Source organism: Lytechinus variegatus, chromosome 14 (assembly GCF_018143015.1).
Source record: "Lytechinus variegatus isolate NC3 chromosome 14, Lvar_3.0, whole genome shotgun sequence".
NCBI lineage: Eukaryota > Metazoa > Echinodermata > Echinoidea > Temnopleuroida > Toxopneustidae > Lytechinus > Lytechinus variegatus.
Window position 1 is genome coordinate 4,402 of NC_054753.1, and position 60,722 is coordinate 65,123.

General features: G+C 37.1%; 2 protein-coding genes and 1 non-coding gene across 8 annotated transcripts in view; 1 reads left to right on the top strand and 2 right to left on the bottom strand.

Moving 5' to 3' along the window:
• LOC121427744 (large subunit GTPase 1 homolog) overlaps positions 1-7,559 on the top strand; it is a gene marked incomplete at its 5' end in the record, with an annotated part of 11,897 nt that extends 4,338 nt beyond the window's left edge. The window contains 7 exons of the mRNA XM_041624288.1: positions 400-1,047; positions 2,740-2,841; positions 3,204-3,347; positions 4,188-4,311; positions 4,995-5,074; positions 6,117-6,269; positions 7,054-7,559. Coding sequence (XP_041480222.1) covers positions 400-1,047; positions 2,740-2,841; positions 3,204-3,347; positions 4,188-4,311; positions 4,995-5,074; positions 6,117-6,269; positions 7,054-7,278 — 1,476 coding nt within the window. The remainder of the gene's footprint in view (positions 1-399; positions 1,048-2,739; positions 2,842-3,203; positions 3,348-4,187; positions 4,312-4,994; positions 5,075-6,116; positions 6,270-7,053) is intronic.
• Positions 7,560-13,267: 5,708 nt separating this feature from the next.
• Positions 13,268-43,604, bottom strand: LOC121427360 (MORN repeat-containing protein 1-like). Of its 6 annotated transcripts, none has more exons than XM_041623714.1 (13): positions 43,497-43,604; positions 39,126-39,197; positions 37,303-37,512; positions 36,692-36,782; positions 36,163-36,250; positions 34,194-34,290; positions 32,153-32,381; positions 31,630-31,853; positions 28,256-28,368; positions 24,790-24,943; positions 18,286-18,339; positions 14,695-14,805; positions 13,268-14,072 (listed from the first exon to the last, which is right to left on the bottom strand). In XM_041623714.1, exons 1-13 carry the CDS (start codon positions 43,558-43,560, stop codon positions 13,903-13,905), a joined length of 1,677 nt encoding a protein of 558 aa, XP_041479648.1. In that variant the 5' UTR covers positions 43,561-43,604; the 3' UTR covers positions 13,268-13,902. The 6 variants fall into 6 exon arrangements, with proteins under 6 accessions (XP_041479648.1, XP_041479647.1, XP_041479645.1 ...); XM_041623713.1 differs by lacking the exon at positions 18,286-18,339 and adding an exon at positions 22,464-22,613 and having other exon boundaries at positions 14,695-14,784; XM_041623711.1 differs by lacking the exon at positions 18,286-18,339 and adding an exon at positions 22,464-22,613.
• Positions 43,605-47,038: 3,434 nt separating this feature from the next.
• LOC121428231 lies at positions 47,039-47,200 on the bottom strand. The gene has a single exon (XR_005971753.1). It is a non-coding gene; the product is annotated as a U1 spliceosomal RNA (small nuclear RNA).
• Positions 47,201-60,722: the final 13,522 nt, after the last annotated feature.

Consider the following 60,722-nt stretch of genomic DNA (forward strand, 5'->3'; position numbering starts at 1 on the left):
AAATATGCCATAAAAATAAGTCATTTTTGAGAGCTGATTTCTGCAAACTCTAATCACTCTTTTAAAAGGTGAAGTTATATATCTGATTAGTAATACTTCCCCTTTACAATGATGACCACAAAAAGTCATTATGAAATACTTTTGATTCTTTGGTTGTCTACTTTAACAAGTATTTGAAACGGTACCCTTGACAAGTATTCCCTTAATTGACCCCCTAAACAAGAACAATGATATCTTAATTGTTATGTCATGGACATCGGCTTTACCTTTACTATCATTGGGTTTAGTCACTCCTATGTCTGCTTAAAGTTATTTGAAATTCATAATTGGAAAATGTCTTCGCAAATCTTGTTGAATTTTGTGGTAAATTACATTTTCATTTTGTTATCTCTAAAACAGGAAGGAAAAGAGGATGAACCAGCGATGGCTAGTGATGAGGATACTGATGACTCAGAGGACGAAGAGGGTGAGGAAGATGTTGATGATGATGGTGATGCTGAAGAAGAAGATGAAGGAGCACAAAGACTTTCCCCTGATAATAATCTGCCCAGTAGCTTGGAAGGCATGGTCGTATCATCACCCGTTAATGCAGGAGATCCCTCCAATACGAACGAGTCCTGCAACTCACTAGCAGATCGAGGACAGATTTCTGGAGCCATGCTCCGCACAACCGAACCAACAAGGAACATTCAGACAAATGAACAGGACTCGAGGACAGGGGGTGAGTCTTTGTGCAATGGATCAAATGCGGTGCCTTCAAGAACTGACATGGATGCTCTCTCATCACCAAGATGCGATGATGATGTGGACAATGATGTCGATGATGTTGTCGACTCGCATGGTGATAACCTTTCAAGGACTACCCATGTTACATCAGGAGGAGCAGGGGATGGTGTTGCAATGGAGACATCTTGTGCACCATCTCCTCCTGAAGGAGAGATTCAGAATTCATCACACCTGTTGACTGGGGAGGAGCTTCTTGGGTTCTTCCGTGAGGTTCACATGGGAAGGTCAAAGGTCAATGCCGACATTCTGACCGTGGGCATGGTAGGTTCATAGTCACCATATAATATATTTCTTGCACTTCTCTAAGTTACTTTTTACTTTCTTGTTTTGCCTTCTTCTAAGCGCCTTGAGCATTTAATCTAAATGGAAAAGATGCTTTTCAAATCATATGTATTTTTATCATTATTATTGTTTCTTTTCACATTTCAAGGTTATCAGGGGACAGTTAACTAAAATTATCAACCTTTTTATATATGTATGTCCCACCATAAATTTCTAAATTTTTATTTCACTAAATAAACTACTCCATCCATGATAATTTTAGAGTATTACACATTTTCATAAGAAGTATTCAGGGTGGACGAAATTTACCATTCTTGTTCTATTGGGGAAAAACAGCTTGTGAAAGATTTACATTATAAGTCTTCTATGGTGTTTAGAGCTTCATGGGATATTTATTCATTTTTAATATTTATGCCTCTGCTTACCAAAGGAAGGTGCTGTCACTGAAAAAAGGAGTGTTTTCATATTTTCGAAAATAAATCAAAAGGGGATTGTCCTTTAAGAAGTTCCATATGCTCCTGTGCTGGATCCTTTGTCTTGATAATAGACCTATGCTGTTTAGAAAATGCAGTGTGGATTTGGGATAAATCATTACAATGGCCACTTGATATAGTATAAATAAAACATTATGCTATAGATATTCAAACTGGAATAATTCCAAACGTAAAATAGTAAATGAGGTTTCAATTGCATTAATTTGACTGGTTCTGCAGAATTTAATTTCAAAATGCATCTTGTGGAAGCATAGGGGTTCTTAATCTCCCTTCAAACTGGAGGGTTGTGTTTGAATCCTACTGTGGTCTAGCGTCCTTTGGCAAGGTGTCATTTCATACTTTGCTACTCCTACCAGAGGGGTGTTTCACAAAGATTTAAGTATGACTTAGAGTCACACTTAAATGTCTAGTAGCGTGCGGTATAAAAGGCATAATCTCATTGGTAAAACCATGCTAACAGGACGTGCGCTATTATGTGTTAGATTGTGCATTGCATTTCAGATACGCGTTGGCATTTAAGTGCGATTTAAGTCACCCTTTGGGTGTTAAATGGGTACCCGTTAGAATGCAAAAGCCTAGCAACTGAGTCTTGGAACTCTGTTGGAATACTCCCCAGAGAATGGAGAAAGTGTATACATTGTTTGCGGGTATGCCAGAATCTGATGACTGGGATAACGATAATTACAATGTAAAGCACTCAGAAACTCCAAGTCTATGTAAATGTAACTACTTTCATTATAATCTTTTTAGCAATTCACATTTGTGCTTTGAAAGACGATTTGTTTTAATGACTGACAAAAAATATTTGATACCCCACTTTGATTTCAATTTAGGAATAAACAGAAGTGGATGTAGGAGAATTTCCCTCTTTTCGTTGAAAGCCCATGGACAGTATATTACAGATCAGTTGATTTGATCCAGGAAGTAAAGGTCATTGCCATCAGAACAATTTAGAATCGTGCAATGAGAAATTCATCATCTGTTACCTTGTTAAAATTGAACTAAAAACATAACTTTTTCAAGAGAGTTTCAATAAATAAGATAGTAAGCTTCCCTTTTACCCGTAACTAGTTACTATTTCACCTTTTAAAAATTGTAATGCGCAGTTTAGTATATACTTATATAAATCGTGCAATATAAATGTACAATTAGTTTCATTATTGTCTTTCTGTTACAGGTTGGATACCCCAACGTTGGTAAGAGTTCTACCATCAACGCTCTACTCAGGGAGAAGAAGGTACCTGTCTCTGCAACTCCAGGAAGAACAAAACACTTTCAGGTAAAGGAACTATCTGAGTAATGACAACATGTGAAAGCAAAGAAAAATGGTTGTTTAAACATCTGCCAGCGTAGATCTAGAGCATGTCCAACAAATTTGACCAGCCCAGAAATTAGGGAAAAGGGTCGCCACTCACAGTGAAGGGCATTTTATCTACCAGATAATTTGACAAGTAAAAAAATTAAGAAAAAGGGTTGTCACTCACAGTAAAGGGCATTTCGTCTACTGGATAATTTGACCAGCCAAAAAAAAAGAAAGTCATAGTTTACTTTATCAAGTGCATCATGGAGAAATTCTATGGGGTACACCATTATATTTTCAGATTTGTGACTGTTTTAATGTTCTTTTCTATACCTGTTCAGACGTTGTTTGTAGAGCCGACACTCTGCCTGTGTGACTGCCCTGGACTGGTGATGCCATCTTTTGTGTCTACCAAAGCTGATATGTATCTCAACGGCATACTACCGATAGATCAGATGAGGGACTTCACTCCACCGGTCTCTCTGATATCCTTTTATATGTAATTTATGGCAGGGAAAAACATTACATGGGTGCTTGAATGATTTCGTCCTCTGACATGCTCAAAAGAGCCCCCAAGTTTCCCTATTCACTGCAATGGTAAAGCTTATCCAGTGTTGCAGAGTTAGGCAGTCGGTATTGAAAAGTAGCCCCCCCCCCCCCCAATAATAAAACAAATAATGTTTTGGCCTGATTTATGAGAATTTATTAGTATGATTATGATAATGAAGAAGGAAGATGGGAAATTAAAAGATAGTAAAGAAGATGGAGAGAGATGGAAGAAAAGACGGAAGGAGAATTAGGAGAAGAAAAGAAGGAGGAGACAAACTATTCCAATATGTGTCAAGGTCAAGAAAAAGAAGATAGCTAATAAAACATGAAACAAATAAGCATTATTTGTCCTTTTTGAAAGCCTGTGGCAGATTCGATTGGTTTTAATAGAAATTGCTAGAGTATGAAGGAAAGGGTCCTTGTGGAATTATATGTGCTTTGCCCCAAAATAATTTTAGAAAGTCTGCAGAAATAGATTGATTTGTATCCTGGGTTCATCACAGTAGATTAGTAATTCCTATTCTGAATATGGTTATATACAGGTATGAAAATTGTAATGATAATATCATACATTATATTACCCAGGGTCACTACTTCAGTTCCAAAAGCCGTTCTCTCACCGGGCGTCCAAGCATTCAAAGAATTTTCTCCTACGGGGTACCCATTCACCTCACCCGGGTTGAGTGCAGCAAAATGTGGGTAAAGTTTTTGCTGAAGGAAACTTATTTCTATCTTTGTTCAATATTTCACATGATTCCTTGACCTAATGAATGCACATGTGCCAGCGAGTGCCGAGAGATGTTTTAGAACTGACCTATGGAATAAATCTGATTAAGCCAGGAGAAGGAGAGGATCAAGATAGACCACCAACAGCCCTAGAGCTCCTGAATGCTCATGCCTGTAAGTATAGAAAAGGGGGAAGGTAGTGAAAAGGAAGGAAATAAAAAATGAAAATGAAAATCCATATTTTATTGTTTCAATTAGACATGAAATGAAATACTCTGAGAATTTGCTTTGCCCAATTGATAGTGGGCCCAGCAGCCGCTGTGCAGTGCCAGATCGACGAGGCTCTATCCCTTTAATTTTTGAACGCCAACAGGGTAGCAGCAACTCCCATCTTTTAATGTCTTTTGGTCTGACGCGGCCTGGGTTTGAACCCCTGACCTCCTGGTTGTGAGACGGACGCTCTACCTACTTAGCCAACACACCAGTCTCCCTGGATGGGGAAAGTGAGGAGAAGAGTATAAGGAGAAAGAGGATGGGGAAGAGAAGGAGAAAAGGAAGGTGGAGGAGAAGAAAGAAATTGAGAAAATGAGGAGTGAGATGATGAGGTCTATGATGAGGGGGAGGAAGAGGAAAAAGAAGAGGCTATGAAACAAAGATGTGGTTTTGATTTTGACAGCATCATGGTATTATCGACATTCATTTGACATATACACAACACCATGGTGAATTTTGAAATTTGTTTTGATTTTTCAGATGTGCGTGGCTCCTTGGCACAGGAAAAAATCCCCTCTTTTCCTTAGCAATCATCACACACTTTCCCACATGTGTTGATCTTCAAACTCTGTTTCATTTTTCAGATGTGCGTGGCTTCATGACGCAGAAAGGAGTCCCCGACAGCTTCAGATCTGCTAGAATCGTTCTAAAGGACTATGTCAATGTAAGTGACGCTGAAAATAATGAATTATGGCCCTTGGGTAGTATTCACAAAATGTAACTCAGGGGCCCTCTAACATAGAGGATTGCAAATGAAGAGAAAACATGAAAGAATACTTCTGATTGGTTTCTGGTCAGTGTTGTGAATTAAACGCTTTGTTAGCATTAATCTTGATTGGACGTAGCCATAAAATAATTTATCACATACCTTGTGTTGTGGAGCCAACAGTTCTTTGTAAATTATCATTCAAGTGAGCCTGTACTACAAGACTACACTTCTTAGAATGTTGAATTATGGGTAATGAATCTGGCCAGATTTGAGTGGTCACAAATGTGAGATGGTGCTATTGAGGCTGCTGGTTCATATCTTCTTTAAAGGGGTGGTCCAGGCTGAAAATACATCTAAATGAATAGAGTAAAATTGACGGCAAAATTTCATCAAAATCGGATAAGAAATAACAAAGTTATTGAATTTTAAAGTTTATCAATATTTAATGAAAACATTTATATGCATGTCATCATAAATATTAATTTGGTGGGCTGATGTTGTCACATCCCCACTTTCCCTTTTCCTTATGTTTTTACATGAAATCATAAATGTTTCATTTTTTCATACATGTGGAAATGAAAAAAGCATGCAAAAGCATCACCTGCCACCAAGCACATATGCTTGGTGGCAGGTCTCTATTATGGTGAAATAAGTTACGGCAATAAATAACTAATTTACTTAATCAGTTGTCAATCAATTTTTTTAGTTCTTGGTATAAAGGTTTAGAATAAACCTAATTTCATATAATAAAATACAAAAGAACAATTGGGGATATGACATCATCAGCCCACCTAATGAATAATCATGAAGACATGCCTAGAACTGTTTCTCCGGAATAATGCAAATCTTTAAAATTCAATAACTTTATTTATTATCCGATATTGATCAAATTTTCATCATTTTGCTCTGTAAATTTCACTCTATTGAGATATAAATATCTCCAGCCTGGATCATCCCCTTAAGCTACCCTGACTATCCTGTCTCTTTAATTTTCCAGGGCAAGATTTTATACAGCATTCCTCCTCCTGGACTAACCCCTGATGAGTTTGGGTCAATGCACTATCCATCCTTAGAGGTTGGTGAGGTCAAAGCAGGGTCACGACCCAAGAAATCGGCCAACAAACCAATGATCACTGCAGGAGGACAAACGGTAAGATACTCATTGTGATTTGTTTTTTATGCTTGATGATGATGAAGATTAGTATGATGATGATAACGATGATGGTGATTACGGCAGTGGTGATGATGATGATAATGATAAAGATGATGATGATGACGGCAGTGGTGGTGATGATGATGATGATAAAGATGATGACGGCAGTGGTGATGATGATGATGATAATGATGACAGCAGTGGTGATGATGATGACGGCAGTGGTGGTGGTGATGATGACGGCAGTGGTGGTGGTGATGATTCTTTTGATGATGATGAGGATGGTCATTACAGCAGTGGTGATGATGATGATAACAATGGCAATGATGACATGAGTTCTGTAAAAAGTCACCATGATTGTCATCACAATCACCATGATCATGGTTATGGTGATGATGATAATGATGGTGATGAATCATGATGGTGATAATGATAATGGTTATGTGATGATGCTGATGACAAAAATGATATTTTGTGGACTTAGAAGTAGAATTTTTAGTAATTATAAGTTCATTATGCTGCATATACTGTAGAGCACGTAGAGACTTCTGACAAAGTAAGTATTAGGCACTATATAAGCAAGTATAATTATTATTATTTAAATCACCAACATAAGAATTTCTGTCTTGCAAAGGGGGAGGGGAACCTTGGTGCTCTCATTTAATTTTCGTGTACATTCTTTTTAATTCATTACCTTATTCGTCAGTAAATGCACATTCAACAAGATTGGTTATCCATTGTATATGTTCCTTGACGCGATTCTCCTTTGTTTTCTTGACAGGTCAAGAAGTCTGCTGCCAAGAAAGTAGACGAAAGCTTTTTTGCCAAACCCCAAGTTGCACACACCAAGGCATCGGCTCCGAGGGTGGGTGTGGTTGGAGGTGTGTCTGGGGGCATGGCTGGAGGCGTGCCTGGGGTTGGCTACCTGGGGAAACCCTGGAAGAAGCAAAAGCGAGGCAAGAAGGAGAAACTGAGGAAAGTGTATGGCCATCTGGATGAGAAATAGATCATGTGAACTTATTGAGGAAACAAGATCATGGACAATATTTGATAGTAATGATAAATTTTATGAACATGACCTATGATCAGGGACCTGTTGTAGAAAGAGTTTCGTTTAAACGCAAGTCAAAATACCAAGCACAAGTCCCGAATACGGGGGCTTCATTGGCTGAAAATAAAGTTGCGCAAGATTTTTTGAGTTGCGTTTGATCGCAACTATTTCGGCAATGGGCCCTTGGAGGCCGCAAGTGAACTGAAGTAATATGATTATCTTGGGAGCATTTCATGAAAAGTTTTGTCAGTGATATTCACCGACTAATTTGCTCTCAGCCAATCAGATACAAGGATTTCAGTAGCTTATAACAATAGTCGGTGAAAATCACTGATGCTTTGTTTCATGAAATGCTCCCCATATCTTTTATCCAGAGAAAGCCAGAAGAAAATATTCAGGTACATGACTAATATAAGGAAATAATGCTTGATCATCTCGGTTAATTTTATAATCAAGGTCCCGATGGCTTTGGCGGGATAGAGTGCAACTATAAAAGAAATGAAATATAACTTTATTTCTCGCCTTGAGATGAAGCAATAGCTTAGCACTATATCTGGGTGGGGACAAGAAGTAATTTAAGTTAAAATCAAATAATATCAAATATGGTGGTTTGCACCGATTGGGATGATATCGTTACATAGTAGACCAATAAATTCAAGCAAGAAAATTGAGAAATTACAAATTGTCTCTCCACAGTTCGATTTCGTAACTTTCCATATAAGGAATAGAAGTCATTGGAAATCTCTATTATAATTTTCAAAGGCATGACGGGTGCCCAAGAGATCACGATTGAAGTGAATTGTTATATTAAACCATGGAACAACCAGGAAAATGGTTAGTATTCACTTTATCAGCAAGCATTGGTCTTTTTTTCTCAAATGGTCTCATTTTAGCTCAACCAATTTGGTCTAATTGCTCTTTGGTCAACAATACACGATCAAGTACCCACTTTTTTAATTCTCATTTCGTGTAATATCTAGTGGTTTGATATTCTAATATTCAGCACTTTTCAAATTGATATTTTATGTATAAACAGTTCATCTTACTATATACATCAAATAGTGTTAGACCATGTTGAAAAGTGAAATGGGAAAATGAATATCATCTGTTCTTTTCTCATGGGAAACCCTCAGGATGTTTCTTTAATGTGACGCCATGGACATTCTTGTGGTTTGATCATGAAAATAAAAAGTACATTTGATATCATACTACTGGAACAAATTGTCTGCTATATCTTCTTTTATATGTATATGAATATTCATGAGTATTCTAAATAAACAATTGGTCAATTCATGATCATGTGACAAAGTACGATTTCAATAGGAAAACACATCGCCGCAAATAGTTCTGTTTATTTTTTATATACTTTCATGGGGAGAACTGCAAATGCTCCTTGACTTGATCTGATCCAGATCCGTACCGTTACTTGCGCAAGTAAATAAATATAACAAAATACAAGGTTTCGCTCAAATTACTTACCGACAACCTGAAAAATCTGTGGATTTGGGTTTAGATTATATAGTAATTGCCAGTCCAACCTCGCATAAATAATTCCCACTGTACTTTCTCAAAGCCTGATATATTTGTATAATATATTGTATGTGATTTAATAATCTACTCGTATATTAAATTTTGATCTTATAAACACAAAACAATAATCGTACTTTGTTGATATCATAATTAATTTGAAAGCTAAAGTATTCAATGAAACACCTACAAGATGAAAAAGGCTCAAATGTTTTCCCTATTTTTTTTGGGGGGGCAACTGGAGCCAAGTCTCTTGTTTGTAAGCATGTGAGTGGACTATCTCAATATTTGAAGTAAAAGGTTGAACTAAGAAAAAATTTGAAAAAAAAGATATCAATAAAAATGTGAAGATAGCCAGGGAGAGTTGTGAGTTGTCAAACATGTTGAAAGGATGGGTGAGGTTGGAAAGAAAAGCAATAGTATTTATAGCAGATACAAGCATTGATTGAGAAGGGAGCCTGGTTTTGGCAGCTCTGTAGCAGAAAAAGGGTGACATCATTTTGCATGTTCTATCCCTGTATCAATTCCCTTAGATCCTTTCAACCCATTCAATTCAATACACTGTTCTTTTCATTAGTGACCCCTTGTCCATCTCAAATCTCTCTTTAACTCCATCACATACTTGGAATTCCTTTCATTAGTGGCCCTCTTGTCTATCTCAAATCTCTCTTTAACTCCATCACATACTTGGAATTCCTTTCATTAGTGGCCCTCTTGTCTATCTCAAATCTCTCTGCCCCCCCCCCACCTCTTTGCTCCCTGATCCATTTTTCCATCATCTACAGTATGCTATTTCTACCACCTCAACCACACTCCCTCCTTCCTTTCTCTTCTCTCCACAGTAACCTATTATCCTACACTAAGAGGCTGTTCTCACTACGTTCCTAAAACTAGTTTACTGGAAACTAGTTTAACGCATAGTGAGAACAGTCGAAGCGGTCTTGGAAGCGATCTTCCAAACCAGTTTGGAAAACCACCTCTTGATGTAGTTTTCAAGATTGCTTTGCCTCGTTAGACTGGTTTTAGCTTAAGAGGACATAACTGTTCTTTGGGAAGCAATCCTCGTACATTTTGAGCGCGCTACTCCACACACTGTATGTGGAATGCCTACGCTGCGGTTCGAATTTCGCACGAAACGTGTCACCCAACTGAGAGCATATCCATAGTAACAAGAGCGCTTTCCGTGAAGTGATTTTGAGAACCACTTTCGTTTGATCAAGTGAGAACACTAGCAAAGCGATCTTCCAAACTGGTTTCCTGAATCGGTTTCCAGTAAACTAGTTTTAGAAAGCGTACTGAGATGGTGTTGCATGAATTTTTTATCAATAGCAAGTGATTTTTTGGTTCCAAAATTGATAAGTCTTGCAATTAGTTATTGGTTAGATTTTTGCTAATGAATAACAATAACTCTCCTTAGCCATCCCTCAGATGCCTCCATAGCTTATCACCCATCCCCTCCCACTTTCTCTCTTTCTTTATCCCCCTAAAATATAAGTAGACTATTCACACTGATAATAATAATTTTGATGATTCCTGCTATAATAGTACTCAAAACTCTCCAGTGTAGAAAATATGTATGATTACAATGAACATCCAAATAAAAACATTAATACATACGGATATCATACATATGATTATGAAATAACAAATAAACTGCAGAAAAAAGCAATGCAAAAAGTTGATTGTTTAATTGCAATTTAAAAAAATTGACGTAAATGTACTTTAAATTTTGAAATATTTGTGTTTGTGAAGAGGTCAGAAGTGGAAAGCTTTTCGGCTGGAGATATTTTGGAAGAGAAGCATATTGAAAATGAATTATCACAAAACACATTGATGATTACAGGTAACACTAAAACCCACACAACTACATGTAGTGTAGCGACGTGAAGTTGATGAAGATAATCGAAGGTCAAGTCCACCCCAGAAAAATGTTGATTCAAATAAATAGAGAACATTCAAACAAGCATATCACTGAAAATTTCATCAAAATCGGACGTAAAATAAGAAAGTTATGACATTTTGAAGCTTCGCTCATTTTTCACAAAACAGTGATATGCACAACTCAGTGACATGAAAATGAGACAGTCGATGATGTCCCTCACTATTTCTTTTGTTTTTTATTGTTTGAATAGTACATTTCATTTTTACAGATTTGACAATAAGGGCCAACTTTATTGAACCTAAACAATGCTAATTAATCGTTTCAGAGGACAACAGGGAGAAAATTTGAATATTTTGTATTTCATATAATAAAATACAAAAGAAACAGTGAGTGAGTGATGTCATCAGTCTCCTCATTCGTGCATACCGACAAGGATGGGAATATAACTGTTTTGTGAAATTAAGCAAAACTTTAAAATGTCATAACTTTCTTATTTTACATCTGATTTTGATGAAATTTTCAGTGTTATGTTTGTTGGATATTTCTCTTTTTATTTAACTCAACCTTTTTGGGGGGTGGACTTGTCCTTTACAGTACAAAGTAAAGTCATATAATCAGTAAAAGCCAAGAACAGGAAGATAAGCATTAGCCAAAACAGCAGAGACGAAGAAAGACAATGTCTTTGTCTGACTCTTTCCCTGACTTCATCTATAATATTTTCTTTCTTCATTTCTGTAATGTTTGCTGATGATTATGTTCCTACTATTGACTCGATGATTACTGGACTTATATTTTTACCCTCCTCAATTTCACCTCCCGACACTATGCAAAAGAATATTGTAGTACTAATGGATAAAAACAGGAATGTCAAATACATGACCATAAACATTGTGTAAAAAATAGAATATCAATTATTTACAGATAAATATCCATTTCTTTACATCTCACATATAAATATACATTTTCCCTCATTTGGCATTTTGGGTCATGTCCCCTTTACATTGTACACCTATTCACAGATGAAATGTCAAAACTTCATCAAGTTTACACTTAACAAACATAACGCGTTTGTCTATCACTCCCTGACAAGAATCTGTATGAAGATTCCTGTGGATTAATAAAGAGAGATAAACCTCTATGGATTGAATAATAGTGTCCCTGGTTCAAAATAGAGAGAATTATACTGTTCGCATTATTGATATCAGAGCCTCGTAACATAAAGCTTAGTGGTTGATTTCAATGACTGAGTACATTAAAGGGGAATCCAGCCTTGTCCATAAAATGTTGTGTTGGGAAAGAGAAAAATAGATTAAACAGAATGGTGAAAGTTTGAAAGAAATCGGACAAGCAATAAGAAAGTTATAGCTGCTTTAAAATTGAGATCACTAATACTATGTAGATTTCAAATTGACAACTGGGTACGTAAATTATGACAAGGGGCAAGGACAACTTTCCCATAGGCCATGTACTTTATTATCAGGGATTTGTGGTTTTCTCCTAAGTACCAATTCCCCTGGGGAAGTAATCTAAATATTACCCAGGTAGTATGTTGTTTTATGTCTTCATGAAAGAAAAATTCAATTTGAAATAAAACTTTGGGACAAAATGACATTTAAGCCATAATATGTATTGGAGTACATGGAAGAGTAGTCCTTGCCTGACATCACTATGACAACACACGTGCGGCCAATTTGAAGTCTCCTTGGGTATAGTGATTACCAATATTTACAACTTTTAAAAATTCATAACTTTCTTGTTGTTTGTCCGATATTGTTCAAACTTTCACCTATCAACTTGTCTGACATTTCTTTTCCTTATAAAAACAAGTTTTTATTTGGGTTGGATTCCCCTTTAAGTATTGTGTATGATCAATCATGCAAATGAGCTCCATGATCAATGGCTAAGCTTTATCTTAAGGCTTGGTCCCACTGCACTTACAGATGCAAAAAGAATATAAAACGGAAAAGAATCTACCATCCGTTGGAAAAAATTATGTATCTGTTGTGTACTCCTTGCATACGTGTTTCATATGCTCTACATGTTTATCCATCGAGCATCCATCCGCGATTTCATTGTTCACCCATTTTTTCTATCGTATGGAACGGATGGAGTCATCCCAAAATTTTGCTTGTCCGCTGTATCTGTTATGAATACGTTTTGTGTCCATCGGCCAGTGGGACCAGGCCTTTAGCTTTGTCTTATGTGGCAATGGACATAAAAACATTAAATCCAATGCCATAAACTTGAATTTCTTCCAAGTTCCATTTGATTGATTGATTGATTGATTGGTGGTGATTTTTTACCTGATTGCTAAAAAAGCATGAATGCTGGTAAGCAAGCAACCAGAGGACAGACGGCTTAAGGTTCTCTCCGAAGGACCTGGTACTGAGGATTAATGCCTTACCAAAGGGCACTAGCGCACCAAGTGGGAATTGAACCCGGGTCACCAGAATACGAATCCCCCGCTCTACCGACTGAGCTATCGCGCCTCCAATTTATTAAGCAGACTGGCCAAAAGAGTCCTCTTTATCACAAACAGTCTTCTTGAACAGAATCTTTCCTCTCAGCAGCAAGTCTACAACACAACCAAGATTCAGACTTTCATTTTCTCCATCTCTTCTTGAAAAGATCCTTTGCTCCAGAATCCATTTGACCAAAATGCAACCCCCGAAACACAAATGTTTGCAATGGATGGCAGATATGAAAGCACCAATCTGATTGGTTCCTGGTCAGCATTTTGAACAAAATGCACGTGAAACAATGATCTGGATTGGGCATTGCGATTTGAAGGTTGTGTGCAAACCATCGCCTTACAGAGCCTAATGGAGCGTTTTATCAAAATTTGTGATCTGACAGGGTTGTCAGATATGACAACTTTCCTTGATTTTGATTGGCTGAGAAGCACTGTTATTGTGGTAAATGATGGATAAAAAAAACAGACTTTGTCATATAAAACATCTGACAGTTCCTTTGTTGAAACACTCCCTTGGAGTTCAAAGCAAGCACTTGTTTCAAACACATTCAAATACAATTTAAGTGTAAATTGTTCCACAAAAAGGTGGAAGCTGGAACTAGTTGTGGCCAATCCAGTTGTGACCGGTCGAAATCTGTTGTGACTAGTTGACAACAATCGTGGCTTCCAATTCATCTGTTCATCATCTGTCCATGTGTCAGTCACCTCCTGCAGCCAACTTGGTGCTCGACTTAGAATCCTTCTTGGATTTCGTCACTTTCTTGGTTTTCTTGGGGAAGGCTATCCGCACCAGACAGAAAGCCGTAGGAAGACGGAACCCGCGGAAAGGGGGCTCAGTGATGTCATCGACCATTATCACGTATTCACCTGGAAGTAAAAAGATTCAATTAAGAGATTCTACGACTCGTATAAAACATTTTGTCCCATCTTCAGATATATTACATAAGCAATGGTTTGCATTAATGGTCTAACATGTGACCAAATGTGGCAATTCTGTCCATGTGAGAATGAACCGCATAATTATATACCCTCTGTCAGAAGCAGGAAAATCTTTTGAGCCTTTCCAGTAACAAACCCTGTTCACAGTAGAAAGAGTAAAGCTAGCGTTACATAAAAGCAAGCCCTGAAAATTTCAGGCAGAAATGTTGCTGTTTGAGAAATGACAATCATTGATTTCTAGCACTTTTTCTTGATACCAACCTTTGTAAAATATTCCCCACCCCCTCCCGTCAGTGCTAGGGTATTTATTACTATGGGCAAGGCATCCCAAAGGTGCCATCATTTCTTTCAACTGAATGACATAAAATTTGAGTATAAACACAGAATTAAACAAACCAGATCTCTCTAAGTCTCTCATTTATATTTTTTGTTCTGTATTTTTCTCTTTTCTTTTCATTTTCTTAAAAAAAACAAGGGGAACATTCATCTCTTGTCCTGTAGCACCATCCCTCCCCATTTGTTCCTGAAAGTAAACATTCAAGAAACTAACCTGGTCTTGCATATCTGAGGTCGCCATAGTACTTCTCTCTCTTTGCTTTGCTCAGCTTGAAGTCCTTGAGTTTATCGACAGAAAATTGATCTGATTTCACGTGAAGTTCATCTATGGGTATAAGATTAAACAAAAGCTTCAAAATGAGTGACATATATTGTAATAGTTGTTCAACTTTCACCCATGTGTATATCCAGTTTATCCACAAGTGAAATATTACTGTATTACAGTGTATTTTCAATCTTTTTCTCTTCAATCTGTCAATCTTTTTTTAATATTAATCTGTTATTCTCAGCAAGATGAAACTTTGAAGCATTAGAAGAGACAATGTGGAAATTTCTACTGATCTGTTAAATAGATAATTAAAACCAACTTTATGAATGTTTTCATCATAACTATAATCCCTGATTCCACAGCTGTGCGATCCAACGCCATGATTTGTTTGCCTTCCATCACGATTGTGAGAATTTTTTTAACTATTCCAAGTTTTTCGGTGATCAGTACGATTGCCAGTTCTGATATGATACGATCACTATGATTATAACACAATAAAGATCACTGCTTCAATGGTGGGGCGAATTATGAAATTGGGAACTAAGTATTACGATAAAGTTACAAGGGCAAATTGTTGGATATTACATATTCATAGTTATTACTGATCATATCCATACAAATTGTACATTTCAATCCACACAAGTATATTGTAATATTATTTGAACAGCAAACAGTTAGTGATTATCATTCATGATAATTAGAGTCAAATCAACAGCAAGTCTCTAGCACGAAGCAAGCATAAATTTCATTACCAATTATGACAAGTTTCCAGAATAAATGTTCCACAAGCAAATTACAAAATTTTTCATGCACAAAGGATAACAAAATCATGCAAAACAATAGTTTTAGTATATGACAAACTTATATAAGACAAGCTCTAAAAGTAAACTATTCAATCTTAATGACCCTGCTTTGTTGAGCAGGGAAATACAAAGAGAGGTTAAGAGAAGTCTAAAAAGTGGACTTGATATAAAAAGATTTATAAAAATAAAGAATAAAATGTACTAGTACAAAGAAAAAAATTATTAAGATAGTATGATACATGTAGTCATATGTGATTATATTGTAATGTGAATGATATTACTGAGAATCGTTGACAATATATGCATTGAGGATGTAGAATTTCACATCAAATACAAAGTATAAAACATCTTTCTGATACAACACTTTTAGACGAAAAAGTAAATAGCAGATAGATAAATATGGTAATATACAAGTATTATCATGAAATACATTTAACTATTAAAGTACTAGATTTATAGACCAATCCGACCCATGGCAGATCCAGGGGGGCACAGCTAGACCGTGCCCCCCCCCCCCTTTTTTTTGAAAGGCAAAATCAAAATTTGTAATGTAAATATGCCGTTAAAGAAATGTCCTTAATTTGGGGGTGAAAACCTTTTTTTTTGCTTGTTATACTTTCCTCAGGAAAATGTGCCCCCCCCTTGGAAAATCATGGATTCGCCCCTGAATCAAACCTTGCATTATGCAACTGGCCTTCACAGCCTTCAATGGCCATGGTGCATTCCAAAAAATATGTGATATTTTTGCTTTGTAGCAAACAGGGCTTTCACCATCAGATTGGTCTATACAGTGCGTATCAAAAAGAAACGGGACAGATTTGATAAATCTATATTTTTGTATCAAATTATGATGTCTATATTTTGGTGTTAATACATGTAGGTGGTCTGAAGTCTTATCTTTCAAATGCCAAAATTGGTTTCATTCATGCTTGAGCGAACACGGAATGTTTTTGTCTGAGGTTATAAAGGAGGCTTTCGCCAAATTGGCATAAAATGAGAAATACGATGATTGGACTTATTGCTAATCAGTAGATTTCCCTTTAAACTTTTCATTATCTTTGCCATTATTTTCAAATTATGCGGTCAAATATCATTTTCAAATCTATTTATTTACTTGAATTGTGCTGTTGTTGTTTCTTTTTAATATGTTCTCTTTTAGCTTTGAATATTCCGTCTTCAAGAAAAAACAATTTTTTATTAACCGAAGTATGGGAGAGCATGTATTTTTTTTCAAATCCTTTCATTGTGTGCTACAAAGGTTATGAAGCCTTTTGAACAATGCCATACAGATGGGTGGGGGCTCGAGGATGCTCCCCTCCCCCTCAATTAAAAAGATAATGACCAAGAAAAATAAAGTGGAAAGGAAATAAAAGGAAAGATAGAAAGTAAAATATGATATCATTTTCTGAATATTATGTCCAAAAAATTGTAATGAAAAACTGGGAATATTTGTTCCCTTCGCTCGCTTACAAAGTTCCAATACATTTCATCCTGATCTGCCATATCTAGCTCCTTCAAAATTGACTCAATACACCATTGCCATTGAAAGACATGAACCCCTTCCTGTTTGTGCTGTCAAGCATATAATTAAAATTGGTCAAAGGATCAAGAATCCCTTGAAAATAGGATTCATTTTTTTAAAGGTACCGTGATATAATTTGTTTCACATAAAAGGATTTGAATAATTACAAGTTTTCCCAATTAATAATGCAAATCTTCTTGCTTGGGTTGACAAAAAGTCTTCTTCTCTTACTTATGAAGGAAAATTCAAATGTAAAAGTCTAAATGAAAAAAAAATTATTCAAGTAAATAAATAAATTTGGAAATAAAATTTGAAAGCATAATTAGAAAATTATGGCACAGATAATGAAAAGGTTAAGAGGAAGGCTGCTCATTAGCAAGAAGTCTTATCATCATATTACTCATATTCTGCCATTCTGGCACAAGCCTCTTTTTGAACCCCTGGTTTAAACGTCCTGTGTTCAGTCAAGCATGAACAAAATTTATTTTTTTAAATTGCATTTCAAAGATAAGATTTCAGAGGATCTATTAACATCAAAATATAGATATCATGATTTGAAACAAAGTTTTTATAGACTTATTTTTATATGCACTGTAGTTAAAGAGGCATTAAATGCACTATAAGTAGGCTAATGTACATGTAGGATGAAACTGAATGTACTGATTGGTATACATTTCAAGATTCTAATTCCAAATATAATATATGACAATAGAAAATCCAAATAGTCAGACTTGTTCATAAAGATTTATTTCCACTATCACTGTGTTTTTTCCAGTGGCTTTGCAGCTGTGTAATCATAATCATTCAAAATAATTCTCAAATTATGATAGCATGCATGATACAAGTTTTGGATTGACAAAACAGACTTTTCGCTTTAACCATCTCAGATATGCCACAATTACGTCTTCCAAAAGGGGTTGTGGTCTCGTTCTGACTTTCCATGAGGGGCCCATTTCATAAAGGACTTGCAACTGTTGTAACTTTGCCATTATGGCAACTACCATGAAAATCTTGATTCTGATTGACTGCTGAGCCCTGTTAACATGGCAGTTGCCACTATGGCTAAGTTACAACAGTTGCAAGTCCTTTATGAAACGGGCACCAGAAATCACCAAAATTTCATGACATTACCAGTAAACAGAATGGACTGATATAATCAATTGAATGAACATATATATAAGTGACAAGTGAAGCATACTAGTTTGTAGTTACCTTCGTCAGCGTCGTCTAAGTCATTAATAAACTTGAGTGCATTGGATACAAGCACTACAATGATGGTGCAAACGTGCATTTAAAAAAAAGGTTAGTTTAGGTACAAGCAACATGGGTCAATATTCAATTCAATGAGTCCATTTGTATTTTACTCCTTAGACCATACAGGTGTAGCTAGAATCTGGGCAAATTGTGGAATTTAGTCAAGGCGTTGATTTAGTGCAATGTCCAAATTTCATGAAATTTCCCCGGCCAACTTCTATATATAATTCATTTGGTTCAGTGCATTGTCAAAATTTCAAAGCTTTCCCCTGGCCAACTTTTATTTAATTCATTTGGCAGGCCTTGAAAAGCATGACTTTATAAGCAGTGATAAAAAAATTAATACTTTTCATGCAAATATGTGTTGGGGTGCATGTTTTGGGATTGACCAAGTTACACCAATTGATTTTATCACTTGGTAATAATATAGGCTAGCTTGCCATTGGAACTTCACACAGCTATGCTAATTGCTTATAATAAAAACAAAGTGAAATACAAAGTTCCCGTATATATTGAATATGACCCCAAAACACAAAACATTATGGTTGCAATTACAAACATTTATATCAATCACATTCCAATTGTTAAATTATTATATTGTCAAGTATCAATCACATGCATTTCCACACAGCATTCGTTCAATGAGTTATCACAAAAATTAGTTCACCTCGCCACTTTACTTTTTTTTGTTATACAAGAAAGAAAATATAAAATATAAATTAATGAGATGCACAAGTCTATGTTGTCTTTACCCATTAAGCCCCATGCCAAAGATAGCTCAAGACAAGGGTCTATGGAAAAAGTGTATTCCCAAATGTGATCATATTTTACAAGTAAGAAAACAAATCCTAAACTATGGTATTGTAAATTCTAATGCCACTGGAGTTCTACAGATCATACATGAATGGCTTCGCAGCAAATCTAATGCGGGCTAGCATCAAGTGCCTCTGAAGTGTGTGACTTTTCACTGTATATCATCAATTATATTATATTATATATCATATTCTATGTCTAATTTTTTTTTCTCACATCGATTCTCATATAATGCATAGTGGGTATGTACCGCGGAGGGGACCCCCATTTTTACACTCAAATTTCCGTTCCAAGGCAAAGCATTTTTGTCTTATTGAAAAAAAAAGAACAAAGAAAGCCACTCCAAAGCATAGCCTTTTCTTCTTTTGGTGAAAAGCGGCTGCAGAGCACTGTCCGACCATCGCCTCTGCGCACCCGGCGGCCGTGCCGCAGGGCTAGCTGCATCATACACGCATACCGTTCCGTAGGGATGCATACGCACTCACACGCTGGCAAACCATTCCAAGGACCCCCGTTTTCACAAACTATGCACTTGTATAATTTATAGTTCCGAAGCCTGTTAAGAGGACCCTCCTTTTTACAATAAGCCTGCTCCAAGGCCCCCGTTTTTTTGTCTCGCCCGCGGCACACCCCCACCACTTTTTTGGTTGAGTGCCCCCCCCAGGATGCTACTAGACCCAGATGCTACCATTAAATACACATTGAATAAAATAATCATCATGCACAAGTTCAAACAGTGTAAAGTAAGAATCTCTCTTGTAGCCTTAAAGATGCTTCTGACAAATGGTGTATCAGATCAACGCAATGGTTCAAACAGGTATATGGCACTGAGTGCATGGAATATTTCATTTGAGTACCAATATACATGTTATAAATTACGAGTACTTGCTTGAACGTTCATATTCAATTAGACCTTAGGATTTTCACTGCTCTGCAATTAGCAGTCTCAAGAACTACAGTGGTTCATGCATAGCATAAACTCCCCGTAACACTCAGGAAACAGCAGCTAAGAAATTCATCAAACTGGAAATTGTGCGATAATAACGGAAAGTGGCTATTGAGTAAAGAGTTTCTCATTATGTTAGGATTGACAAAAAGGCAACATTACCTAGTCCTTGGGACATCTATAAATTTAACAATTAAAGTGCCATATTAGCAGTCAAATTAAACAAAATTGTGAATAAAATTTAAAAGTGAGAACAGATTATAAGTGGATGTGGATGCAATGTGCATAACAGTATCCCATACAAAATGGGCAATTAAAGTTCTGAAATAAACATTTGCACATTGCTTACCATAAAGTGAACGTATACAAAGCAGAAAATCAATTTGCCATTGAAAAAGTGAAAGCATTCATAAAAGAAATAAAAAAATCATGCATGAAATGTCTTGCTATTAACAACCCAAACTGCGACAAATATACAATTCAGTTGAATTATTTAGGTAAAATTTAAAGATTTTCTACTAAATTACTTCTCATTCTACAATAAGATAAGTACAGACTCAGCAAATAAAAATCATAATTGCAATTAAGATTTTAACAGAATTGCATTGGAAGCAATATATTTTTTGTAGTTCACGTTAAAATAAAAAATTCTGTACCTTGCCATTAATGTCTAAATTCACATCAAATATTTTGAATTTCTTCATAACAATGCAAGTAAATTAAATTAAAGATTTGAAAATTTTTAATAAATCCAGCATGAGAATTTTTTCTTTTTCAGAAGTCCATGTCCTTCAACTTGGCTAGCCTATTCTCTATCTTCTCTTTTTTCATAATCAATATCATACTTATAAGTGTTATTATGACTGTCACAACTTAACTGCTTCTTATTATATTTCCTACTATTTGATACCACTATTGTGCTCATACTATTCAAGCAACCGGGCCATCATAATCATCATCACTGTAACCGCCACCATCATCATCATCACTACTTCCAAAATCATTGCCATCATCATCATCATCATCATTTTCTTCATCATCATCATCACCATCACCGTCATCGTAATCATAACCGCCACCATCATCACCATCATCACTACTTCCATATTCATTGCCATCATCATCATCTTAATCAACATCATCATCAGTACTAGTAATATATTGGCAATATTCCTTCAACATCTAAATTTTCAGCAGCAATCAACGCTTCCACTCAAATTGCTCACTGCAAGTTATTTCTACCTATAATGATATTTTCTTTCCTTCCTTCACACCCACGTTGCCTTAAAACACATACAGCACCAATATTCAAAAGATGCAATATCTCCCATCCCCAATCTTTGGTTTCATTCCCAAACATTCAAGCCATATTTCTGCTTTTTTGCCTTGTTACATCAGAAATAATTTGCATCACTTTCTAAGCAGAAACACTTCTTTTTATTCCATTAATCTTCATTCATTCGTAATCCAAAAGCCCCGCTTTTCAAAACCGACTAACAAATTTACCTACTGTTTTGTTACTTTTTCTTTGACATCATCCATCAAGCAATTACAATGACCAACAAGTGTGAGTATGGGGGATCTAATTAACACCTATAGGACATTTAAGTAGTAACAGATGCTGTCTATCGCCCAGAGAAGAATCATTTTAACAAGGGACATATTCCATAATGCTATGTATATTTCTCCCAGCATCACCATCTCACTATCCCTGACACGACAATGCTTGCAGGAGGCAAAGGTCTGTGATTTGTTTCAATGGTTCAACGGAACAGTGTCAATTGGCTAAAACCCTTAAGATGCATTTATAACACATGCACTTCCATAGCTTTTTCACAGAGTGTAGTTTCAGCAAATTGTCATCTTAAAACATGTAGACTGCCCATGAAAGCGCCTTACAGATTCATTTTAAATTCCATTCTGCAAAACATTCATAATTTTACTGCACGTTGCTGGATTCGTTGGGGATTGTACTTCCCGCCACCTTTGGAAAAAGGAGAAGGATCAATTGTTCTTTGCAGGATCTACGGTCAGCATTATGTAATTTAAATGTTTAAAGGATGAAAAACTGTTTAAGAGACTGATATCACATCTCATTTTGCAAAACACGATTTTACTGCAAAGTATTGGTTTCTTTGGATTTTCTTCCCGCCACCTTAGGATAAAAGGGGGGAGGGAAGGATCACCACGTCCTCGCTGGGGTATAACATACAATGTTCCCTTAGGAAAGCACCTCATTCTTGACCAACACGTTCACTTTCATCACTTTCCATTTTTCTAATTTGGTGCCTAAAGAACACTGCAAATGTGCATGTGATGGACAACAAAACCTAGGCCTTTGCCCAAAGAAGAAGAAAACATGGTGCCGGAAGCCTACCTATACCAGGTGTTTGCGTCTTGCGGTCTACGCTAGGTGAAGGAGAAACAGCCGAGGGCAATTTGCCGCTCGGCGTGCCAGTGGCAGAGCGGCCATGGGCGCTAGGTGAAGGAGAGACTAAAGAATACTTGCCACTAGGCGTGGGAGAAGCTGAGAAAAAGTTCAAATGTCAAAGGGTGATGTCATTCACAAAACTACTAGATTGAAATGGAAAAGAACAACTTTGTGACTTTAAATTCACACACTGAAAAGAAGTTCATAGATTCGTTGAAAAATCCATCAAACTTCATTTAATTATTTAAAGAATACATCAAACAAGGCCAATTCTAACATGGCAACTTTAAAAATATCATGTGAACTATCTTCTTCTGAAAGAAATATGAAACAGTTTACAAAAGAAGAAAATAGATTGAAGTTTCAATTATGCTTGATAATCTTTCCAACACCCAAACCTACATCAATAATTGCAGGTATTTGAAAAGGAAATCCTAATATCAGAAAATGGATGAATATGTTTGGGAGACAACTTCAGACGAGAATATCTGTTGCTCTAGCTACAAGTAACTTGTAACAAGTAACAAATCAAATGTACTTCACACAAATTTATGATAACCTAATTTTTCATTCTACTTTATTTCTTCCTTCCTTTCTTCTTATTTGTTTAATTTACTTTTTTGAAAAGACAGCTTTGAAAAAAAAAGAGGGTGTTATCCTCTTTCAAATATACAAGTCTGGGTCCTGTTACACAAAATGTAAAGTTCGATCGTACAAGTGTTATTTTCAAATCATAATTAATTGCACATTGTGATCATTATAAGGCAAAGAACCTTGGAAATCAATCCTATGGTCAGTTCCCCCATGTCTGCGCGGTCTCCCAAGTCTGCGCACCCGCGTATCTGCGCCATTCTAGTAAAAAAAAGATCCGCAATGAGCACGAACTTTACACATGCAATACATAGACAGGTATTCATAAAAAATCCCGCCTCAAAATGGTGGAAAAATAATGAATTCAGGGCATTTCATGCAAAAGCCTCAAAATGTAGCCTTTGTCATCAAAATCCCGAAACGTGTGCAAAGTGAATGAGTGCGCAGACATGGGGTACCATTTTTGTTTCAATCTGAAAATGACAACCCGAGGTTTTTTCCAGGAAAATCATATATTTCTTTCAAATTTTTATGAGATATTTGGCACACTAACTCATTATGATGTAAGGAACATTATCAACTGAAAGATTTTGTGAAATAAAAAGAAATTCACTTTAAATCTTAACTCAAATCGTTAGGTGCGCAGACTTGGGGCCCACCATCATACAATTAATTACAATGGTTTGTGATACAGGACCCAGAAATGAAGAGATCAGGGAAGAATTCTCTCAAATAACTCGTCCGTGATTTTCATGCACTGAAATATTTTAATCTGATTGGTTGAGAGGATATTGTCAAAGAAAATCATGCTCAAGACTGCATAAAATGCTCTGCTTGTACACTGTAGATCGAAACTCAAAGTTGGCCAACCACCAAGTAAATGGTCAAGTGTTATTCATGCTCCTCTAAAAACCCCACATCAAAGATAAGAAAATAGACAAAGGTGAGAATAATCTATGTTAATCAGCCCATATACCAGAGAGTATCATAACCTCATCACACCATCAAGTTGAAAGAATAGCAGAATAAATCAGTGTTGAGAATTCTATGTTCAGTAGATCACAAATCAGGGCTCGTAACACAGAGATCAAAGCGTTCAATCATAGGATGATTTTAATGCTTGATTATATTGATTATTACTTGCAATCAAGCATAAAAATCAAATGTACAGTCAATTATGAACACATGTGCATGCAAAACATTACTCACCAATTGATAATGGGGAAGATTTTTATGACTGATTGCACTGATCATTTTTTATCAACTATTTGCTCTTTTTTGTTGGCCCCTCGTTCTCATAATTTTGTTTTCCATGTTGTTATAAGTTTTTTACTTACATGTATGTATATTTTGTTTTCATGTTTTTTATTAAGAATTCAAATAAATTGAACTGAATAAAGCATATGAATCAATAGTGCGATTGATTGCTTATCTCTGTATTAAGAGGTCCTTGGTTTGTTCTTGATGGTGTGACGAGGGCAATTAGTCAAGCCATAGTATGACTCAATAAACAGACTTCAGTTTGTTAGAAGACGTGCAAGAGTCTGCTACAGTCACACCAACGAAACCAATTCCAAACGGACCGATGGTATGTCATTACAAGTGACGTAATAGCTTTGATCTGTCTGGAGTCGATTTCGCAGGTATGACTGTGCCTTTTGATAAAGCTTTCAATGGTCACCTATACTCTTGTTGAGTTTGGCCCCGATCCTAAGCTGGTTCGCTAGACCGGCCGTTTTGGAGTTCTTGGCCTTCTTCTGGGCTTCTTCCTCAAGGGTGATGTCGAGGATGGAGAATGGTTGATAGCCAAATGGAGCGGGAGGCAGAACTACATCCTAAAGGTGTTAAGATACACTTGATCATTAGCACTGTGGAAGTGGTTGAAGGCTTCAAGAATTAGAACACTGTTGATGTCCGAACTCAGCAGAAGGCAGCCCAACATACTAAAGGTGTTAAAATACACTGGTTATTAGCACTGTAGGTGTTTAAGCATCAATGGTGGATGGTTGAATAGAACACTAAATCTTAAAGATATCAAAATACACTGATTATTAGAACTATTAGTGTAATCTACTAGTAGTCTGGATTTTCTTGAAAATAACATCATTATTTCAAAATGACTGATGGCCAAGTGGATAAGGAGGCTTTACATACTTCATGCTACAGGTGTTAGATACACTGGGTATTAGCACTGTCTATCTGTACCTCGGTTTCTAAGAATGGCCGGAGAATGGTTGACAGCGATCGATAGCAGAACAATTCAATACATCCTAAAAGTGTTAAAGATAAACTGCTCCTTTAGGATTGAAATATACTGCTTCTTGTTTCTTGGCTTCTAAAGAATACATGTCATTAATAAAGAATCGTCGATAATTTAATGGCGGAGAAGGCTTCGCTACTTCCTAAGGGCATAAAACAATGACAATAAGCACCAAGGGAGTGAACACAATCCTTGCCCTACAGGTGTAAAGAATGTGAATTAGAATACTTTAGTATAAGCAATGGAGGTGTAAAATATTGGAATACGGCAAAGTAGAGTCCTCATTTCACCATCATCACCAAGATTTGGAGAGAAGGCAGGAAATACAGGAGCTGGATGGTCCCTAAACTGCTTATGAGAGTCAAAGAAAATTCAGTAGTCAATAATCCCAAAATGCACAAGCATACATCTAGGGTTTCAGGTGTGATGGAATGAAAGAATTGCCTGATCCCGAAAGATGCAGTTGTTCTATGTATGTCCAGAGCTTTTCATGAGGCCTCATTTGGCAATTTTTTTTCATATGAGAACACAAGCTCAAGCACCTTAAAAAATAGGTTTTGCCGAGTCATAATTTTAACACCAGGTTTTATTCATTCCTTTTTTTTATATATTACTTGAATGATACATGTATGTTTAGGATTAATGCCTAATTAACAGGTCTAAGGTAATGTAATTATTTTAATGGAACTTTCATGTCTTGCCATTCACTGCTTAATATGATTCACCATTGTATTTATTACATTGTTAACTTAATATAGTAATGTACCTGTTTGCATAAAAGCATTTTTCAAAATGTAAAGCAAATTATTTATCTGAATGTATCAACTGCCATTGGCATGCATTTTCAAACTGCACAAATATACATTAAAAAATTAATATTCACATAATAACATGCAGATTATTTGCAACAGGGATTTTGTAGAGACTATGTTGTAAGCAGTGCTCACTCAAAGCATTTTCTACACTTTAATTGGCTTTTGACTTGAGACACAGAAAATACTTCAACAGTGAAAAAATGGAAAAGCAGACACTGACTTGAAAAGCAGACATGTGAATTATAATCTTCAAAGAATTACAACCTGTTCACAAATCTGACCTAGCAATGGTGAAACAGTGCTTTCTAGTTTATAACATTAGGCATATAAGCATTATTTCATGCAATGTAAAGATGATTATACTTGGATGAATGTCCTTGAAAATATATTGACTAAATCTATGATTACGAGTATTCACTGCAAATAGCAATTATATATGATAAAATAATACAAATCTCTCTATCTCACATCAATCATATATGTTCAAAAGCAGTAAACAAAATTTAAAAAATAGGCAATAAATCGAAAGTGGGTAGATAATTCTAAAATATAAAGAATGAAAAATCACTCAAATATCATATATCATAAATTATGAGTTTTCAACTGGAAGCATTGCGGTTCTCTTGAATGTACTACATTCTGGCAAGTTTGTTTGGAATAAAATCAAAATTCAACATGCACTAAAAAAGGTTACAATAATGCAAATCATTATGCATGAATAAAAAACATAAACAAAACAAGTTATTGGTAGAGAGAAAAGAAATTGAATAATTTGGATAAATTTTCAACTCAGTTTTTAAATGAAGAAAAAAATAGAGGATATAATTCCTTTAAAACAGACTATAGCTAGATTGCTCTATGTGTATACAGAGTAATATCTGTAGAACATAAAACTAAAAGATACCACGAATGAACACTAGACACATATGTAATTATGTATAAGATAAATTGTAATAAATAAGTGAATGTTGAAATCAAAGCAAACATGCAAATTCCGAACTGAACTGCTTTAGCAATGATGGAAGAACATGACAGGAAATTTGAAAACAAAAGGATGTGTGAACACAACTGCAGGAACTACGCTGCTATAAACGTTTCGAAGCTAAACTTGGAGAAAGGGCTTGATAAGAGGTGTCAGATCTACCTGTAGGAGTTTCCCTCTCCTTTTCAGATGCCGCCATCTTGTTAACAGATTTGCTCTTCTTTGGACCCTTGTCAAACTCGGCCAGAACAAATGGTAGATAGGATGGGGAGACACCAGGAAAATACAGGTCCTGATTGGTCAATTGTTTGTATGTGGTGTTGTCATGGTGATTGGGGTAAATGAGAATGTAATGAGCATGGGAGAGTGGATACAAAGAAGCATGTTTGATTTGAATCCAAATTAATACGGAATAAAATAAGCAAAAGAATAATCATTAACTCATATTTAGTCCAATACTCTTTGCAATAGTAATGATCCAATTAAAGAATTAATAGTTTTCTGAAACTCTATTTGAGTATGCTTTCTATATGAACCTGATGGATTGATATTGAATTCATTAATGTTTCCATCCTAAGCTGTTATGGCATACTCTACTGAACATTTAACTTTGTTTGAGCTTTGAGGTTTTTTCACCCCAGCATCAATATGCTTCCAAATATATCAGTATACAATACTATGGTTGTGAAACAACATATGCTCCAGATACTGTACTTTGTGTTGGGCGATTCAACAAATTTTTAGTTCAATATCTATGATAAAAATGTAATAAGATTCAATTGGTGACAAAACAGTTGAAATCATTGAAGTATATGGATCTTTCAAAATATTTTATCATGGGTTTTTAAAAAAAATCAAAATTCATGGCAGCGCAGCGGATGCCCTGTTGACTGGCCTCTATGCCCATCTTTTTACCCAATAGATTTGCCATGCCATTTTTTTATTTTCCCATTTGAGCTGTAATATAGAAATGTGCCTTATGAAAAAGCAGTTTACCCTAACAATATTGAAATTCAAGGCCTGAATAACAAGCATCAATATGCATCAACATTGAAGCACCAATATTTGAAAAGTTTAATGTTGACCTTACCAAGAATTCTGCTTTTCCTTTTTCCACTACTCTATGATCGACAGGGGGAGGGAGGGGTGACTCCGAGATCTCATCTCCTGTCATCTCGCTAGGGGCTATCGTTGTTTCAGCAGCTGGTGAAAAAGTACAGAATTGATATTATCTTATTATCAAATAAGGCAAATATGATCTCAATATCTTTGACAAGTCTTAATTGGTAATAGCCTACATTATATCAAGTTGTGTTGGTATATTTTTCCACAATTGGTAACAAAAAAGTAAAATTATGGTATCAACTCAGGTTGATGAAAATTTGATATAATATGCAAATTCACTTGTCAACTGAGGTAGCTCTAAATACCTCAGATTTCCTATACATACTTCTTATCTTAAAAAGAACATTACAAAATTATACCCATTGGTGTCAATCAGTTGCAATTAGGACAAAATGTCATTATCTCTAAGCTACTAGGACACTGTGTTCATGTAATAGTGGTATAAACTAAGCCTGAGTCGAATCGATTTTAAAATCGGTGTTCGATCGATGTCATCGAACACCGGTGCAGATTTTGCAAAATCGGTGCATCGAAAAAAAAAAAAAACGTCGGCCGGCCGATTCGTTTGGTTTACACAATCAATCATCAAAATATCTACTACTTACTTGATTTCTATTGCCCCCAAAATGAAACCGATTGAGTAATTATGATGCTATTCACCATTAATTTGAAGTTTATTTCGATCATAGTTCGAGTCTTACTCGTCTGCTCGTGCCGAGATAATTTATGCACGATGAATTCATGAATGGAAGTCATGGCCATCAATCGTGCATGCGCACTACTGTTCTTTAATCAAACCAGAAAATGGCCGGAAATTGACGCGATCAACGTAAAATAAATCTTGCTTTCATGAACAATATTAATATCATGACCATAGAACATTATTTAATCGTAATATTTAACAATAATTTGCATATGATAATCATTAATATGAATTTAGAGCTTGATGTGAAACGTTTGTATTTTGTTTCAATTTTCAATGGCGGGCATCTCATGACGATCGACTTGACTTCTTGAGTCGAGCTAGTGCACTTGTCTAAAAAAAATAATCATCACGTCAGGATTGATTCTCGAACATTGTCTACATGCAAAAACTCTGTTCAAGTTCGTAATATCACCATATAATAACATTTTACATGACAAAACAGAGAAAATTGCGTTTGATTTTTTTTCCCATCAATTTGAAGCTAGTTTGTGCCCAACTTTGGGCTCTGATTTCATGAATGGGAAAATATGTCATACGTCATCGAACACGCATGCGCATTGTGCTTATTTTCTCGGAGCTTGGAGGAGACGTCCAGAAATGGAATCATAGAAATAATCCCAGTATTAATTCTTCCATATGAACATAACATACTTTGCTGACATCGTCAATATTCTTAGTATGACCATAAAATCTTGTTAAATCGTAATAATTTAGATGAATTTAGGGCTCGATTCGAACCATTCGTATTTATTTTGATCGCATATGCTCAATTGCGCCTGAAAAACTGGATTGTCATCAGGATTAATTCTCGAACATCGTCATAACTCATATTCCACAATCTTTCCTCACAATCGTTATATCAGCATTGAATAGCAATTCAAATGCCATCCAGAGAAAATTACGTATTTATTCCCATAAATTTATTTGGAGCTCATTTTGGATCCAACTACACAATCTCAGGCAAGTTACAGCGCTCTCCGTTGATTGCACTTGTTTGCTGGCGCTGACGTCAAGCACGCCTGTCGTTTCGGGAGAGTGAGTGTACCGAGCTGCGGACGAGGCTGGTGAATGGACTGCGAATGCTAGTTGACCGAAAATCATTTGGATCGACTCTGCGTGATTCATGTCTTTATTATTGTTTCATTTTAAACTTATATGTTGTCATCTGCAAATATCATTGTTGAAGATATTTTGGGAAGAATTCTGCTTTGGTCCCCGGCATTTTTTTGTGTGTTTTGTGATCATGAAAAATACAAACGAACTTTGCTCTGTCATCTGCTTGTGCAACGCTCACCCGGCCAACGCCAGCGCAGACCATCAGTGCGTATAGTGCATCTATATGCAAAGCGCATCGCAACGACGCAAAAACAAGACTAAATTTTCCCCGCCTTCAATATTCGATGCATCGATTTTCGATCGAATTAGAGCTGTCGAACACCGGTTTTCAAAATAATCGATATGACTCAGGCTTAGTATAAACTGTTTTGCTCAATAACTTCACAATTTCATAAATATCAAGTCTAAATGGCACAAAAATTCCAGAAACTGTATGGTCTCAATACAAATTTATATAAAGCCAACAAACAACAAATCGTATAATTATTATATTTCACAATTCGTCACACGTACCACGACCCGCCCTCTCTGCGCACTTCGATACAAAAGTTAGTTTCGCAGAAAACGCATTTAAAGAAAAGCTGTTTTAAAACCAGCAATAAGTGCACCTTCAAGAAAAGCAAATTATTTGCCAGTGCCTTCGTTCGACAGTTTAGGTTCCAAAGTTTCATCCCGTATCTTTTTATTTTCTTGAAGTGAATTATTTACGCCACAGTGGGCATCGTAACAGAGAGGATGGTTCGTGGTGAAATCGCGAGGCGCGATAGCGCACTGTATCTATTCCACAAGGACGGTTCGTGGTGCGTGCGACGAATTGTTATGAATTAGTTATGCTGATATGTCAGCATAACTGAAGCTCTGCCCTAACTTTGTGGAAAGGCCCACGCACATAGTGTACAGCATGAAGATATGTATCAAAGTTATTTTAGATGATGCAAGGCATACAGTTGAGGCTTGTACTTCCAAGCCACGAGGCTGCTGGAGAAAGCCTTCTCCCATAGACTTTGTACATGTGATCTGTGCCTAGGCCAGTAAATTGTGGCCTGGCTCTGGTCTTAAAAGGAGCTGTGATCTATTTGATCAACCTCAACTGTATGGATATCCATCAATGTCATGATTTTCTTTTCATGAAATCTACACAATGTCTTCTTGTAAACAAAGAGGAACACTCAGTTGCCAAGACAAATGATGAATGTATGATATACATGATATCTAGAATTTTTTTAACAAACAAGCATAATAGATGTTGGCAGCGCTGGCTTTCCATAGTTGTGGTTGATCCGATCAATTGCATCCCTTTTGTGAGACAGAGCCCTGGCGGGTGTTTCATAAAGCTGATCGTAAGTTAAGAGCGACTTTAAGAATGACTGGTGATCCTTTCTTATGGTAAATGGTACACACCATTGGCGATGATTTAGCACGCAAGAAAGGATCACCAGTCGTTCTTAAAGTCGCTGTTAACTTACGAACAGCTTTATGAAACGGCCCCCAGGTCTACATCCCGGAATGATGCATACCTGTACTAGGCGGTATCTCAGTGCTTGGTGCAACCTCTGGTCCAAGCTCCGCCTCTCCTTCCCCGTCCTCTTCTAACGTTACACTGACATTATCTGCAGTCATGGCATCCGTTACCACAGTCAGCGCATCTGTGGCAGCAGTTGAAGGCTTTAAGACAGATTCTGATAACTTCTCTTTCAGATTGTCGTAGTCCGTGAGGGGGTAGGCTACAACCTCGTAACCACTTCAAGAAGGAGATAAAAAGAAAGAAATAGTTTAGGAGACCTTATCAATTTCATAAAATCATCAGGAGCATTATCATAGGTGGGGTTGGACAAAATTTGGGCTAATCATACCAAAGTGGCTTTTGGCATCCTTCTGGGTAACCACCACCTGGGTGGATACTGGAAAAGAGAGTAGATTAACACCTTGCCAAAAGATGCTAGACCAGAGAGGGATTTGGACACAGGACCCTCTGATTATAAGATGAGAGTCACAACTATTACACCCCCCCACCCGGAACTACAAAAGATGGAGTCTTACTATGGTGTTGGGATGGGTATTTCTTCCATCTCTTCTATGAGATCAAAGAGCGGCATTCCCTGGTTAGGGACGTAGTGCTTGAAACCTGCTGATACCCTCAGCCGACGGTTCTGCTCGCAGTCGACGACCTCGCCATCGGCCGTCCTGACCTCCACCTCAATGGTGAAAGGCTGGCCCTGCTGGAGCTCGATGATCTGTTCACCGAGGATCACGATCTCGGCTGCTTCTTCTGTAAGAGCACAAACAAAACATTTAAAGCAAATGCAAACCAGCAGCCTTATAGCACCATCTCAAATCCTCAACAAATCCAATCTGGTGAGGTTTTTAACCCATAATCCAACATTCTGAGCTGTGTAGTCTTGAAATACAGGCCCACTTGAATGATAGCACTCCAATTCACTACTCAAGCATTTACACTGCAATAGTTAAGTTACCATGCAGCTAAGGCCCCAATTCCACAGAATGGAGACCATTGAAAGACCACTGAAAGACTTAAAATTGGTGAGGTCTTACAGCAGTCTTCAAGATCACTGAAATTTGTCATCTCTGTGGAATGGCTCAGAAAACCCCTAAAAGAACTCTGAAAGACTGATGGATATTTCTTGTCTTACTGGTCTTAGACTAGTCCTTTAGAGATCTTTCAGTGGTCTTTCAGAGATCTTTTATGCAACAAGTAATCTTTCAGAATTCTTTCCATGGACTCTGCCTGGTCTTTCAATGGTCTTTCAATGATCTCTCATGAGTCTTACAGTGCTCTCCGCAAAAATCTTGAGAGACTGCCGAAAGATCATTGAAAGACTATGAAGACTTTTGAAAGTTCATCGAAAAACCTCTGAAAGACCACTGAAAGACCATTTTCCTGTAAGACCATTGTAAGATTGTTTTGAACTGTTTCAAACAGTTTTGGAGCCCATAAAGACCACAAAGGCCACTGAAAGATTGGTAAGGACACGTGTAAGACCTCAAAGACCATTGCAGGTTCATTGAGAGACCTCTGAAAGATCAACCAAAATTCATGGTCTTTCAAAGGTCTTTCAGCAGTCTTGTTCTCTGTGGAATGGGGGTTTAAACAAATACTTTTCCACTTAAAATATTTTAATTTCTCTACATGTACAAAAATAATATTATAGGCTATTTTATTCTCTGTATTATGAATAGATTTCTCAAAAGGTATGTTTTAAGACTAGCTATTTATAACACAATGTTGGTCATTTCGTTCCTCCTTCAAGAATTTTTCAAAAGTGGTATTAGATCTACGTCCTTCAGGAAAACTGCTAATGTCACACATCTGAGCATTGAAACCCTACACAAGAGTTTTTTTTTAAGTATTTTTATTCATTTTTATTTTTTGCCAGACATCTGCACACATGTTTGCGTTGCCAATAACTTACATGCAGATTTACTGGTTTTTTTTTGTTTTTTTTATATATCTTAACATATTCACAAGTTAATATACAAACACAACATGTATACAGAACTGCCAACATACCGGTATATGATATAACAAAAAAAAACTTATGCACTATAATAAACTGACAATGCACAAGAACACAAACATTTAAGAGTAAGTTGTGTAAATAGGAGAAGCACACTAACTGATAAAAAACATGTGTGGTACAGAAATACCAAAGAATCAGGACTGAGTCTGAGGCCTCGTAGTTTCAAATGAAAAAGACCATTTTTTAAAGTGAATACCCAATTTATTTCTTTTCTCTGCTATTTTATATTTTTACTGTTGATCCTCATTCCTTGAGTAGTGGATCTATTGCGTTCCTAAAAACTAGGTGTTCAGGGGTGTGAGTGGTCACAAATAAAAAGATCTGAAAAAAGCCGAGGAGTGGTGAAGAAGTCTGAAATAGAACATGCTCCCATTCTTTTTGTACAGAGGAAAGCAAAAAAAAAAAGCTGAAATTTAGCTAAAAAGAAAATCTGAAATCAGATAAAAATCTGAACTCTCACACCCCTGGGTGTTAGTCTTACGTGTGATATGGGAACCTAAAATGGACTTACTATTGAATGCAAGCCTGTAAGAGTAACTTACGTGCGGGTTTATCGTTAATCCACATTCCTTCATAGACCATCCCTGAACAGTGAATCATGGTCCCTTGGCCATTAAACATATCATTCCTCCATTGACCCTGTTAGAAATTCAAGAAATTAAAAACATTCATTTACAAACTGTGTCTGGGCCGATAAAACCTTGTACCTCAAAATTTGAACATTTTGAGGGAAGCTTAGAAAAAGCTGTATTTCACAACTATGTCAATGGTGATGAAAACATTCTTCTGATACCTGACAAGAACTCTGTCTAGGAAGAAGAAGGCTGCTACCCATGCTTTTATTCTAAAATCAAGCTTTACTCCGAGATGTCATAAATTTTTTTTTTTTTAGATACAAGGTTTACACAAAGTTTTAACAGTCCAGAGATGAAATGCTGATTTCTTTCAATTATTTTGCCACTTGGTCCACACCCACTCTGCCTACTTTCACTTTGGTCTAATCCCACACGGTCTCATCCTAGTTTTTTTACAGCCAGCTTGTCTAATAACCGGTTGGTCTAATTGCCATTTAGCCCATTCACCACTTTGTCTAATTCCCAGTTAAAGTACAAGTCCACCCCAACAAAAACTTGATTTAAAAAAAGAGAAAAATTCAACAAGCATAACAATAACAATTTCATCAAAATCGGATGTAAAATACGAAAGTTAAGACATTTCAAATTTTCGCTTCATGTCACAAAACAGTTAATATAAACGAGCTAGTTACATCCAAATGAGAGTCGATGATGTCACTCACTCACTATTTCTTTTGTATTTTATTATATGAAATATTTCAATTTCTCGTCATTGTCATGTGAAATGAAGTTTCATTCCTCCCTGAACACGTGGAATTCCATTGTTTTAACATTTTGTGCTTCAGGCAAGGAGGTCCTAATCGTCAAATTCGTAAAAATTGAAATATTGTATAATTCAAACAATAAAAAACAAAAGAAATAATGAGTGAGTGACATCATTAATTCTCTCATATGGATGTAACCGGCTCGTTCATATAACTATTTTGATGAAAATAAGCGAAACTTTGAAATGTCATAACTTTCTTATTTTACATCAGATTTTGATGAAATTTTCAGCATTGAGCTTGTCTGATTTTTCTCTATTGATTTAAATCAACACTTTGCTGAGGTGGACTTGACCTTTAAGCTATACCCATTTTGTCTAATATCCACTTGGGTCTAAAGCCCAGCACATATTATGCGATGCGATTGCACCAAGATCCGGTGGGTGTTTTATGAAAGTTGTCAGCACTGACTAAATTGTCAGTGCTGACAATTTCAGTGTAATCCTTGATTTTGATTGGCTGAAAAGCACTGGCTCTGATTGTTACTATGGTAACTGTCAGAGAAAAAAAATTGTCAGTGCTGAAAACTTTCATGAAATGGTCCCCAGACTGCAAAAAATCAGTGTGCCAACCTACAACGTGCTGCAGCTGCAACGGCTTTTTTGTAGCAAGATCGCAGATTAAATCTCAGACATTTGACACGTCAAATCTTTCTGCGAACTTGCTAATTTCAGCCAATCAGATTTGTCCTATACGAAGATGTCGTGGCCATTTTGCTGCAATGCTGCAGCGCAGACAAAATATGCACAAATGAAGAGATGGACTAAATAAGCACAAAAGAGGTGCCATGAGATGGAGTGCCCTGCAGAGCTGCTGCAATATGTGCACTGACCTGTCATGCGATTGCACTGATATGCGATCGGCAACTTTGTTCCAATCACATATTTATGTAAACACGGCCCACAGTGTGAGCTGGCCTTGACACCACTCAGTGTATTATAATTAGACAAACTGTTTGTGAAATAATTTGTGCATCGTAAGTAGGAGAAGTGGAAATTAGACCATTCTAGGCCCAATTGGGTACGAGAAAAGTTAATGGTTGAACCAAATAGGAATAACACCAAATTTATGGAAGACCCACCCAGAGGAGATAAACCACTGTGTGTACTTACATCGTATATTGTTCCATCATTGCATCGTAATTCCCCACTTCCCTGTCTTCTGTCCATTATCCAATCACCAACGTATTGATCTTTATTTCTGATATGACATAAATAAATGAAGAAAAATTCACGAAATCATACAAAATCAGTATTTTTTTTTTAAATAGACTGGTATATCATTACCTTCTCATTAGTGTATACTTCTTCTACTTAAAAATGGCAAAGATGAATGACACTTTTTAGTATTCCTGAAATAAGTTTATTTGGCTTTGGGTGGTCCTTTGAGTGGCTTTGTGCCTGTAACTCTCACTCCGTCCCCCCCCCCCAAAAAAAAGTGACTTTAAAGTTTTATTTTATAGCCTGCAACATGTAAGTAATACAATTCTAGAAAAATATTCATCTCTTCCATAGTCAATTTCTATTCATTACTTTACTTTTACCATTTGTATACACTTTGAGCATCTCTTGTAATGTACATGTATTGCTATAGAACCATAATCTAGATTAATAGAACATGAAGCACTTATTCCATACTTACACATATGTTTGCGACCCTTCACCATGCCTGATGTTGTTATGAAAAGACCCTTCATAGTGAGTTCCATCTGAAAGCTTTAATACACCATGACCTGAACAAATAGGGTAAACAAACAAAATTATGCTTAGCATACCAGAGAGAGACTAATTGATGAGGATAAATAATATGCCGGGTAATAATAACATAATCATTTCAAGCACAGCCCGTTGGGAGGACAGTTTTTGGAACTGAACTGGCTACCCAAGGTAAAATATAAAATATTATTAATATCATTACATGTCATTTTTACAGCAACATGTACTTGCATATCAACAAGAGGAACCACACAGATTTAATCTCTACTTAATATAAAGTTTTAATAATACCAATAATAATATAGGATTTGTATAGCACACGTATCCACCTCGCTAGATGCTCAAGGCACTCCTACATGTATATTACCCTGGCTAAGCTAGTCTACCAATTCTGGTGCGCACAGCTTTTTGAGGAATTACTTCCTGCCGGTACCCATTTACCTCACCTTTTAAAGTTTTCATAACTTTGTAAAATTTCAATGAAACTATCTTGACAACTGAAATTCTTAAAATGAACAAACAGAAGATGCTTTATACCTTGTCTCCTGTTGTGTTGCCACTCCCCTTCATAAGACCCACCGAGACCATAGTTCATGACCCCGTGGCCATGGAGCTCTCCATTGTAGAACTGGCCAGAATAGGTGTTCCGTGAGGTTGCCCATTTCCTGAAGCCGTGACCTTCGATTTCCCCATTGATGAACTCTCCTTCATAATAGCTACCGTCACTCATTAGAAGTTTCCCATGCCCTACAACAATGAGGACAGAGATTTGGTACCATTAAAAATCAGAGTACATTATTGGGTCATTGCAAAAAAAAACATGCGACAATTGCAACTCTATTTTCAGTTCCTAAATTAATCACATGTCTTGCAATTAATTTAAAATTTTTGATTAATTGCTTGTCTGCTTCTTGAAACAAGGAGCGTAATCTAATTTGCTAGTCAAAATTGATATATCACTTGTAAAATTGCAACAGAATATTTTCAATTGATTGCAAATATTTCCTTGCAACACCCCTGACCCAATCTCATCTTCTTTCTTGAACTGGGAAGTGTTTCATGAGGGATTTCTTCAATTAATTTCATAATTTAATTTGCTCTCGACCAACCAGATGCAAGGAATTCAGTAGCTTTTAACAGTGGTCAGAAAAATCTTCTGAATTTTGGTCACATGAAACACTCCCTTGGTGATGAAACACTCCCTTGGTGTCCCTTAAAAAACCAACTTGCAAAACCAGTTTAAAAGATCTCTTTGCTAGTGTCCTCATCACAATCTCCTGAACTGGTTTCATAACCCACTTGAAGTAAAGCAGTCCTGGGGGGTGTTTCACAAAGATTTAAGTATGACTTAGAGTCGCACTTAAATGTCTAGTTGCGCACAGTATAAAAGGCATGACAGCATTGGCCAGATCATGCCAAGAGGACGCGCACTACTGCGTATTGATCAATAAGATTGCGCGTTGCATATCATGTACGCGTCGACATTTAAGTGCGACCTACTGTAAGTCATAATTAAATCTTTGTGAAACACCCCCCAGATGCTATAGAAATGCTCTCAGTGTGGTCACATGATTCACATGAAATTTTAAACTGCATCAATAACTGTTAAGACATGTATGTATGTGTGGTGAATTACATTTTGGAATGTAAGTGAATGTAACTGAACTGACTCCTTGTTTCAACAATTAAAAGAGGTACACCAGGCTGAATAAAATAGAGTAAAATTCATCAGGTAAAATTTTGAAAATTTCACTGAAATCTGATAAGAAATAATGAGGTTATAAATTTAAAATTATAGCAATACATCGTATTTTGTAAAAAAAAAGTGATTTGCAGGTTTTCATGAGTATTCATTGGGTGAGCTGATGATATCATGTCCCCACTCTATGTTAATACATGAAATCATAATTGCTTGCTTATAAGCATTCATGCTTTTTTTAGCACTCACGTAAAATAACACTACCATTTCATTTTATATTTTCATGCATGTACGTATGATATGTCTCCCTTTTAATAAAATCAGTTGCAGCAATGAATATCCAATGCATTAAAACAGTTATCAATCCAATAGTTTTAATTCTTGGAGGACAAAATTTAAATAAACACTATTTCATATTTAAAAGAAATTAAAAGAACAAGTGGAGATATGGCATGATAAATTTGCTCATTGAATATCAAGGAAGACCTGTCTAGAACTGCTACACCAAAATAAAGAAAATCTTTATAAACTTTGATATTTCTTGTCCACTTTTGATCAAATTATCAGTGTTTTGATTGTCTGATTTTGCTTCATCTGTTCAAGGCCTATCATTTTCTGCCTGGAGTACCCTTTTGATTTAATTAAATTACGACTGACTCACCATGTTTCTTGCCTTCTTTCCATTCTCCCTCATACTTGAAAAACTTGTTGCAATATTTATAGACTCCATACCCTGTAAGGAAATTGATACTGATCATTCAAAACTGCACATCTCGGGGTCGTGTGGTCCAGTGGTTAGAGCATTGGACTCATAATCGCAAGGCTGTGAGTTCGAATCCCAACTCTGCCATTGTCTCCACTTTGATAAAAAGGCCCAAGAGTGATATCTGTCTATTACGTCAGCCACTATGACTGATTAACCTAGACGTAAAATGTTTCCAAGGTAATTGGTTTTATACCAGCTTGGCGTTTACCAGCAAAAAATGCTGTACTGCCGAGTTCCTACAGGAGTTACCACAAACAGAAACATTGCACAAGACACATAGCTAATGCAAGGCTCCACATTAACTTTTTTTGGTGGTGGCCCGTCGGGCCACCAAAACCTTCAAATAATTTTTTTTTGGTGGCCCACTAATAAGGTTTTGTGGCCCGAAAAATATAAAGAAAAACATTAATTAAAAATGAATAAAACAAACTGAAATATTCTGCAATCACTAACATGTACCACTATTCTTTGTACATCGTGTATGTAAATCGTGCTTGCTGTTATTTTACTTTGCTTATTTTGTGGTAATATATATTGTTCTATCATTGTAAATATGAAATGATTGAAAGAGAATAAAAGAATTGTATTGTTCCCAGGTTGTGTAGATTTTTAATCTCCGTATAGACACATACTCATAATGGTAAAGTAAATAAATAGTGCACATACATGTATCAAACTCAGATAGATTTACAAAACAATGATTTTTCCTTTCTTCCTTTTTGATTGTAAAACCTAGATTATGCAGGCCCCAAATCCAGTTTATTTTCTCTTTTCCAGCATATTATAGCAGGAGAAAATCACATGCTGCAGAATTAGAACAATGTGTAAAAGGGGGAAATAAACAAAAAAAATTTTTAGAATAGTATATTGAAAAAAGAAAACAAAAATTGTAAAAATGAATATGGTAAGTGAAATAAAACAAAAGAAAAAATGAAGAAAGAAAAAACAAAGAACAGGTCATAAAAAAAATTGAGAAAATACAAAAGAAAATTTAAGAAAAATAAATAAAACAAAATTATCAAAAAATTGGGAAAATTATTATTCAGTAGAAACATGTTCTTTAATCAGGCATTTTCAATGGGAATGGGTATAAATGGTTTAATCACTGAAAAAAATGAAAGAAAAAAATAAAATGGCAAAAGTTATCTGGAAAAAACAGTGAGAAAATTCCTTCCCTATATTTGACAAAATGATGGAAAAAAATCACATGTCATATCAATGAAATGCCTTCCCAAAGTATTTACTTCCTTAAGAGTGGTTTAAGAAGTCATTTGTAAACAAGAAAGAAAGAGCGGCCTATGTATTTTTTGCTCAAAGATAAACAGCTTCGAAATAAACCAAATATCAACATACATACAAATGCACATATGGGACTGTGATGTACTCACCTATGTGTTTTATGTGTATTAATGCATTTGGAAATCGGTCTTTTTGAGTCAAAAGAGGTCATAATTCCTCCTTTTAATGCTTGCAATTAATCAGGTTTCAGTAATATGGACTGTAGAAGGGCATTTCATTGGTGTTAAATGTGACTTTGACGTAGATTTCCAAAGCTCTGGGGAAGATTTCTTAGCAGTAACATTTCGTATCGCAGCTCCCTGGGTCTGAATAGTCTGCTCGTGCACAGCTAGCTGCATTGGTTTCATGCATGCAAAGCTCAGCCAGACAGCCGGCGCGGCCGGCTGAATAGTAGTTACTGTATGCTAGTGGTAGGCCTACATACTGTCATGACTATGCAATCTTTGTGTGTGTGTATTTGTGTGTAGATTAACAAAAAAGGCGCATGACGAATTGGCTTGCAATTTTAACTGTAGAAGGTTGATAAATGCATGCAAAATCGGGAGAAAATTGCGCTACTTTGAAAATTATTGGTTGCCCGATTCGGGCCACCAAAACTTAACATTTTTTCAATAATGGTTGCCCAAGATGAATTTTTGGTGGTCCCGGGCCACCGCTAATGTCGAGCCTTGGCTAATGTGCCTTGGTCCAAGGCTGAATGCAAACCCATCGAAAGTAATGAACCAGGTTGTTCAAAACGACAGCAGCCTGTCATGATTTTTTAGTTTGAATCACTGACAAAACAATTATTTCTATTTCTTTTGATTACAAAAACACAAAATAGGAGTAATCATTAAGTGTAAATTACATCTGAATGGTATGCGCCTTAAAGCACACTGTTTCATATATTCACAAGTTTAGAAAGTTTGTAAGATTCATTTTTTCTATATGTTCACCCAAGAGCACCTCACAAAAATATTTTCAATTGCAAAGCAATGTAACAGAAAATGTTTATCAAACTGGACAAATACTATAGACCTGTGTCTCTCTCTGTAATCATACTGGTGTGCAGAATCCCAAACTTGTCCAACAATAGATACATGTAAGCCTACTCATTCATTCCAGCAAAAGAAATGCATTCTTCCCATACTTCAAGTTCAATTATCATTCATTTTCCATGGTATCTTAAGACAGCTTTGGAGCAGATGACTAGATTTATGTGTTGCAGTGGCACAAAGAGCCAACAATTTAAAGGGGGCAGATATATGGCAGATGGAGCAAAATTTTCATTTTTGAAATCTAGGTCTATTTTAATACGAAATAAAATATTTTAGATAGGAATCTTAATTTTTATATTAATTTTTTTTTAATATTCAAAACAAAATTCACTTTTGATGCCAGTGGGTCGTATTACTGAACACTTTTCATAAACTCAATCATATTATTATTAAACACAATATTTTCTTCAAATGCATCAAACTTCCACCACGAATATACAGATACCTACAAAAAATAAAGATATAATTTTTTTCTGCTGTATTCAGCTTTCTTTTTGATATTGAGCTTCTGAAATTTACAAAATCTCTGATCAATTATTGAGCATGTGTTCTTTTTTTTTTTTAGAAATATAGTCTAGGCTTTGAAAATTTGTTTTTGGACCTTTTTCATCATCTTTCTATTAAAAATTACCTTTGGAAGGTTGTTGCAAAGAATTTAGCACATTTCCATTATTGAATTTGATTTTTTTTCTGATGCATAGGCCCTAAATGTGCGCGTTGCCGTTGTTCGGTAGGTAATACAATCACTCACTAGTGACTAACGTTAGGTAGTATTTTTTATTTCCTTTTCTTTCTTTCTCTCCTTTTAATTTTATTTCTTAGCTGGAATTGGGTCTTATTATTCTTGGAATTGTCTTGGTCATGAAAGTAAGTTTAGGAAGTCATCCCACCCCTTTTTTCAATTCATCCACTGTTCTGTGATCACCAGGGGAGCGTTTCATCAATATTTTCATCCGACAAGTTGTCAGGTCTGACATCTTTCCATGATTTTGATTGGCTGAGAGGCACTGTTCCTATGGTAACTGTCGGATAACATAGGACTTGTCAGATAAAACGTATGACAAGTCCTTTCATGAAATGCTCCCCAGGTAACACTACGGTACACAAGTGCCAGGTGTTTGTATGGACTTGACACAATATTTGCAGTGCGAGTGAGCCGTAGGCAGCCAGTGGTTGTGGTACATAGGGTACTACTAGTATAGTGAGTGATTGTATTACCGACCAGCCATGTATTACCGAACGCTCTCAAACCTTTGCAACATCCTTCCAAAGCCAAGGAAACTTGAATAGAAAAATGTTGAAAAACGATCAAAAACACAATTTCGAAGCCTTTATATCCTCAAAACAATAAAATATGGTCAAAAAAGCCCATCAGTGACTTTGTTGTTTTCCCAATTTTACCCATAGAAAACACGTTCGGTAATACGATACCTTTTTCGAGTGACCAAAATATTTTACTTGCGAAGCCGAAGAGAGGACCAATTGGAAGCTGATGTTGTAAAAATGAAAAACAATTTCAGCAAAATTTCTGCATATCTATATTTTGTAGGTATTTGTGTAGTGTATTTATGGTGAAAGTTTGGTGAATTTTATTGGAACAATGTGTTTGATAAGATCAAATGCATGAAGTGTTCGGTAATACAAACTACCTACTGGCACCACGCACACGCCATCGAAGTTTTACCCAGCATCGCGTCGGGTAGAAGCAAGTGGCGGACGGGGGCAGGGCAGGCCGCTCGACGGGCCGGGCGCAGCGCAGGTGATCGAGCTGAGCTGAGCGGCCAGCGGGGTTGCGATTTGCAAGTCAAAATCAAATTTATCGTCATACTGGACATAACACAATAATTTTTCAGTCATCATATCGACCACACATCATCAAAATAAATATTCACATGGAACACACAAATAATGTTAGGGAAATTTAATTTACCGTGTCGCATTTGATTTCTGGTTTCGCCGATGTACCGCTGGCCTTTGGTCGACACGGACGCCATCGTCGCAAATGATTATTGAGTCGCATGAGAACAGTCTTCTAATTGGTTGATGCAAAGGCTGATTTTACTATTAGCCAATGAAATAAGTTTTACATTTGGACCAATTATACCTTGACGACAGTATACCACCTGTCGGCTGAAATTGCAATTCAAAGTTACCCTGGCCTGGCATTACCTCAAATTCCCCCTTCTGTCTTCTTTTCCACCCTTCCGCTGCTACCTGAGATACTTTGATTAGGGTGGGAGGGGAAGCTTGGGGAGGCTTTAAAGGGGTACTCCATGCTGAAAATAATATGATTTGAAAAGATAAAGAAAAATCAGACAAACAAAACGCTGCAAATTTTATTTACAAATCGGACAAGGAATTACAAAGTTTGGAACTTTAGATTTTAAAGTTTTTTGTTTTTCCGGTGAAACAGTTCTAGGCTTGTCTTCATGAATATTTCAATGAGCAAAATGATGATGTCATATCCCCACTTGTTCTTTTGTATTTTATTAAATGAAATTAGGTTTATTCATTAAACTAAAAAAAATGGATTGACAACTGATTTAGTGTATTACATATTCATTGCAACGACGTATTTTATTATAACATAACGGAGACATATCATTCTCACATGACTGTATAAAATAATGAAGCAATAATGATTTCATGTACATGTCATAAAAAAAGGAAAGTAGGGATGTGACATCATCAGGCCACCTGAAGAATATTCATGATGACGTGCATATAACAATTTTCATATTATAATTCTAAACTTTTAAAATTCAAAAATTGTGACAAGTGGTAAGAGCAACTTTCCCATAGCCCATTATGTATTTACATATCAGGGATTTGTGGTTTTCTTCTAACTTAAGGTCAAGTCCACTCCCAACATTGTTGATTACAGTGGATAGAGGAAAATCAAACGAACATAACACTGTAAATTTCATCAAAATCGGATGTAAAATAAGAAAGTTATGACATTTTAAAGTTTTGCCTATTTTTAACAAAATAGCTATATGCACAACTCATTGATGTGCAAATGAGAGAGACGATGATGTCACTCACTCACTATTTCTTTTGTTTTTATTGTTTGAATTATACAACATTTCAATATTTACAGATTTGACAATGGGGACAAACTTGATTTAACCACAAACTGTTAAAATAATGGTAATTGCACGTGTTCAGGGAGGAATACATTTTTTTCACATGACGATGAGGAAAAAATCAGAATATTTCATAAAATGAAATACGAAAGAAATAGTGAGTGGGTGATGTAATCTGTCAGCTCGTTTGCATACCGACCAGGATGAACATATAACTGTTTTGTGAAATTAAGCAAAATTTTAAAATGTCATAACTTTCTTATTTTACAACCGATTTTGATGAAATTTTTAGTGTTGTGTTTGTTGTATTTTTCTCCTTTTATTCAAACCAAGTTTTTATTGGGGTCGACTTGTCCTTCACCCATTATCTTGATAAGTAATCAAACTCTAATGCATGCAGATATATATAATTTTTAACAATTTATAACTTTCTTATTGTTTTTCCGATATCGTTCAAACATTTTCAACTTTTCTGATTTCTTCCCCTATAAAAACAAATTTAATTTGGGTTGGATTCCCCTTAACATGTTCTAGTAGATAGTTAAGTCTCTTTGTAATCTTACAAACCAAAAAAAGTTATACTAGAGCGACACATTTCCCTATGCCATTACACGACGAGTATATCCCCCCCTCCCCGGGGTAAGCCAACCAGAACTTTATTCAACATGTTCAACAGAGTTAACTCATCAGATGGACATTGGCCTTTAGTTAATAAAAACGAATACAAAAAATAATCAGGGGTGGAGTTGGGATTATGCCCCCTCGCCAGATTTCGTGCTGGAAAAAAGTAACAAAAAATTGTAATGATTATTATGATATCAAGTTCTCATGGCTATCCTCACTATTATTATCGTTCTTAAAATCATAGCATATTCAAGCCAGAAATTATGATTTTTTTGCTCGCTTCGCTCGCTCTTGTTTCATATATAACATGTATATAACGACAAGTTGGTATAGGGTATGTGTACACAGACTAAAATTGATATTATACATACTATACAGTGCGTCCCAGAAAAAAAGAAACCGAGATTTATCAATGATTTATCATAACTTAATCATAAAAACAATAGACAAATGACCTACCAACTTAAAGCTTATAGAATCTCCTCTTTCATCTGATACTTAGATTATTCCTCATTCACGCATGAGTGAGCAAAAAAATTCTAAGAAAGGATGCCAATAAGTCATTTGGCGTGGGGTATCTGAATTTCAAAAAGAAAATCACATGACTAAAAGTTCAATATCTGCTCTTTTTTCGATACCTTAATCACAGAAAATGGTCAAGAATTAAGAAAGTTATGATCCTCGAAAAAATTCTTGTATGTCCATAATTTCCCCGGTTCCCACAGAAGCTATCGCAAGCAAGGTAAAAGATTTAGTGCATGGCTTATCGTCAACAAAACGGAGTGTCGAGTGAGTTTGAACGCTAGCCTGCATTTAAAAAAAACTTTATTTTATGAAATTATTGAAATTCAAGCCTTATTTCAAATAACCAGAACTTTGTTATTTTTTGACCATTATTGAGGTATCAAAATTAAGGAGCAGATATTGAACTTTTTGAAAATGTGGTTTTCTTTTTAAACCCCAGATACGGCCCGCTAAATGAGTTTTTGGTATTCCCTAATCAAATTGTTTTGCTCACTCATGCGTGAATGATAAGATGAAAGAGGAGATTCTTAGCTTTAAAATGGTAGGTCATTTGTCTATTGTATTGTGATTAAGTTAATGATAAATCATCGATAAATCTCGGTTTCTTTTTTTTTGGGGGGGACGCACTGTATAGGCTATGCTTACCCCCCCCCCCCCCCGGCCCCTAGAAAAGTTCCACAACTAAGAACAAACATTTTGAGAAGCAAAAAAGGTGAAATATGATTTTCTGAATTTCATGTCAAAGTGAGATCTGTAAGGTCATTTTTTTGCTCGCTCTCAACTTTTAAGAAAAAGTTTTGCCCTATATCCCATAATTGGCACCCATCATATTAATTTTATACTGCATAAAGGATACACACCCATACACTTTTACGTGTGTGTTTATATATCATTCATTTGGCAGATATGAAATTACTCCCCACCTCCCTCATCCGGTTTGAAGATCTGTCTATGCCACTGACAAGCGGGTTATGCTTGCAGTAAAAAAAAACAACAACAAAAACAGCCTCATTACCACACTCATTACAAACATTAATTATTGTGTCACTATTTTATGGTGCAATAGAAAAAGGATTGTAATATCAAAGTGTTTTACTGTGTTTATAAAAGCTTTATGTGTTAAGTGAAGCAGATAAAACTCATCCTTCATTCCTCGTACTGTTTGAAACGTCTAATCCATGTAATCAATTAATTTAACTGTAGTTTCAGTGTTCTTTACTTTTCATTAGAATTATTGTAGGAGATAGCGCGAACGCAGATCTCCGCTACCATAAATTATACGCCCGAGTTCCCCACGTTTGGGGGAATCGCAAGGTTCAGCAAGCCGGAGTGCAATGGCAAGCCTCGCCCTGGGGGTGCATCCTTCTTGATCAATGCGACCCCTGCGCCAGGTAAGTATGATAACAGTTCGAGCGGCATAGTAAATGTACATTGCATACGAACGTTTGGTTACAGTTAGAAACATTCAAATTTGTCGTATAAAAATGTTCATTATTTTTTTACTTTAGCATACCACAACTAAATCTATATAAAAATTTCATTGAACATGTATATGATCAAACTACTTAGTACCGATGTATGCCCTCTTAAAAAAGCTAAAGGTAGAAATGCGTAAATTTAGAGCGAAAGAGTATAACGAAATGCTTACTGCGAAACTCTTCATGAATATTCATTTGAAATGGCACTGACGTCATCATTCAATCATGCGCAGTGTGCTAATGCGCACACAAAATGGGTGATGGTGCTCATAACTCAAAAATATAAAAGCAAAAATTTCTCCGTTCTCTGCTGAAGGACTATACGTAATTTTCCGAATATCATTTCAAAATCTATCACGGTCCACCCCCTCCGTATGGGGGTACAACGTACCAACGCCACTAAAAAACATACTGATGTATTAAGATGAAGCTGAATATTTTTTTTTTCAAATGAAAATGTGAATAATGCAGTACAGCTTATCTATCCGTGATACTCTGCTAAAGTATTCTAACAAGTTTTATCTGCACCATAGAAAACTGGACTGTTCTGCTTTTCTCCATGCAGGTTTGATGCTTATTACGGTGTACTTTTTCATAACCTCTTTTATCAAGTGTGGGTAAAGAGTACACTCTTTCATGATTCTTCAATTTGTAGGCATATCTTTATACCCCCCCTTACAGAATATACAACATTTTTAAAGACTTTTAAATGGGAAGTGTTGGCCCCTAACATTGTATATTCACTTGGTCTACTGCAGATGGTCTAATTCTCAGAACATCCTACACCATCAAACCAACTTGGTCTACTAGTACAGCAGATGGTCTAAGAGTCTCAGAACGATCAGTGCCTAAACCCACTTGGTCTATGATATAGCAGATCGACTAATTTTCACAACATCCTACAGACCTACACAAACACGACTATGGTCTAACTCTCAGAACATCCTACACCATCACGGTTTAACCCACTTGGCCTATCAATTTGGTTACATAACCATTTGGTCCAATACTCACTTAATCTGACTGCAGTTTGTCATGCCCAGATCATTAGCCAAGATGGTTTATTTTCACCCCGCATATACTTTATTCTTTTGCACTATGTTGAATGAAAATTTGGTCCATTAAAGGTTCGTTTATAAAAGACTAAATTTTGTTAGACCAAATAATAATAAGACGGCTAAATGTCAACCATGCCAAAATCATGGGAGTCGAAGATTATCCTCTGTTCATGGGGGGGGTCAAGGGGGTCAACTATTGTTGTACCCCTTCCCCCCCAAAAAAAGAAAAAAAAAAACTTTCTCCTTAATCCTCTGCTCTGAAGCATAATATGGCCAAAATGGTGGGTAGACGAAATGATTGGTAATTATAGCAAAGAGAAAAATAGAATGTAGACCAAGTGAAAGTCACCGAAACTTCGTCAAACCATTCAGTGTGCATTAAATGCAACAGCAAGTTATATAATGTGCTGGTCTTGTGTGAAGACCCACGTCACGTGTCGATTAAAGTTTCATCAAAGATCGGGTCTGCGTATGTAGACTAGCTCCTAACTCACGGGACGGGCGCGGGCGGCACGCGCACTCTCGGTAACAATCGGCGCGCGCGCTCAGATTGAAAGTCCAGTCGTAATCTTGCCAGCTGATTATGTCTGCCTGCCTTTGTTATTGTTTACATAATGGGAACACACATGCACTCTGATCTTTGTTCGAACCGTACACCGTACCCGAGCTCGCTCGCAACTCAGGTTATCTTTAAGTTGCGGTAGAGAATGAGCCAACGTTACATCACTGCCGAGAGACGGACATGATCTTGAACATCGTTCCAGGAGTTGACGAGAACATCATGAACGTGAAGAATTATTGAGTACAGACTACACTTACACGTACACTAGATCTACAGTCAATCGTCTTCAAGTAATCAACTTCAAGCTGAGCTGACTAACGACAATGAGTAACGTTAATAAGTAAGTTCAAGAGCTAGACTCTAGTCTCTAGAGAGAGCGACGGCAGTGAATTTTTAAAATTTATTTTCTGCCCAGGCAGGTCACTTCCCTCATCATGCTCATGGCTCATGCCATGCATGGACGCAATCCCTAGTTTGATTTGGCATTTCATTTTATTTTGAGCGACATGGTCTTGACTTTTATTCAATTCGAACATGTCAAAGCAGCATGAACATTAAATAGTAAATACTAAATGCAGACCGCTTCCAAAGTTCCTACAAAATCCACCTTGAAAATACCCCCTCACTTCTCATAAGCGTGCGTCCAAATCTATCTTAGAGATGCTGCAGAGCCCTTGCCTTGGACATCTTGAAGATATTAAAGCAGATGATGAAATGATGATGACCGTGCACATATTTTTTTATGGGGGGGGGGCAAGTTACGTATGGTTCAAATATTTCAAAGTAAATTAAAGGTACAAATTGTTTTAAGAGGGATAGATTTTTTTCCTTTTTAAAGGTCACATTCAGTCATCGAATGTGTAAAAAGTTGATGCGGCCTGCGGAGTGTGAGTTTCCTCAGAAAGTGAAAGTCATAGGTGCACAATGTGAATTAGCCTGCCAAATATGCCAAGCTGCCATTAAGTCTGCCAGATCAAGTGAATATTCAATTTTCTTGTTTTTATTGTCGAAATTCACGACGTATTTCAATTTTGAAATTGATACAAATTGTGACCAGAATCAGGGGCAGATCCAGGATTTTTCATAAGTGGGGGGGGGCACATTTTCCCAAGGAAAAATTTGACAAGCAAAAAATTGAATAAAAAAAGGTCTTCACTTTCAAAGGGGGGGGGCACACTTCAGCCATAACAATTTTTAATTGTGCTTCTCAAAACGGGAGCATGGTCTGGCTTTTCCTCCCCCCTCTCTGGATCCGCCAATGCCAGAATTCAGAAAATCTACAGTCACGAGAAATTAATAATGTACAAGGATTTTTCATGGAAGAGGAGATGTTTGGCTTTAAGATGATATCTAAAATAAATCTTTACCCTCTTGACAAATACCCCTTTCATAAACCCAATTGAAATGAATTAGGCGGCTAATAGCAGCATAATTTGGTCGTAAAATTGGAGGAGGACAAGAGTTATCCGCATTACTCTGATGCTGCTATTATCCGCATAATAGCAGCATCGGGATAAGATTTTGAGTTTATGAAAAAATTGAACGCATTTCCAAATAATGCGGATAATTGCCATGGTGCGGTCACAAGGTCACCCTTTTCCAACACAACCGCATCGGAGGGGGCGTGTCCAGTTGTCATGGCGATTATCCGCCTTTTTCAGGACGAGCGCTCGTAAAAATAATGCGGCTTATTTTCGGAGTTTATGAACGCAGTTTTTATTGAATTATCCGCATTACTCTTAGGCGGCTAATTGGAGGATAGGTTTATGAAAAGGGTAAAAGAAATTTGCTACCTTTATTTTTGAAAAAAAACAAGGGATTTACTTTGGTCAACCTGCCCAAGTACACTTACTGTTAACCTCACTCTATTGATTGTGTGATGTAACAATGAGAGCATTATTTACTACTGAATAAAGTTTTCAATAGGATGAACGACTAATTGATCAAACACATCCTGTGCATTTTTATGGACCAGTATTGCTGCAAGAGCTTATGAATAGGCCTACCAAGTTTGGAGATGGATTTCAAAGCGAGGGATGTATTTTGGTTGGCACCAGTGGGAGGAGTGGATTGTATGAAATTGATATGTGTCTAAATAAAACTGAGAATAACAATTGGCGCTGATTTTACAACTCTTTCGATACCCCCCCATGAAACCAGGGCAGTGTGACTAAAGGGTGTTGCAAGAAAATATTTGCAATCGATTGCAAATATATTTCACAACTGATAGATCAACGTTAGTCAGATTGAAATACTTGTTTCAAGGAGCAGATTAGCAATCAATCGCAAATTTGCAATTAATTGCAAGACATACGTGTATAGTTAATTTAGGGATAAACATAGACTTGCAATTGATTGCAAGTTTCTTGCAACACCCCATAAGGCCTTGGTGTTACCTCGTGTATGCAATTTTCTAGATGTAGGTGCTTTCGACGCCTGTTCAACAAATAGGAACACTTGATTTGCTTTGTTTAATGCCCACCAGCCACACGGCCTTCATATCAATCTGAATTTGGATTTATGTGGGTGATGCAGGGATTCAAGACTAAGACATGCAAAAATATGTGATGTTCATGTTTGTCAATATATGTCTCATACAACTTTACAATCGAGATCTCTATCTAGAGAGTATTGAATACATTGTAGTTCATCTTTTGTATAGATAATTTCTGAGTAGAGCAGGGCCCGTCTTACAAAGAGTTACATGTATGATTGATATAATCAATCGTAACTCTATGGAAATCCATCAGTGTCACAATTTTTTCTACTGGTAATTCACAAAACGTCTTGTAAATAGAGGTGAACAAGCCAAATTTTCAAGAAATCAATACATTTATGAATAAACATATCTAGAAAAAAATGTTGAACAAACATGCATTTTCGATGTTTGCATTGCTGGCTTTCCATAGTTGAGTGTGATCAGGGTCCTGTAACATAAAGGCTAGCGATTGATTGTAAGCAATTTTTCAAGATTGATTGTACACTGTAGTGAATGGAATCAATCGTAGAAAAATGTTCTAGGATCATTGCTAAGCTTTGTGTTACAGGCCCCTGATCAATCCACAGAGATATCTCTATCCTGGATCAATCGCAACTCTTTGTCAGACAGGACCCATGCCTTATATTTTGACATTTTTAGGCCAGACTGCTTTTCCAGCTATATTTGTATTAAAGCACAAATGGAACAAAAAAATTGAAGGTCACAACTAATCTCTGAGGTCACTGAGAGGAGGATTATGAGTTTAGGACCAGTCAAAAGGGCCTGTGATGGTCTTTGTAAGTCTTGAAAGAGGTTTAAAAAGGGATGGTCAGGGCAGCCCTGACCATCCCTTTAACCTCTTTCAAGACTTTAAAACAAAGACCATCAAAGGCCCTTTCAGCATTTTGGTTTGTGAATTTTGCTCTATTTATTTAGATATCTAAATAAATAGAGCAAAATTTACAAAGCAAAATGCTGAAAATTTCATCACAATTGGACAACAAATAAGGAAGTTATTGAATACTAAAGTTAATTAATATTTTGTGAAAACAGTTATATGCACATCATCATGAATATTCATTAGGTGGGCTGATGATGTCACATCCCCACTTTCCTTAATATGCTATTAATGAAATCATAAATGTTTCATTTATCATGTATAAATGTTGTGTCTTGTTGCATAAAGGGTCGTTAAACAATGTCGCCTGGGTTTAACCGGCCATATAGACGATTAATAGCCCTTCACTCACCTCCGTGCATGAATGAACATTACGCACGGCGCGCGCGCAATACCCCCAAAATCAACCCCCGACGATCGACAAGTGTCAAGGTTAACCAGTGAGAGTTCTGTGTCTGGAGAAAGAAGGTCAAGCCAAGTACGTGTTCAGCAGCAACAAACAGGACCTCTAGACTTTCGCTGGACACCACGTACTACCGAGGGATATTATACACCTTGGAGCTCAGGGGCATTTATTCAGTAAGTGCCTCAATCATACTTAAATAATACATTAATGGCGCTGTCCGAGCAGCTCCAGCATTTTGGTGATCAAATGTTAAACACTGCTCACCATTTTGAACCCGTTTAAGGAACACGTTTTCTGCACGGGATACCGGATAGAATTAAAACTTGTGTAAGGAACTTAGGAGTTAGGTAGGGTCTAATATAAATACGGTACGTTAGTAGTAGGCCAATAATAATTAGTTTGTGTACGTATTAAATAGTTATTGCTGTCACTGGCTAGATATAGGGCGTAAATTGCTTAAACTAGCTATTTATCTAAACGCAAAACATTCCGCCCTAACGTAGCTGCCGCCATTACGTGTGGCTGCCTTTGTCTTTTGTGAATAGCCTATTGAAATCGGGCGTGACTCACATGACTCGAATTTCGCGCCAGCGGTAAAAAACGCGGCTCGAATGATAATTGTTGCCAATTTACAATTGGAGGCAAAGTATAAATCTGTTAAATAAATTTTCCCTTTCTCATATTGGCATCCTTTTAAATAAAATTTAATATTGGTCGAGTAATTTAAATATAACTTTCCCTTACTGTTCTCTATAAGTAAATATAAAAGGAAAACCTGTAGTTTAAATTCCTTATGCTTATTTAGGTTCTCTGCTATCACAGGCGGTCTCATTTAGCATTTAATGTAGATTTAATTGTTCTCTTTTTGCAATTAAATTTTGTGACCCGATTATTGTTTCCATTTCATGATATTTGCTCTTATTTTTGGAATCAATATTGTTTCCTGATACTTCTAAATCGGAAACATTGGCAGTGGTAAAGATCAATTTATCACACTGCACCAGAAAGATTACAATAAATAAGTTGATGAATGATAGATAGGAAATTTGCAATTAATTATTGTTATTTTGTCATTCTCTACTTTAGGAAATAATTGCAGATAATTGTTAATTGGAGAATCCGCTCTATTGTCACCAATTATTTGATGTTAACTTCATAACTTGTAAATAATTGATAATATAATTGGATGTAATTTTCTATTTGTATTTGCAATAGTTGAATGAATGCTTACAGCTTCAATTTGCAAATAATTGATTAACTGTTAAATTGCAAATCATTTGAATTTGCGATTGGTTTACTGAATTAAGTGGATAAATTTTAAATGATTATAGCTGAATGTAATTGATGTATTTCTCCACTATTTTCTAGCGAATATTCATCAATTGTCTTTGAATTAATTTTATTTGCGGATTTTAATTTTCTTCGCAATGGATAAGATCCGTATTAATTCTTGTGATAGGGATGACTTGTTACGAGTACCAGGCATTGGCTCTGCCACTGCCGATCGCATTCTTGCGTTACGCGAAGCTACCGAAAACATCACTCCCGAATTATTAGCTTCGGTCCCGCATATTCGTAACTTAAACGAAGTGATAGATGCTTTTGATTTTACACCTGCTGGTGCAGATGCACTCTCGAATATTTCACCGGTGCCTCAGGCACGGAGGAGAACTCCTCCACCGCCTAATACCCCGTATCCTTATGATCGTTTTCCGGCACCAGGACATCCTAGGGCTGCATCCCTCCCGATAAGACTCTCTGACTCTACTGTGTCATATGGTCAGCAGGGACAATCCCTACCACTTGACATCGGTAGACCTCAAGCTACTAGGCCCATTGCGACACCACGGGCCACAGTAGCTAAACAATTACAGGGTGCTCAGCAAAGAGCCTCCACACCCCAGAGGAATAAGGTTGAACAGCCCTTAATGGGAGAGGGGGGAAGGCAAACCCAGGGCGTGCCGAGAGATCATCTTGAAACAATCCCCGATTGCGGGGTACAACCGCACATCAGTGGCGATCCCAACGAGCGCCATCGCGCTGGCTCCATGGACGAGCTACAGCATATGTATGGCGAGCCAAGTGGTCCCATGGACGAGCCACTGCATTCATATGGCGAGCCAATTGGTCCATCTGCCTTCCAGACTGTAAAACAGTCTCGCCTTCCAAGGGAGCAGTCCATCCAGGAGGCTTCACATCTTTTGAGAGAGTTACTTTCTCTGTTTCAGATGGAAGTGCCCCCAAGGCAGCTGAAAGAGGATCAATTTAATGGGTCGTTTCCCCGAAGACCAAGGGATGATCTCTATTATGATCGATGTACTCATATTCGTGATCGATATCTCCCTGACGATCGTGATTGTTATCATACTCGTCAGACTTACGATCGGACCCCAACTCATGCTCTAAGGGATGATGATTTTTATCCCAATCAGGGTGGAAACCAGAGGGGATATTCAGCATCAGTAAAGGTGTCGCCGCCACCTGTTCGCCGGCTCTCACCACTGCCTCATCCCGAACTGAATCAGCCTCCTAAGCCGGCTCCTAGGTCCAATCAATTTAAGCTGGGTTCTGGACCTACCCGACAGAAGAATGTCTCTTCCGTTACAGTTCCAAAGTTCAACCAGCCAGAGCCAAGGCCTTCACCCAAACTTCAGGGCCATAGTTCAAACCGGCCCGAGATAGTTCCCCCCACCATTTCCTCAGGAAATTCAGGAATGCCTCCCATGCCCGCTCCCAGGACATATTTACCTAGAACAATTGTTTTTAATGGTTCAGGGAGCTGGCACGCATTTTTTGCCAAGTTTACATCATTTGCCAATGATAGTAATTGGGATGAACAACATAGGCAAAACCAACTGTGTTGGGCATTAGATGGGAAAGCCAGCGAGTACTACGCCTCACTGATTAGATGTGAACCGGCCATAAGCTACTATGATGTAGTTCTGAAGTTGGAGAAACGATTTGCTCCACAGGAACTTCCGGAAGTCGCCCAGGTGCATTTTAATTATGCAAGGCAAACTTCCGAAGAATCATGTGTAGAGTGGGCCGAGCGACTACAGGCTTTAGCATCTCAGGCATTCCCCAATCTGCCCGATAGTTACGTGCAGAAGCAGCTTGTGCTGCGCTTCTGTCAGGGATCGACTGATCGCGAAGCGGGGCAGCACACACTAAATCATCAACCCCTAAATCTTGATGATGCCTTACGAGTTTCCCGAATGTTCCAGCATGCCAGACAGGCCATGCAAGGCAAACCTCGGAAGGACATCAGACAGTTATCTACCTGTGTAGACCCCCTTGAGAAGAAAGTGCGGAAGATGGAAATACCTGTCCCATCTTCACTTACTTCTCACTGTTCCGATCTTAGCCTAGAAACTCGAGTCTCCCAACTAGAACAGAAATTTGATTCGTTTCAAAACTCTGTCAAAAGACAGCTAGACTCGGTCGAAGCGAAGGTGGGAACACTTCACTCTATGGTGCAAGGGCTCATCACGACCCTTCAAATGAGAAGAGACCTCCCTAAACCCAGATCGTCCCCAGGAAGGACGTCCCCGGCCAGAGGAAAACTGAGGTCACCTGGCCCAGACAATCCTTGCTTCAAATGTGGCAAATCCGGCCATTTTAAACGGGACTGTCCAGAAGTAGAACAGTTGAAGACTGTTTCATTTGTTGGTGACGAACCGGGAAACGAATTGGGATCGGAGGAACTAGCCCGACCCCGATCCACATAGCCCAGGGCACTAGTCAGAATTCTTCGCAGGTTCGTACACTAGTCCAGAAAGATGGAGTGCCCCCATTCCCTGCCTTACATAAAGTGACTGACGCAACTGTTGAATATAAGTCGGTAGTGTGCCCCACCTCTACTTCACCTACTCTTGCTTCCTCAGCAAAGGTAACTGAAGAGTTGAGGAGAAATACTGGTGCAGACTTCCGAGGACATACTCAGTTGCAGTCTACCCTGGTAGAAAGGAAGGGACAGCCTTCATCTAGTATAACCTGCCCATGGGTGCTACCTCCATGGCCCCCACCAGCTGAACCAAAATCGGATCACAGTTCATGAAACAGCAGGAGCCATTGAACTTTTTGTATTTAATGCCACTGGCCGAAACCTAAGTTGGACATAAGGCATGGTAATTGGGGAAGCCTTAGGAGCTACCGCCATTAAACCAGACTTGGATCCACCAAATCCACCAACCTAGGACAGTAAGCAAGTGCGGGGTGTCGGTTTATCTTCGCCGACTCCAATCCCTGCTCACTTTAAGGGTCTTTGGGAACAGTCCATCGAACTCTCAAGGAATTACTGTTAGAATTCTTTGCCAGAGATAAATTTGACCTCGGGAAATTTACCGAAATAGAACACTACATCAACACGGGAAACGTAGCGCCAATTAAACAAAGAATGAGGCGCAACCTTATCACACCTTATCGGCCATCTGCTAACCGACAAGCTGGGCGGTTTAACCAAAATCTCATGCAGGCTATAAGGTGTTCCATTGGAAAGTCAATTGGAAAAGTAAGTCTTTCAAATAGCAAGGCCTATCACATAAACCCCAAACATGTTCATGCTTGGCCGAAAGATGAGCTAGCCATCGGATGTGATCTTCCGTCCGCAGCAGAATCAGGCTCAAGGGAGGAGTTTGTTTCTCAGCTCAAACAGACTCTTATCCAAGCCCATGAAACTGCAAGGACTAAGCTCCGGGCAACCCAGGAGCGCTTAAAAAGAGAATAAGATGTCAGAGTTTATTGTCGTGAATTCCAAAAGGGGGACCGAGTTTACTTACTCGACACGGCCACTCAAAAGGGGGAAGACAATGAAACTGTCTCCTCCCTGGAAAGGCCTATACCAACCAGGCTTATAAAACTCCTTCCCTACCTCTATTGCAACTCATATAGGAATTCCACGTTCTTTGTTAATCATGACAGGCTAAAGAAATGCCATAAGTAAACAAGAAACGGACAATTGGATATTGATAATTAGTCCGATTGATCATAACAGGGGAAATCATGAGTAATCTACAGGTATTTCCTCCTAATTTTTATCCATCTCAGGGAAACTGAGGAAGTCATTGTTTGTAAATATTGTATATAAAAGCATTGAATTTTGTTTTTGTTTACAATTGGGGATTGTGTGAATTTGTTTTTGGTTTGTTTTTATTCGATTTTATATCTAGAGATTGGCGATTTAGAATTCACAATTTCAAAATATTTGCCAATCTATAGGGCCGGGGGGTGTGTTGCATAAAGGGTCGTTAAACAATGTCGCCTGGGTTTAACCGGCCATATAGACGATTAATAGCCCTTCACTCACCTCCGTGCATGAATGAACATTACGCACGGCGCGCGCGCAATACCCCCAAAATCAACCCCCGACGATCGACAAGTGTCAAGGTTAACCAGTGAGAGTTCTGTGTCTGGAGAAAGAAGGTCAAGCCAAGTACGTGTTCAGCAGCAACAAACAGGACCTCTAGACTTTCGCTGGACACCACGTACTACCGAGGGATATTATACACCTTGGAGCTCAGGGGCATTTATTCAGTAAGTGCCTCAATCATACTTAAATAATACATTAGTCTCCATTATGATGAAATATTCAAAGTTGGGGCAGTAAATAATTAATACACTTAATCAGTTGTCAATCCATTTTTTCAGATTTTGGTAGAAAAAAATTGAATAAATCTAATTTCAGCCCACCTTAAAGATAAATAATGATAATAATAGTAGCTGTATTTATAAAGCGCCTTTTGCCTGAGGATACAAAGCGCTGCTATTATTACCCCGGCTTTAGCTCGAGCTTCCATCACCGGCGCTCAGTGCATGCAAGGAATTCCTGCCGGGTACCCATTCACCTCACCTGGGTCGAGTGCAGCACAGTAAAAAATGAGTATGTACAGAATCCAATGAAATTACCACCAAAGTGTCTGTTTGCATAAATAAAAAAATATGCGCAAAGGATTCTGGAAGAAATTGTGTAATTGCTGAGAAATAAGCAAATAAGCACAGGATTCGGGTCAAGCGTCAGGCCAACATTCAAAGTAATAAGTACACTGTCCCACGTGTCCTTATCCGTGCTGGTTATCTTCTGTGTGAACATTTTTCAGCGTAGATTTCAAGATTTCACAAAGTTCAGTTTATGTAACTGTACCAGATCTAGATCCTCGACGATAAAGTATCAATTAAGCCTGGTTTTACTGGCTTTCTCATGAAATCTGTGTTTACTGCAACTAAATGTACTTTCATTTGTCTTTAAGACATGCCTAGAACTGTTTCGCCGGAATAATGCAATGTATCTTTAAATTTCAATAACTTTGTTATTTTTTATCTGATTTTGATCAAATTTTCAGCATTTTGCTCTGTGAATTTTACTCTATTTATTGAGGTATAAATATTTCCAGCCAGAACTATCCCTTTAATATAAGTCTTGAAAGAGGTTTAAATATTCACTTCCTTGGTACAACAAATCTCCAAGGCCAATGAAGAGGAGGGCAGGGGCCAAACAATTGGGTTTTAATGGTCTTGGATTAATGTAAGTCCTGGTAGAGGTTTATACCATAGACCCTACATGTTAAATGTATCACTTCCTTGGTAGAGTTAAAGGTACATTTTGTTTTGTCAGTGCAAGAACGGCATTAGCAAAACATTTTCGTGCACCACATCAGTGGAGAAAAGCCTTACACAATGCACTATGATGCAGAAAAGCCCTTTTTGTACTACGGTATGTGCATGTGCATGCAGTGCGCGAAAGCGTGATGTTATCAGAGGTGCCAAGTAGTACTGATTTTTAGTATTAAGTACGGAAAAGTGAGAAAAATGCTGATAGTTTAATGTAAAATACTGATTTGTAAAGTTTCATCTTTATGTGTTTTCCTGTGGTATTTTTTTAAATTACTGATTTCCTTACTGAAATACTGATTTTCAACTTTAAAAATACTGAAATGTTCATTTTCAGGTTGGCAGCTCTGTGTAATGGGCGTTCTTTACCTTTACCCAAGATTCTAGAAGAATGCTGTTGATCCCAGCAGTCAGGCTTCCAGTTCTGTGCCATTTTCATATGTCTCAATAATAGGTGTAATGTCTGCTCGCATCAATACCATGATGTGTAGGAGTTTTTTTTAATGTACCTGAATGGATTATTATATTTTCCATGAAGCACGAAATACTGAGGGGAAATATTGAAGTTATTGAATTGTAAACTAAAGATTTACATTATTCAGGTGAAACAGTTCTAGGCATGTCTTCATGCATATCTATTGACATTAGGTGGGCTGATGATGTCATATCCCCACTTGTTCTTTTGTAGTTTATCATATGAAACAGTGGCGGACCGTGACCCGGACGAGACAAAGCATTGGGGGGGGGGGCACAGCATTGTTCACAAACAATACAGTGCCCCCCCATGCTTTGTCTCCTTTGGGTCATGATCCGCCACTGAAATGAAATTAGGTTTATGTTCTGTTTTGTTTCTGTTTGTGGTAACTCCCATAGGAACTTGGCAGGACAGCATTTTGCTGGTAAACGCCAAGCTGGTATATAACCAATTACCTATGAAACATTTTACATCTAGGTTAATCAGTCATAGTAGCTGACGTTATAGACGACAGATATCACTCTCGGGCCTTTTTATTAAAGTGGAGACAATGGCAGAGTTGGGATTCGAACTCACAACCTTGCGATTATGTGTCCAATGCTCTAACCACTGGATCACACGACCCGTGAAAAATTTTCTACCAAGAACTAAAACAATTGGGTTGACAACTTGATTAAGTGCTTAGTTATTTATTGCCACAACTTATTTCATCATAATAGAGACACATACACATACATACGGAAAAATGAAACAATTATGATTTCATGTATAACATAAGAAAAGGGAAAGTAGGGATATAATAATAATAATATAGGTTTATTTACCCAGGGAAGCCGCTTCAGTTCTGAAAACTGTTCTCCCAGCGGGCTCTGCTATTATTATTATCCCGGCTTTAGCTGGGCTACTGAGGCGCTCAAGCATTCAAGGAATTTCTTCCTAGCGGGTACCCATTCACCTCA

Bases quoted from the DNA above. Each gene is read 5' to 3' on its own strand.
- LOC121427360 (XM_041623711.1), bottom strand. From the start codon at position 43,560: ATGGCGTCCGTGTCGACCAAAGGCCAGCGGTACATCGGCGAAACCAGA. The intron at 28,369-31,629 runs GTATGCATCATT...CTTTTTCACCAG, and splicing joins TGAGATACCGCCTAGTACAG to CTGCTGAAACAACGATAGCC. The intron at 22,614-24,789 runs GTGACCATTGAA...ACTTTTTCTCAG, and splicing joins CAAACTCAACAAGAGTATAG to CTTCTCCCACGCCTAGTGGC.